Here is a 70,889-nt window from a genome sequence, read left to right on the forward strand (position 1 = left end):
GTGGGGGAACCCCTGGCCACAGGCCATTTCTCCCCAAGGCCAAGGGGAGCAGGTAAAGCTGAGGAGAGGGCTTCGTGGGAAAGGGTCCCCCCATCAGGGGGAGTTTTCCTAGACACCCCACAAGGCACTACTGACCAGGTATGGGATGGCACGCCCCATCTTTGGCCCCCGAAACCTCTCCCAACCCCGAGCTCACCTGATTCTCCCAGCACCAGCTCCCACTATGGTTTAGGGAGGAGTAAAGGGGTCTGGGGACTGGGTTCACCGCTGGGCGGAGACAAGCCAGGAACCCGCCAGGCCAGCTGAGCTGCAAGGACCCTCTCCCACTGCTCTGGGCTCCTGGGGTCCCCCTCGGCCGGCCAGGGGCCAGCCTCCCTCCCCGGCACCCCCTCCCTTTCTGCCCAGGCTGGAACGAATAAATAAATAAATACCTCCCCCCGCCCGCCCCGCCCTCACAGCTGGCTCTCCTCCTCCTCCAGGGAGCGGTTGAGTCCGGGGATGAACTTGAGCAGCCGCCGGCGGAAGCTGCGGTACTTGGCCTTGCGCAGGCCGGGCCCGCACAGGGCCTGCTCGCGGGCCTCAGTCCAGAGCGCGCCCGGCGCGCCCCCGCCGCCGCCGCCCCCGGGGCCCGCGCACCGCACGCTGGCGCTGCGGCTCAGCCCGGCCCGCAGCCCGGAGGTCAGGGCCTCCGCCGGGCCCAGGCCGGGCGCGCGGGCCGGGGGCGGCGGGGGCGGCGCGGGCGGCTCGGCCCCCTCGAAGAAGCACGTGTGGTAGACGGCGTCGTCGGGGTCGCCCCCAGCCGGGCGCGCGCCCCCGCGGGGGGCCCCGGGCGCGGACAGCAGGGGCCCGAAGGGCAGCGAGCCGGGCAGCAGGCCAGCGCCGTACAAGCAGGAGCGCACGGACTCCAACGTGTCGTAGATGCTCGGGTCCTTCACCACCAGGCCTGCCAGGGTGGACACAGGAGGGAGGGCCGTCAGAGGGGGCTGGGGACCTCGGCGAGCCCGCCGAACCACAACCCGGAGCCCCGGTCTGTGAAACAGGAATTATGCACTCAGATCCTTAGGAGGACCACTTAGGACACATGAGCCACGGAAGAGATTTAAAACGTGCTCTCTGAGCCTCGGTGTTCCTATCTGTAAAATGGAGATGATACTATCTAATATTTACCTTCAGAGAACTATTGAGAATCTACTAAAAATGTTTGTGCACCAGCCTAAGGTGGTGAAGTAACCCACCAGCTCTGACAGGAAAACATGGCTGAGGGTAGGAAGGTATCAGCAGTGGCACAAGTTGCCCCTCAACAGCACAATGTACTCACCATGCACCAGCCGCTGCTCCTGCACCATTAGGGACCTGTACTCTCCCCACTTCTCATACAGGGTTTGCTGCAAGAGACACCACCCGCCTCACTGTCAGGAGCCAGCCAGAAACAAGCAGGAGGTGGGTACAGACTGAGGGATCAGGGAGTACACAGAGGAAACCTTAAGGTTAAAAGGAGGTTCAGACAAATAAATGACCCCCTGAAAAGGAGTGGGGCCTGCAAGGGAGTGGGGCCTCATGGTTCTGAGGAGAACTTGTCCAGGCCCAGTACCCCATCCTAGGGACCAGCATCTGCTCCATGGGGCTTGGGAAGAGGACGGAGGAAGCTGGACATTATCTGGGCTGCTTTACCTTTAGGTACTGCAGACGAGCCTCCAGCTCTGCCTTCCGAATTGATGTTCCATACAGAGTTTCCAGCCTGAGGAGGTTGGGGAATCAAAGGCTGAGTGAGCCTCCAGGGTGCAGAAACACCAGGACAAGCTGAGCTCATGACTCACAGGGACCCTGGCACCTGGACATACCTGAGGACGTTACCAGATGCCTTAATGATGTCAACAATCTCTCGATGCCGGATACCTTCCACATTCAGGCCGTTGACGCTGGCGATGGTGTCCCCTGCCAGGAAGGGAGGGGGTCAGCATCTGCTCCATGGGGCATGCCAAAAGAATTCCAGCCCCTACCTTAGCCAGAAAGGGTAGGGGTAACCCCCCCCCCAGAATAATCCTGAACTCCTCTCTCCCTACTCCTCATGGTTCTGAGGAACTTGCCCAGGCCCAGCACCCCATCCTAGGGACCAGAGCCCTCACAAACCCACATTCTATCCCCAGGAAGCTCTGTCCCCAAAAGGCTGAGCCCTCCCAGCAGCTTTACACTGCCCTCAGAGTTGGTTATTTCGGTCTAGCCCAAAGGCTGTCATGAGACCCAGACAAGACGGGAAGGGGGCAGAGTGAGTTGCACCAAGCTAAGAGCTAATACTGGCCCCCAGGCGTAGGAGATATTGATACCCAGTGCCACTGCAGTCTCTTGACCTCAGGCAGGGCAAGCCATCATCTCTGAGAGTTCCTTCCTATCTGTAAAAAAAAAAGGGTGTGGATCCCTGCAGTGCCTACCTGGGGATCAGGAGGAAGAGTGGGTGTGAAACTACTTTGCAAAGTGGCGATACATCACTTGGCTACCAGGGGCTGCTGGTAAGTGGGCAAGGAGGTGAGGATTTAGGGAAGAAAATGGTAATAGAATTGGGGAGTGGTCAATTTGTGCAGTTTCAAGTCACCCCTTCCTGGGATTTGGAACTCTAGAATTGGCCAATCCCAAGGGTCTGGCACTGGAAGTATTGAAAGGGGTGGGAGAGAATAGAATAGAGAACTAATTATAGTAGCTACTCGCCATAGTTATAAGAAATGTTAATCATCCTTTGCAAGTTAATCGTGGTTGTTTTATTCTGATTAAAGAAAAGCCCACTCTGACCTGGCTGGGAGGTGTGTGCCTCAGGAGCTTACGTCGGGAATGCTGTCCATTCTCCTAATCTGGGGACAAGGGGGACTACCTGGGCATCATGGAAAGATTAACAACCTGATTATCTGTGACTCGCTGGCAACCAGCCCCTGCAGCCCCTGACCACATTCCTCTCCCCTTGCCTGTCATTGTTTCTCTACCTTTTAAAAGAAGCTGGCAAGTGCCTTGGCTGGTTTGGCTCAGCAGTTAGAGCGTCGGCCCATGGACCAGAGAGTTCCAGGTTCGGTTCTCGCTAAGGGCACGTACCTCGGTTGTGGTTCGTCCCCGGCCACGGTTCGGGTTGTGCAGGTGGTAGCCAGTTGATGTGTCTCTCTCACATCAATGTTTCTCTCTCTCTCCCTCCTGCTCTCTCTGAAGATAAATGCAAACGTATCCTCGGGTGAGGATTAAAATAAATGAGAAAATAAAAGCAGCTGGCAAGTGAGAGGGGCAGAGCAGATTTTGAGGGATAAGCCACTGCTCTTCCATACTGCTGGCAATATTGGAATAAACGCTCACATATGACTCAAACTTGTCTCTGCTTAATTGGCTCAAGTAGTGACAGGCGGCTCGGACCCATTCGTTGTCTGGTTTCATATTTTGGCGACTCCGCCAGGACAGCAAGCAGGACCCCTCTGGGGTGAGTACTGGGGACCCTGCTGACGTCCTGTAACTCTGTAGCTCTGTAGCTCTGTAGTTCTATAATTCTGTAATGAGTGTCTGTTGCCTCTCATCTGGTATGAGCCTGACCAGCTCCTGGTTGCAGGTGTCCTCTCATAGTCCTTGCCTGATCAGCTCAGGGTCGAGACATTGCTCTGCATGGCGCAGAGCATTCTGTCTGGTGTTCTGTTTGGTATTCTGTCTGGCTGTACAAGCAAAAGGACCCGGGAAGCCATAAAGCTTTTCGTTATCTGTTGTGCACACTTGTAAATATTGTATATTAGGGTGGTTTTAGTTTTGTATAATTTTCCTTAATTAGTTTACAGATGGGGGCATATCTCACTTAATTGGGGGACCCAGCTGCTTGTGCTGGGCTGAACCTGTGGCAGGGATTGCAGGAACTTCGCAGCAGTTGCTGAGAGTGTTTTTTCTTTTTTTTTATATCCTCACCCTAGGACATTTTTCCATATTTTGTTCAGATAGAGTGGGAGGGAGAGAGAGAGAGAAACATCAACGTGAAAGGGACACACCGAGTAGTTGCCACCCGCACAACCCAACCAGGGCCGGGGACAAACTGCAACTGAGGTATGTGCCCTTAGCGGGAACCGAACCCGGGTCTCTCTGGACTGCAGGCCAATGCTCTGACCACTGAGCAAAACCGGCCAGGGCTGCTGAGAGTTTTTATCTTGAGGAACATCCCTGCTTTCCCTCTCAAGGTATCAGCCATCCATACGCTTCACTAATGGAAAAACAGGGACAAGAGCTCTCATTTCTCTGTGTTCTGCTCTGTTAGAGATCTCTCTGAGAGTTCCTTCTGTAACGTAACTTTGGTCTCGAATGTTCTTGGCTTGCTCTCCTATCTGTTAGGGACTTGGCTTGCTTTTTGCTGTTTTATGAACACGGGGAATCCTCTGTCTCTGCCGTTTGGACTTTGTGCCACTCAGACCTTGTGAGGGTCATTTGCTGTGTCGGTTAGTGTGAGATACAATTCTGAAGCTAGTGGCCCAGTCCTTCCTTTTGAGAGAACTCATTTATTTACTATACATGTTGTTTCTGTTTAGGATAGGACAGGACCTCTTTTTATGTGCAAGATTTCATGTTGTCACATCATAAGTGTTCTACTCAGAAAGATCTAAATTGATGGTTCAAAGAGGGGGAAAAGGTCTCACTCCTCTCCCAGAGAGTAAAAGTAAGTGATGAAATAAGTCTTTTCAACACTTAGTCTAGATCCTCCTCCTGGAGGCCTGGGAGCTACAAGAGCCCTGGGAAGAATGGGGGGATTAATACCACCCCAAAACCTGTGCAGGCTGTGGAAGCAGCAGGGGCCAGTGCCCCACCCACCTCAACGTGAAGGAAAATCTTCAAAGGAAATTATAAGTAAACTGAATAGTAAATTTAATTAGATAAATGAATCTAAAATGAACTAACGTAGAATTTGGTCATTTTCTAGTCTGTTATGAGGGGGAAAGTTTTTCCTGTGTTTGCCTAGGAAGCAAAGGTTTTATATATTATTGAAATGGTTATGTGTTATGCTATGTTAATCAGATACTTGATTACTTAAAAACGCATCTTCGTGCCCAGCCAGTGTGGTTCAGTGGATGGAGTGTCCTCGCGTGGACCCAGAGGTCTGGTTTGATTCCCAGCCAGGGCAGCTGCAGGGGTTTCAGGCTCTGTCCCCAGTAGGGGGCGTGCAGGAGGCAGCAGAACGATGATGTTTCTCACATTGATGTTTCTATCCCTCTCTTCCTTGCTCTCTCTCTAAAAAAACCAATAAAACGATATTTAAAACACCATCACCCTGGTCAGTCTGGCTCAGCAGTTAGAGCACTACGGGTTCAATTCTGGTCAAGGGCAACCTTGGTTGTTTTGTCCCCGGCCCTGGTGGGGTCATGTGGAAGACAAGCAGTCGATGTGGCTCTATCACATCAATGTTTCTCTCTGTCTCCCTCCCACTGTATCTGATAATAAGTTGACAAATATCCTCAGATGAAGAATAAAAATAAATAAATTAATTAATTAATAATTAAAAAAACACCATCTTCATAATGGTAAGAAATGAAGCATCACTAACCTATGTTTGTGTTTAACAACTTTTGTTGTCACTTTGAATGAATAAATAATTTAATACTGTTTTATAATAATATTATTATATAATCTTTTAGTAAAATATGTTTGACAACCTTCCCAGGGTTTGATTTTTTTTTTTTTTAAAGCATACTTTTTCTTGACCTGGAATTAGCTTAGGTCTTTCCAGTAGGCCCTGGAATGCCTCAAGAATTTGTTTTCTCTCCTGATGAAGAAAACAAAATTTATACTTAAGGTACATGGGAAACTTTGTCAAATAAAGAAATAACTATATTTTACTTATATATGCATATTATTAATGGATGTTCTGGAGATTATTTAAAAATCTCCAGAAGTCTACAAATTTTGATATACTATTTTTTATAACTCTGTTATTCTGGAATGTTGTGTTTTACAAAAAGGACAGGATTCTGTGTCAATTACATTGTAATTAAATCTATAACTGTCATTTCAAGTTTCCTTTTTGTCATTTATAGACAGTCATTGTTTTTTTTTTTAATCCTCATCCGAGGACATTTTTTTTTTCCATGTTTTGTACAGACAGAGTGGGAGGGAGAGAGAGGAAGAGAGAGAGAGAGGGAAACATCGATGTGAAAGGGACACATCGAGTGGCTGCCACCCGCACAACCAACCAGGGCCGGGGACAAACTGCAACCGAGGTACATGCCCTTAGCGGGAACCAAACCCGGGTCTCTCCGGACCGCAGGCCGACGCTCTAACCGCTGAGCCAAACCGGCCAGGGCAGACAGTCATTGTTTTACTCTGATGCATTTGCAAAGATGGTGCATCTTCTGAAAGACCCATGGAAAGGAATTAAAAAAAAAAAAGCCTTGGCCAGTTTGATAAATGGTTAGAGCATTGGCCTGCGGTCCGGAGAGACTCGGGTTCGGTTCCCGCTAAGGGCACGTACCTCGGTTGTAGTTTGTTCCCGGCCGTGGTTGGGTCGTGCGGTGGCAGCCACTCGATGTGTCCCTTTCACATCGATGTTTCTCTTTCTCTCTCTCCCCCACTCTATCTGAACAAAAAATGGAAAAATGTCCTCGGGTGAGAATGAAAAAAAAAAAAAAAAGATCTATGGAAAGGACTCTGATTTATTTTAAATTACATATCTCTGAGAATAAATTTCCAGATAATCCCCTTGAACTGGATGGAAATCATTAGAACTCTAGGGAACATCTGAATTTATGGAAGTACTGACAAGAAAAAAATCAGGAGAAACAGAATTTGATTATGAGACCGAATGACCTGAAAATAATTATAGTTTTGGTAATTCTTTTTAAGTACTGCTAATTTTAATCTTTTTGTTTTTCAGGCATAAGGAAACTTGTTTCTTTTCTTAAAGCAGTTTAGTAAATTATACTTTCAGAAGCAATACTGAGGTATTCATATTTTTCTCCCCATCTGATCCCTCCAGAATTTGGAAGCCCTTAATGAGTATTATTACTTTCATGGCAATTCATTTATTTGCATGAATCCAATAGGAATCTGATTTCTTCATAACAGGACACATAAAGCCAGTTTCCAATTGTGGTTTTATTAACCAAGACTTTGGAATGTCATGTCTGAGAGAGACATGCCAGGACTCTGGATGTCACCAGAAAGCTTTAAGGAAAGAAGATTGGCTTTGAAGCCCCCACAGCCCTTTGGAGACATGACCTGGTACCTTGTTTGGTCATGTGGCTCATAGCAATTTTTTCAGGTAAGGAATGAAGGTTGCTTTCCTGAAAGATGGCAAAAAGGAACCTCAGCATCTTGGGGAACCTCAAAGACTTGGGGACACAGCCCCAATCTGCAGGTGTTCCAGGCACCACCTGATGGCAATTGTGGCTTTGCCTTCTCTGCCCTGAGGGGCTGACTGTTGACTGCTCACTAGGGCTAGATCTACAGATTCCTTATGAGTGAGTAACATTCCAGCAAAGTAAAATTGGAGAAAGCCTGTGCGATCAATTTGATCTATTGATTCTCTTGTGTTTATGCAGATAACCAAGCCAGAACTTAATACAGTTCTCTTTAACAGGAAGGTACTCTTAGGGAGAGAAAAATTATGCCCCAGTGAAAACCACAAAACCCAATGATGGCTATTGAACTCCACTGCAGTTGATTATCTTCAAAGTTTTGTTTAAGGCTGTCTGTGTGTGCCATACATGCCTCAGTACCCGATAGCCACCTGAATGTTCTAACTTCAGACAGTCTGTCAGACTGTCACTATATGATTTCATTTTAGCAGAAGCCTTATGCCTGGAAATCTCAAATGGTTTATGATTTAATATATATATTAACCTTTATGTTATGTGTTCTTCTGTTTTATAGAATATATGCCTATATCCCTGTTCACCTAATTGCTTATTCACACAATAGAGGCCTCATTATAGAAGCCATCTGCATCACAATCTTCTGAAATATAAGACTCAATGGTTTGGACTTATGATTGAGTCAGTGAAATATGGATGGTCTACTGGCTTCATTTAAACACAGCCTTCCTCATTTGGCTCCGCCCCCCTTCTTTTGTCAGACAGGGAGAATCTCGGGAGTCCACAACCCCATCAGCACAAAGCAGTTACAGAAGAGACCTGATGCCCCTTTCCCTTGAAAGGATTCAGAGGCAAAATCCATAAGGGGAAACTATAATAGGCCAGGAATAACACAGTTCAACAACAAGATACTTTCCATTTAAAACTAATCTCATAGATATGAGAGGTTAAAATCAACAGGAGGGAATGAAAGGGGTGGGAGAAGAATAGAATAGAGAACTAATCATAGTAACGTACTAGCCATAGTTATAAGAAATGCTAATCATCCTTTGCAATGTCAATCCTGGTTGTTTTGTTCTGATGAAAGAAAAGCCCACTCTGACCTGGCCGGGAGGTGTGTGCCTCAGGAGCTTACGTCAGGAATGCTGTCCATTCTCCTAATCTGAGGACACAGGGAAAGATTAAGAACCTGATTATTGGAACACTGGACCCGTGAGTGTGACTCACTGGTGACCAGCCTCTGCAGCAACCCCTCCCCCCACTTTTTTGTTTTTGTGTGTGTTTTTTTTTAATCCTCACCCGAGGATATTTTCTCACTGATTATTAGAGAGAGTGTAAGGGAGGGAGAGAAGGAGGAAGAGAGATACATAGATGTGAGAGAGACGCATCAATTAGTTGCCTCCTGCATGACCCCAACTGGGGCCAGGGATCGAACCTGCAACCCAGGTATGTGCCTTTGACCAGGAATCAAACCTGTGACCCTTCGTTCTGAGGGCTGACACTCTAACCACCAAGCCAAACCAGCCACGGCTGTTTCTCTACCCTTTATTATTTTTTTAAATCTAAATTTGTGTTTGTTTGTTTTTTCTTTATTGATTTTAGAGAGCGAGGAAGGGAGAGGGAGAGAAATAGAAATATCGATGAGAGAGAACATCGATTGGCTACCTCCTGCAAGCCCTCCACTGGGGATTTGGCCCACAACCTGGGCCTGTGCCCTGACCAGGAATTGAACCAGCGACCTCTTGGTGCATGGGTCAACACTCAACCACTGAGCCACACCGGCCGGGCTGTTTCTCTACCCTTTAAAAGCAGCTGGCAAGTGAGGGGGCAGAGCAGGTTTTGCGGGATGACCCACTGCTCTCCCCTACTGCTGGCAATCTTGGAATAAATGCTCATATACAATTCAACCTGGTCTCTGCTTAATTGGCTCAAGTAGTGACAGGGGGCCCGGACCCATTAGTTATCTGGTTTCAGTATCATTTCCTTGTTAGAGAAAGTAACACAGTTACCCCAGATCTGGACCAGGTTAGGGGCAGGATGGGCCCTGATCCCCAATATCAGGCAGATCTAGTGGAATGTTGCTCCTTTCCCAACCCCTCCCCATGGTGGATTGCCAGTTTGCCAGGAGGAGGCAGAACAGCAACAGCAACATCTGGCATTTACCAGACCCTGGCTCTGTGTCCAGGGAACCCCCTCACCACACTGTAATATGAGGACATGTTATTGTCCCCATTTATAAACAGAACTGCTCAAGATCACACAATAAATGGCAAATTTGCCTGGATCCAAAGCCTGGAATCTACCCATTCTTCTTTCTGGCCTTCCTAAAATAGGACAGGGAAGGGGAATTGATTTTAGAAGAGATTTCTTGTCCCCTCTGCTTGGGAGTAAGGTTATACTCCTTTCCCAGAGCTCTGTGTCCTGAGCTCGGGCCCCACCTGGTGTGAGCCCAGCCAGCTGGGCAGGGCTTGACTCATGAACCCGGCAGACAAACGTCACCATCTCTACACGCTGCTCCTCCCGGTGGTGAAGGCCATACGTCTGCAATAGACAAGGGGACCCTCAGTCCTGGGTTGGGGCGGGGTCCACCCATTCCTCAGACTTGCCTCCCAACCCCTGTCTTGCTCTGCACCCAGTTTCTCCCACCTGGAGCTCAAAGCCGAAGGTCTGGTTTTCCTCCTTCTTCAAAGTCAGCACTTTCCTGCAGGAGACACAGGGGCCATCTCATCAAGAGTCAGATTGAAACGGAGCTTAGCAGTGCCACAGTGTGGTCTTCCACCGATGCTGGCATCTGCTCTGGCACATTCGGTCAGGGCTCGCTGGCTCCTATGACAACTCATTCTCCTCACAAGTGGCTGGAATGTCCCTCCCCATATCCAGCTGAAATCAGCTTCATCCAGCTGCACAGAATCAATCCAGCCTCCAGTGGGGGGAGGCATTGGGACTGTCCAGCCCCCACAAATGGTGGACTAGCTGAATTTCTCAGCCAGTCTCTCCTTCCTATGAGCCCCAGAGTACCACTTGCTGTGTAGCTGAGGCCCCAAATTCAGCCCCAGCCTGGAGCCTCTTCTGATCCACAGCCTTGGGAAGAGGGCTGGCCCTACCTCCAGAGGCCAGTCACGAGGCTAAGCCCAGACCACAGCTGCTCCTCCCAGCTGCAGTGGGGCCAGCCCACCAGATGTGAGCGCTGGGGGGAGGGGAGTCTCAAGGCCGCCCCTTCCTGCACTGAAGGCCTGCCCACTGGACACAATGGTCTGGAGCTACTCCAGATCCTCGCCTGCTGGGGGAGCCCAGAGTTTCCTCTGCCCACCCCACCCCCTTCCTTCCCTCCCAGCCAGAGGCAGACTTACAGCAGCTGCCAAAGGCCCCTTCATGTCTCATAGCCTCAGAAAGGCCCTGGAGACCTAGGTCCCTAGCTCTCAGCCTGACCCAGATACTTCCCAAATGCTGAGTGGTAACTCCCAGCCCCAACCTGTGCTCCTCCCCACTATGAACCCTCTGTGTGTGTTGAGGCCAGGAGCAGGGCGACTGGAAATTCTAAGTCTACCCCAGTGCTCTCTGGTTTTCTGGAAGGGTTGGCAAACTTTTTTTTGCAAAGGGTCAGATAGTAAATATTTTAGGCTTTCTTTTCAGGACCCATTCAGCCTCTATTATATGTGGTTCTTGGTGTTTATTTTAACAACCCTTTAGAAATATAAAAACAACTCTTAGCTCAAGTGCCAAACAGGCCAATCTGGCCAGCAGGCCGTAGTCTGCTGATGCATTTTAGAAGAAGCCTAGCCCATATCAGGATGGGACACAGAAAAGCAGGGCCTTAGATCAGCACCTATGTCTGCCCTCTCCTCAGATCCTTCCTAGAGGCGCCACCACAGAATGGGACTTAGTTTCTGGAAGCAGGGACAGCCAGGCCCAAGCAGCTGGACACAGCTTGGCTATGGTCTAGGCCCTCTGGGTTTGCTGGGGTTGGGAGGGCTCAGGATCCTGAAGACTTCACTTGCTTCCTCCACCTCCCAGGTCCGGATCTCCCAGGAGGGGTAATTTGCAGGGACCGAGGTGGGTTGAGGAATACCTGATGACTCAAAAGTCCCTACCTCCTTTCTTTGCCACCCCCTTCACACAGCCCACACCCCCACATGCCCCTTACTTCAAGTGAGAGAGCCATGCTGAAAGGGTGGGAGAATGACTCCCTCTGGCTGGGCTGAGATGCTGTCATGCTGCCCCCACCCCCACCCAGGCACCTTACCCTGTGGACCAGCGCAGGGGTTGGGGTGGTGGTTACTCACCGCTGCTGTTCAGGACTCTGGCTGAGATTCTTCCAGCGGAATCCTGAGCCCTGGGCAGGAAGGTGGAGAGTTAGGAAGGAGCAGGAGAGAAAGGGGCTGTCCTTGAGCAGACGCTGACACCCCACTCTGGGAGGTCCCTCACAGGTCCCTCGGCCTGGACCCAGCACTCCCTGTGGTGAGGTCCCACTTGCGCACTTGCTTTGTGCTGTGTAACCACTTGGTGAGTGCCACTGTCACTCCCTGGCTTTCTCCCCGTAACTGGGCTTGCAGAGACACAGCAGTCCTCCTGGGTTCCAGACACATGAACCTCTAAGCCCACTCTGGGGGTGAGGGGTTTTATTAATCTAGATAGACTAGTCTCCACTCCCAGGGTGCATGTCTACAAGGGAGCAGGCCTCCTGGACTCCTGAAAGCCAAGCTAAGTGGAGGCAAGGGCTCTCCGCAGAGGTTCCCAACCCAAAGTGGGAGAGGAGGCCCCTGGCCTTGCCTATCAAGGCACTGCAGAGACACCCTGATAGTCAGGGCTCTCCTAATCTTTCAATCACAGACAATGGCTTGGGGGAGCTGGGGTTGGGGCCCAGGTCTCAGGACTGGCAAGTCCAGCCTGACTGTGGGAAGGCAAGAGACAGAGGGGCCAATCTCCTCCAAAGGACAGGCTGTGCCCAGCTCAGCATGGGCCTCTTGACATTGCCATACATTAGTTGCTTTCTGAGACAAAAAACAAAAACAAAAACAAAAAACTTAGCTCTCAAATGTATCCTGAAGTATCATTATACTTAGGAGAGAGACTAGAAATTCTTTTAACTTTCTTTTTTTTTGGGGGGGGGGCTGACAGAGTTGAGGGTTCCTGCCTCTTCAAGGCCCTTGAGAAACTAAAGCAGTCTCTCTCTCCCCCTAAATTATTGGTCCTTGGAAGAAGCCTTGCCCCAGACCAGCCCTGCGTGTTCCAAAGAGCCTAAGGCCTTCCTGATTGGCCCCTAGTCTACCCTCCTCCCAGGCTTCCCCAAGGCTAGGAAGATAAGGGAGCCCTCTTTCTCCAGAACCAAAGATTGGCCTCAGGGGTGGGGACAGTTCCCAAATGGGCCAGGGAGGAAGGACTGGGCAGCATAGAGAGAGACCCCTTTGTCTTTCCATCCTATTTTCATAAAATGCAAATTCTCAACAAGCTGTTCATTGTGTTGGGGGGGAGGGGGCAAGGACCAGAGGAGGAGGGGGGACTGAGTGAGGAAAGGCCACCAGCCCCTTCTCTTTAACCTGGGTCTTGCCCCCCCTGCCCCCAGAGCTCGGGTTTCCCTCGGGCCGGAGGAAGAACCGGCAGACGGAGGAGGGGAGACTCAGAGGGCGGGCGCGGCCCGCATCCTTCCTGCCCGGCGGGCGCCCTGTGACGCCTCCCACCGCGTCCGGTCACAGCCAGAGTCCAGGAGCCGTGACCAACCTCGCACGCTGCACCTCAGACGCAGGTCAAGGCGTCAGCCCTGAGCCTAGGCATCCAGGCGTCCCCTACAAGGGGGGAGCGCTGTCTTGGACTAGGCACATCCACCGACCTTCCTCTCCACCCCGGATGCTCGGACCCTCCAATGGTCTGGGCGAGCGGCGGGACCCCAGCCCTCGGCCTCCCCGCTCCAACCGGAGTCCCGGCGAGGGATCCTAGGGGTCTAGAGACACCTTGGGCGCAGGAGTTGCTGGCCAGATGGATGGGGAGGAGAAGGGGATGTTGGGGGCGTCAGGAGGGAGAGGAGCGAGATGGGGCGGTGGGGAGTGGGGAACGGAGTGAAGAGCCCTAAGACTGGGCGGAGTGGAGGCGGGACTGCGGAGGGGTGGGGGTGGGGGGCAGAGGCTGGCACCTTCCAAGGAAGGGGCCGAGGGGGCTCAGCAGGCTCTGCACGTGGCCGTGGGGGTCTGCAGGCTGGGGAACACCATGAAAGACTGGCTGGACCACAAGCAGAATGTTGTGGGGCTCAGCGGGGTGTGTTGGGGGTCAGCAGGCACATGTGGAGGGTATTGAGGGCTCGAACGGGTCTGGAGGAAGGGACGCTGGGGGTGGAGGGTAGGGGCACCGGGGGCCGGGTACGGGAATTGGAAGAGTGGAGGACGCACCTTTCGGCGGGGCAGGGTGCCCCCGGACACGGCGAGAGCGCGATACAGCTCGGCAGGGTGGTAGTCCTCCAGCGCGGCATACAGCTCGTCCCCCGGGGGCCCGGGGCTGGCTGCTGCGGCAGGGGGGCCGCAGGCCGGGGTCCGGACCGGAGCGACTTCTGAGTCGGGAGCCCGGGCGGCGGGGTCCGGGGCGGCGGCTGCCTCCTCCTTCTGCTGCAGCTTCCGGAGTCTGCGAAGGGTCATAGCTCCGGCGCCCGGCGCCCCCCGGAGACGGCGATCGCTCCGAGCAGCGGGTATGGTTGCAGCTCGGGAATGCCAGCCAGGCGGTGGACGGGTCGCTTCCCTTTATAGGATCCACAGGATCAGCTGGGCGGACCCGGGGGACGGCCTCCCTGTGGCCTCGCCCCCAGAGCCGCAGGCCCCGCCCCCAGGGGGGTGCTGTCTGGAGCCCCGCCCATGGCGCCCCACTCCGGGACCAGCGCGCTCAGGGCGTATGGGGGGACATAGCTGGGAAGGTGGGGCGGGTTCCAGCGGGCTCGGTGATACCTAGGGGAGGGCAGTCTGTGAAGGGGCTTGTGTGAGAGACTTGAAAGTTGGCGAATGGATGGCTTTGGAGACTTGTGGCACAGATGGTGGTGGATGGACAGTAAGAGGCCATTGTGGGGTTTGGAGACCCAGGGGAGATTCTAGGAGATCCCGGGGGCTGCAGGAGACTTTAGGCAGGACGAGAGGGGCAGCAGGGCTGTGCAGGGGGAGGGGTGTGGTCCCTGGGGAAGAGATGCCCCTGAATGGACTGTGCAGAAGTCCCAGAGAGTGAGAGGGCCCAGGATTTCCCCTTTACACAGCTGCCCCAGCAGAGATGAAAGAGGCTTTTCAAAGGGAAAGGGAAGAGCTCAGATATCCCTCTCCCAACAGACAGATCCGTGCTATGGAGTTGGCTCATGGAGAAGCAGTGTGCCTGAGCCGGTGCTGGGGTTGGGGGTGTGCTCAGCCCACTCTCGCCCTGTCTTAGGGACCATCCCTAGGGCTGTGACAGGGTGGCTCCCAGGCCAGGGAGAGATGGGGACGACCCAGCAGAAGTCTCTGTCGTCAGTGGTGCCTAAATAAGAAGTGAGAGGAGGAAGTGAGGAGCAAGTAGCCACCACAGGGTGTCAAGTACCACATCAGCCACCAAACAGAGGGGGAGGCCAGGAATGCACTGTCCCTGACTGTTCCTGACTGTCCCCTCCTCCCCCCATCTTCCCAAATCTGAGTTAGCCTTTAAAGCCAACCTTCACTGGACATTGACCATGTGCTGTGCACACTGCCCTGGATGTGCCTTCACATACACAAATTAACTCATTTGGTTCTCATAACAACCCTATAAAGTAGGTGCCATTATCCTCCCTTACAGATGAGGAGACGGAGGCCCAGGGAGGTTAAGTAGCTTGCTCTAGGAGACTCAGTAGCAGGGCTGATTCAAACCCAGACAGCCTGATCCCGGAGCCTGCAATCCAACACTATGTGAAGCTGTCAGCTTCGGTTTTTCATTCTCTCTGCATTTAAGCCCTGCTCCATGCCAGGTCCTGGCTAGGTACTGGAGTCAGAGAGGCTCTTGGTCTGGCAGGGAGTACCTATACAAGTGCTGTGTTAGACACCTGGCATGAGGACAACAGAGGGACAATATCCACCTGGGGCAGGCAGGATGGCCAGGTCTGTCTTAGTCTCCTTGCTTCCTTGTCTCCTTGACTTTCTGTGTCTGTCTCTTCCCTACTCCAGGTCCCTGGAGCCCCCGCCCTGCAGGAGGTGTGGGTGGGAGGGGATGCTTTTCCACCCCTCAGTGATTACACAAGTCCAGATGGCAGGATGCCTGTTGGGTGGGGGGCAGGGGTGGATTGGGGACTGCCAGGAGCAAAGAGCTAACTCCCTTAGAGCCTTCCTCTCCCTCCTCCCACTTCTCCCCTTGGCACCATCAAGTGGCCATCAGCTGAGGGGCTGAGGGGGTGTCAGTGGGGAAACATGGGACTCTATTGTGAAGCATTAGCACAGATGGACCCCTGGACTGGCTGCTGCCTGCTCCTGACAGACGGCATCTGTGCTGGGGGTGGAAGGCGAGCAAAGGCAGGAGAGGCAATGGTTTCTATTCTCTGCACTCCTGTGCTCATCCTGGGAGGGACCTACAAAAGGGCTCTTACACAACCTCTTACCTACCCAGGGGCTCCTACCCAACTGACCTCCCTGCCCGGAACCTGGAGAAGTGGAGGCCCTGGGTATCTCGGCACCTGTGCGGGACAGCCCTGTTGAGACAGTCCTCCTGAGGCTGAGGAGGCAGAGACTCCCCTCAGTATGCAGCTCAGCCGGCCTCCCTTCCTCCAAGTGCGAGACCACCACCAGAGGTCACACAAGTGTCCTCCTCCTGCCAGGCAGAGCGCCCTAGAGAACCCCAGAGTAAGGGTGGGCCTGGGAGACGCAATTTCTGTCTGCCTCACTGCATGATTTCTCCAAATCCCGGCATTTCAGAGCTAGAAAGGGCCTTGCGGTCCAGAAGGGATACCATGTGTTTTAAGCCCTCGTTTAATAGAGGAGCAGACTGAGGCCAGGAAGGGAAAGATGGTGGCAGAACAAGCACTAGAACCCACAGACTCCAGGTCTCTTGACCCCAGAGCCTGTTCCCTGCCCCCCATCTCCCCAGTTTCTCTAGGGGAGGTGATGGGGTGGCGATGCCCTCTGGTGGTCATGAGTCTCTTGGTGGAAAATATTCAAACCAGACTGAAGGGCTGGTGCGCGGACTCCACCTGGAACCCCAGCTGGTTTTGTGGGTCCCCCACAACTCCTCTCCTGCCCCAGTGGGTCTGTGTTCCCCTGAGATGCCAAGCTCCACTTAAGTCCCCGAGTTTGGACTCTCACCTCTCACAGTGAGGAAGGTGTTTCCATCTCAGGCAGTGCTGCCCTGGGGCAGGTGTGAAATTCACCAGGAGGGCAGAGCTGGAGGGCCACCTCTCTGCAACCTCCGCCCGCCAGACGACACGAGAGGCCCCTAGAGCTTTGCCTTTTCCAACCCTCCACGACTTCCTCCTGAGCCCAAGTGTCTTGTCTAGCATCTGTTCTCGTTCTCTTCTGCAGCTCCTTAAAGCTTGGGGGAGCACGCTGCACACTGCCAGCAACCTCATACCAGGGCACATCTTCCTCCTTTCTCCTCTCTCCGGGAAACCTCCTCACAAAAGTTCCGACGCTCTGACTCCTCAGACATCTGCTCTCAATCTGTACTTATTCCCAAGAGCAAGTCCCTGCCTTTCAGAATGAGCTCCCCAAGTTTGGCTCCTTTGGCTCCAGCTGCCCTGGCTCCCAGCTCTCAGGGTAGGACTTGGCGTGCGCTGGGGGCACAGACAGCAGGGCTTGGCTAATGGGCACGGCCAATACCCGCTCCTCTTTGGTACAAGCCTTCCCCTAGACACTCAACAGTCAACCGTCCCCATGGAGGAAATGGGGAGAGTGGATCTTGCCCCCAGCGACCTGCTCAAGCTCTAGGGAAGCTGGGGGCCTGGGGGCGAAAGCTCCAGAAGCTCAGGCCCCTGTGGAGTCTCGCTCAGTGTCAGAGTTCTAGTTGTCATTTCAGCCAGGGCTGGCAGGGATGGCTGTTCTGCCACCGGGGCACCACTCGGGTGTTGCCAATGCTCCTGAGCAGGGAGGTCAGAGGGAAAGGGCCTGGGATTCAGTTGGCTCTCCAGTCAGGAATGAGGGGTGGGCCCCCAGTTGCCTGACACTGGGGGAGGCATGGACAGCCGGTGGGCAGCTGATGGGGCAGGGAGTGGTTGTTTTTCTGAATGACTCCTATTGCTCAACAGTTTCCATGGGATAGTCTGTGTGGTATTATGGCCTGGGGAGCCCAGCGGTGTGTGCGTGTGTGGGGTCTAGCATAGCCCAGACTTGATTCTAGGGGGTCTGGGAGCTGGGGCAAGGCAGGTATGGCAGTCTCTTTGTGTTGGATACGGGTGGCCTCTAAGTCTCTTCCCACCCAGAGTCCAGGGACTACCTAGGGGTGGCCAGGTGTCTCCAGCTTCCTCACAGCACCAACCCTAGCACAGAGGGTGTGTACCCTGCTTTCTTTCAGAACAGGTACGACTAGCAAAGAAAGCAACAGCTCTTAGGCACCCAGATTCCCCAGATCTCCACCCTCTTGGCAAACACAGCTGCTCTGGTGGTTCATCGCTGGCTCCCCTTCCCGGAGGATAGCGTGCACCAGGCTAAGCTTCTTCTGTTTACTCTAAACTGGCCAGCTCCCCTCTCCCTCACTGTTTGCATTTGATCATGCCCCAGATCTCTGCATTCTACCAGCAGCCTCCCCCCTCCTGCAGCTGGTCCTGCTGCCACCACTGCAACTGCCTCCAGAAGTCAGCACTTGATGGTCCCGCACAAACAAGATCACATCACTCCCTTGCTTCAAATAGCCTATTCCCCACATCAGGAATGACAAAGAGATTGTGGGACAACTCCACAGAAGCATGCTGTTGAGAAAAATTTGGAGACCAGGTCTAGACTCAAGAGGAAAAATTACTGCCCTGGCCAGTGTTTGCTTAGTGGTTAGAGCATTGCCCGAGCACCCAAGCGTTGGAGGTTGGATTCCCGGTCAAGGGCAGGTACCTGGGTTGCAGGTTCGATCCCTGGCCCCAACTGGGGTATGTGCAGGAGGCATCCAATCACTGTGTCTCTCTCACATCTCTCTCTCCCCGCCTTCCTCCCTCCCGTCCACTCTCTCTAAAAATCAGTGGAAAAAAATATCCTCGGGTGAGGATTAACGACAACAACAAAAAAGAAGAAAAATTACTGATAGATTAGCACCTTTGGGGGTACTGAGAGGGCAAGGGATGGCCCCAGGATGAAGTCTTGACTCCTCAGCACATGACAACTCCAACAGATCCCTCACTGCAGCCCTGGCTTTCTTGCTTTAGCCACGTTGGACATCTGTGGTCCTTGAATAGTGGCACATTTGTGTGGACTAAAACCCCTCTTCTCAATCAGCAGGCCAGTGTCTACTCCAAAATAGACATGATGTTACCTCTCTTGACCCCAACCTCCTGTCTGTCCCGTGTTCCCAGAGTATTCCGTGTCTACCCTGTCATAGCACCTCAGTCCATTGTAGTCATCTATGTACTAGCCCATTCCACCAGCCCGGGGGGCCCTGGAGGACAGGGATCGTTCTTGATTTCCTAGGCCCCTTATCCGTGCTGCTATCACCCGTTACGTATTGATCTGTAATGGGATCTGCCAAGATCTGTTTTATTCTCTCTGTACAAATCCTTTCTGTCCTGAAGAGAAGGGACCAGCTTGTTCATTCTGCCTACTGCTTTACACATTGAGGTTGCTCAACAAATGCTTATTTAGAGTCTAGTCTATCCAATTGTCCCTTAAATCTTCCTACCCTATTAGCCCCCATTCTTGGCTACCAAGAAGCATTCCCAGACAGACACAGGCTACCTGCCACATTACTTAGATGCCATCCTGTCTGACCATGGGATGCCCACCAACACTCAGGTGAGCATGATGCCCAGTTGCTTGGTGAAACACCAGTCTACATGTTGCTGGGAAGATGTCTTAGATATGCCTGACATTTAAATCCGCAGTTTCAGTAAAGCAGATTACCTTCCAAATGTGGATGGGCCTCATCCAATCAGTTGAAAGCCTTAAGAGACTGTGGTCCCCTGAGGAAAAAGGAATTCTGCCTCCAGCCTGCCTTCGGACACAAGACTGCGTCATCAGTTCCTCCCTGACTCTCCAGCTTGTTGGCCTGATTTCAGACTTGCCAGCCCCCACAATTATGAGTCAATTCCTGAAAATATCTATCTACCTACCTATCATCTATCTTATTGGTTCTCTTTCTCCAGAGAACCTTAATACACCATTACTGGCTGGATCCAAAGCTTCCTCCCTTCCCGCCACCTTCATCTGCATCCCTCATGTGTTCCCGAGTCTCTTGAATGCTGCTACTCTGCTCCTAATGCTGTTTTGGTTGTATTTAGCAAGCATGTTTTCCAGACTGAAAAGATCAGAAGACATGGCCGGGGGAACAGAAATTTAACATGCGTGCAACAAAACCCACGTGCTACACCCTTCAGATGAATTCAGGTCTCCTGTACCGGGCCTTACAAAGGTGCAACACTGTTAGTAACCTTTAAGGGCACATGAAGAGGTGCCAGATGGCGGGTGTTCTGATTTCCAGAATGAAGTGCAACCTGCAGTCCACAGCCTGGTGAGCCGCAGGTCCTCGCCTGCAGGATGACTGTCTCTGAAAGGGGCTGAGGTTAGCCACTTCACCTTTCCTGCTGGCAGGCAGGTCAGAGGCGCCGCAGCCCTAACACCTTGTCACTTCAGCAAGCTACTTGGGCTTTGGCTGTTGTCCTTGTGCATCAAAGAATTATGGCCAGGGACCATTTAATTAGCAGCTAGTCTGGGTTATGGGGATATATGCCGAACTTAAAGCCGACTTCTAAAGGTAAGTTACCTGTTTTTCTCCAGCCCAAGTCTCAGAATGAAAAGGTCTGGGTAAACAATCAGAATTCTAAAATGTTGACAGGCTGGAGCAACGGGCAGACTCTATAGTAAAATTTACCAGGGTACACGTCGGAGGTCCTGCACTCGAGTTCAGCTTCCCTTACACCGGATGGAGGGAGGAGGAGATGGCTGGAGTCCACTCGACCCAGGACATGAGACGCAGCCCTGGGATGTGACCCGCAGGTGTGAAGCACATTCTGGGACTCGTTCTCCTCTGCGCGGCCGGTTGCGGCCCAGGTGGAATGGTGCGAGCCCTCTGCCCCTGGCTACAGCTGGGTGCAGCGGAGAGCAGCTGGCTGGGGACGGACAGTGAACCATGAGGCTGTGCCGTGCAGAGGCTGAAAGGCGGCGGTCTGTGGACAGACATCCTAAACCCAAGGTCTTTTCGACCCTCGTGAGCCACGATTATCTGATTTATCGTCAATTTACTTGAGTTTTCCAACCCTGTTTCCTAATCCATAAAGAGAGGACAATGCCCACCTCACAGTGTTTTAGGATTAAAGCCATTAATCTATGTAAAGCAAATGTGGGCACATTGCTTTGCACACAGTAAAGTTTCGGTATTTGCTAATATTAACCGAAGAAACGCTAAGCTTTGCCAGATACGTGATAACGCGACAGCTGCCTTCGAGCATTTCAAAGGCCTTATAGGGAAGAGAGACCTGCTCTGAAGTGCCCGTGGACAGAAGTCACATGGAGGCTGCCGGGTTCTCCACAGCCGCCTGCAGGTGGAAACGTGGTCCTGAGTGTCACAGCAGGAGGTGTGAGATCACGTGGCCCGCAACCGCGTGCAGGGGCGCTGTGGGGAGTCAAGGGCCGATGGATGGTGGAGCAGGTGCCCTCTGGGGTCCCCGCCTAAACATGGAATTCTACGATCCAGGACTTTTATCTCGGGCTCCCTTAGCCTAGAGAACATTCACAGCCCCACACTGAAAACCCCAGAGGAACCACTGGAGACTCCCAGCTCAAACCCCAAATTCACATTTATACTCTAATTTAGAACAGGGAAGCAAAACCGAGGAGAGCTCTTAGGCCGTCTCTGAGACTAGGTGGTTTGTGACTAAGCAGGATCAAGCCCCTCTTCTGTCTAAAGAGAAAAATGCTACAAAACAAACACAAAGCCAGGAAAAGGTGCTCAGTGTCTTCTGCTCCCTCCCGTGCCAGGGCCTCGCTCTATGGAACACGAAGGACAGTCTCAGGGAAACCCAACAGGAGCAGGCCAGCCCCTCCCTCTCCCCGTGACCTGCCACGCTGCGGCCGTGGGGGAGCGCAGAAGCACTACCCGAGAACATCTGCACATGCCCACCTTCCCTGACACAGCTGGGTGCAGCCCACAGCTGGAAAACAGACAGCACCAGAACAGCTCTGTGAATAAAACTTTAATAATGTACAGCAGAAATTGGACAGGCTCATTCTTATATTAAAACAAAAGATTTTCTATATTACAACTTATTTACATTTGCATACTGAAGAGGTAAAGTGTCTAAGTGGCTATTTTACAGTCCTTTCTAATAAAATGTACAAAAACAAACAGAAGTACCGAGAATGCCGTTCAGGGGCCTTGATGGCGACAAAGGAACGGCTTGGACTTGGTCTGTGAATCCAGAATCCAGAGGTGCAGGTCGCCCTAAGGACCAGGTTTAGCCTCCGGGGCCAAACACCACGGCTTCAGGCTATAGTCCACCCCCCCCCAACTCCTAACTCTTGGTGTTAAGAGTGATGAGGGTGAAGATGGGAGCTTCCCCCAAACTGCTCGTCTTCCCCAGGGGTGGAGGAGCTGGACTGCATGTGTGGTGAGGGCAGAAGGGCCACCTAGGGAGTAGGCTAGTGGCTTGGTAGTCCCCGGGTCGAGGAGTGTTGGCAGATCCCAGAGGCTGGTTGTGACGGGCACAAGAGTCTAAGTCTAGAACCCGCCAGGTTCTGCTGCAGGGTGGAGAGGTGAGGGGTCAGCAGGGGTGGGGAAAGAAGGTCCCCTGATGACACATTGGTATTCGAGGGAAATTAGTCAGTAGCCAGTAAATTGGCCCAAATGGTTAGGGGAACATCTCCTTTAATGCAAGGAAAGAGGCAACACATCAGGAAAATAAATAGAAAGGCCAGGGGCATTGGGGAGACACATAAGCAGGGAGAGGGCCCCCCCTCCTCCACAAGCTTTGGCAGAGAATCGCCGGACTGGAGCCCGGGGTGCTGTGAGGCTGCATCCACAGTGCGCTCCCCTGGGGGCAGGGAGGAGGCCGGAATGAATGCAGTGACTGGGCTCTCATGCCCACCACCAGTCTCTTTGGCGCAGGGGACATCCTTGCTTCTCAGTGGTTTTCTACAAGAGCAGCCATGCCAGGCTCAAGGGCTCTCAGAACCAACGACTGCATGAAACTTCTGGTCTAAAAGAAAGGTGCCCACTAACTTGGACCAGGTCCTCCCTCAGTGCTCCAAGGGTAGGGCCCATGCCTGTCTGTTCACAGCTGGATTCCCAGCACCTGGTGCGGTCCTGGCACCCGACAGGGACTCGGCATTTGCTGAGTAAATGCCTGGAGGAGGAGAAGGTGCAACCAGCTGGTCAATGCACAGAAGGCGAGGGCCCTAACCCCAAACCACTCATGGAACTGGGGGTGGGGCAGAATGCAAGAGAGACCAACCCCCAAGGCAGGAGCTCTCGGAGTGGAAACAGGCTCAGGTACAAGAAGACATTTCCAGTGTGATTGAGCTATGTGCGTTCGACTGAAGCATTTTTTGTGTGGTTGTTTTTGTAGTGATTTCTTTAAAAACAAATAAATTGAGAGGTAATTATCACATAGAGATAGTTTTCCTTTTATAAAAACTTAATATTAAAAAAAGTTAAAATCCAGACCCTCCCAATAAAATAAAGTAAAAAACAACAACAACAAAAAACCCCACTCCAGTTAAAAGTTATGGCTTCAAAGTTATTATATCCTAAGATATGCTGACCAAACCACACCCACAACCGTGCTTCTAGACATCATTAAATACTACACTCGGATTAAATATGATTCGGCTCAGGCTGTTCCCTTTAGTAGGGCCCTGAAGTGGGGGCAAACCTCCTATCTTCCCTCCACCATGATCAGATAAATCCAGTAAAAGACCCATGCAGATGCCTCCCTCCCACCCCTAACACCCTCCCCACTCGTTGCCCCCCTTTCCCTTCCCCACCCTAAACCCACCACCAAAAATATACACTGCTGTTTCCAAGATCTGGGACATGAAGGACAGATGTAACATTCCAATCCGAGTCCCAAGATCTGGGCTGCAAACTCCTTGGTCCTTCCTTGACGCTGCTGAGGACGATGCCCTGGGCTGGCTCATTTCCCACGGTGGCAGCTGACCACAACACCCACGACTTAAGCCAAGATGCTTTCCCTGTGCACCCCATCCCTCCCTCACATTTGGACCTCAAAGCCTCATGTGCCATGGACAACTGGGCCAGCTTGGGCCCCAGTCTGAATGGAGGGGAGCAGTACTGAATGGGAAGAGCAGCCGCAGGGCAAGGGGGACCTGTGGCTCAGAGTTGGGGGTGGGCGGGGAGGGAGACCTGCAGGCAGGGCACCAGGAAATGAGACGCTGCTCACTATGGAACAGAGGCACCAGCACGCAGACGGCATGACAGACACCCCCAACCTGCACCTGCACAGAAAGCTCAAGCAGGGAAGTGCACACCAACAGACAGACAGACACAGACACAGACACACAGACACACACACACACACACACACACATACATATAAGGGCGTGGCGTGGACCAGGCACAACAGGAGATGTGCCTTGGCACATGCACACAGGCCAGACAGACGGCCGCAGCTTCTGTCCCCACTGGAAGTCTCCAGAGGTCCCTGCAGGGGTGGAGCACGGGCCCAGAACCACCTGCGAGAGGGGCCACCTGGTGTGCTGGGTGGGTCCCGGCGGAAACCTGCTCACACGGGCAGCTCTGCTTCCACGGGCCCCAGGCCGGCCACCCTGGCTGTGCACCAGGCGCCCTGGTTTGGCGGGACTTCCCGCTAGAACCAGTCTCAGTTGTGGCACCGAGCTTTCCACGCACTCGCTCTCTGAGTCTCCACGCCACTAGGAGGTAAGTATAAAAGGTGTCTGTGTCTCAAACCCAACATGGGAGTGAGCGGGTCTCCCGGGCTCTGTCCCTCTTTCGGACCAGGCTCCTGGCCGCAGAGGGCTGGGCAGAAACGAGAGGTAGGCCTCCATCGTACGCTCCGCAGGGCAGCTCTGTGTAGTCCTCGCTGCCCAGGGCTGCATGTAGGGGGAGGGAAGCAGGGTTAGATCTTCACGTCTTCCTGCACACTGAGCTGCGAGAGGGTCTTCTTAATGCGAAGAGCCGTCAGGCGGGCCGCGCCGTTGGCATACCAACACTCTCGCATCATCTTCCCCATCACGCGCAACGCCTGCACAGAGACACAGAGGGCATCAATTTAACCCTGCCCGGCGGAAGTCTTTCTGGTCCCTAGGCTCCTCCTCATTTTTCAGTGCAAAGTCTATCAGAATCTCCTCTCCCTCTTTGGCGCTAAGGAAACTCTGTGCAAGTGTCCCTCTCCCCGTGCTTGTCCCTCCCTCGGGGACAGGCTGTGCAGGCAAAAGGAGAAAGTCTCAGCCAGGAGAGGGGGGTCTCCCAAGCACAGCCAGACACTCCTCATCATCTGGGTGATCCAGACAGAAATACCCACAACAGCCTGTGACCTGAAAATCATTTGTCAGGTTTGAGAATCCATTTTTGTAACTGTATACTAATTGTTCTTTTATTTTTATTTTTTAAAATTTTTTTATTGATTTTAGAGAGAAAGGAAGGGAGGGAGGGCAGGAGAGAGGAAAGGAGAAAAAGAGTGAGAGAGAGAAATAAATCAATTTGTTGTTCCACTTGTTTATGCATTTGTTGGTTGCAGCTTGTATGTGCCCTGACCAGAGAGTGAACCACAACCTTGGTGTGTTGGGATGATGTTCTAGGGCCCTGGCCGGGTAGCTCATTGGTTAGAGTGTTGTCCCCACACACCAAGGTTGTGGGTTTGAACCCTGGTCTGGGCACATATAAGCAGCAACCAATGAATGAATAAATAAGTGGAAAAACAAATCGATCTCACTCTCTCTTCCCCTCTCCCTCTCTAAAAAAAAAAGTAGCATATGAACCAGAAACACACCGTGGCCCAAGCACAGCCCTGGCTGTACCTCACGGATCAGAGGTTACAGAGATGGAGGGTGGGGAGCAGCAGGGAACCAGCCCGAGAGCAGCCTTGTCAGAGGCGCAAAGCTACCCTGCCACCGCCTGGGCGACACAGGCGACCGCGGGGCAGCCACGAGCTGTGCGGACGGTCGCCGACGGACTGCTGCTGGCCAGAGCCCCCGGCCAGTGGCCTTCCATCCCTTCAGCCGTGCAGCGCACGCCTGCGCAGAGGCCGACAGGAGCAGCGCCGGCAGGATGGCGGCGCAGCAGCTCTCGGGCCTCATTCGCATCCTCTGGAGTGAGCCCGACCGGGTCCCCGGGGCCGGTATAGACAACGCCACTTCATTCAGCTGAGGTGTGACTGAGCAGCTGTCCCTCGTGCAGCAACGCCCTCTAGTGGTTACCCTCCTCGAGAGAGCCCGGAGGGGAGAAGAGGGCCAGAGGCACTTAGGCTGCCCCCTGCCCCCTGAAGACTCTAAGACCCCAGAGTTCCAGGTTTGTTAGGAATCTGTATCATGAATTTGTCCTCATTTCAACTCTTTCCACAAAATGTTATCCCCTCCTCACTTCATCTGCCATCCCCCCCAATTCAAATTCTCCACATCTTCCTCCCTTTCCTGAGTTGGCGGAATGGCCCCCCACAGCCGTGCCCGCTGAGTAGCCCCTCACTTCTCTGCAGCCGCCATGGGGCCGCTTCTTCCCTGGGCCGTGGCCTGGCTCACCCTGCGGCTCCACAGTCACTCTCCTAGTGACACAGGTCTAATGGCTCCCGCTAGCTTTTTGTTTGTCTCTTGTTGACCACTTCTCTTTTTTTGGTGGTTGTTAATCCTCACCTGAGATTATTTTCTCCGTTAATTTTTAGAGGAGAAGGAAGAGAGAGGGAGAGACAGAAACATAGATGTGAAAGAGACACATCGACTGGTTGCCTCCCGCACAACCCTGACTGGGGCCAGGGATCGAACCCACAACTCTTTGGTCCACGGGCCAATGCTCTAACTGCTCAGCCAAACCAGCCGGGGCTTGACCACTTATCTTATTTGTGTCCTGGGAGCCAAGCCTTTTTCTTCTACTAGGCTGTCAATTCCAAAGGGGACCCCACAGGGCTCAGGACAAGGGACTATGGCCCTGCAGGGCTTAGTATATAACACAGTGGTACATCATAACTGACACTCTCAGGGGGTACCCCTGGGGGTTGGACCCATTGTCAGGTAAGGTAGAAAAAATCACACAGATGGAAAAACAGCAGGAGGTGGGGGAGCTTCCTACCTCATAACTCTGCCACCAGTTGGGGATGTTAGGACGCAGCTTCTGGTCACATACGACCTTTCGCATTTCCTCAATGGAAGGGTCAGAGGGCACTAAGTCGTAATATGGCAGCTGATATTCTTCATGGACTCCTGGAAGAAAAGAAAATATCCACCCTAGTGACCAACAGAAGGAAGCGATTACCGATTACCGAGAACAGCCACACTGTGGTCTGCCAGGACCACGCCCCACGAGAGGGAGGAGGCTTCTTGGAGAGTTCGGCTGATCTAGGGAGGGACCAGACACAGACGGTCAGCCAGGAACACCTCCTTCATACCAAAAAGCAAGGAAACTATCAAAGACTACTGAGGTCGAATTAAAAGGCACCAACTTGAAAAGCTCCTGACTGGCCAAAGATTACATTTATGCAATATTAAGAATAGATATTAACAATAACTTCAATGGAAACAAATATTTAAAATCTACCAGTTCATAATGATGCTAAACAATAACAACAAAAACCCCCAAACCACTGTTACCTTTGTAAGATGATAGGTAAATAATTCATTATTTTGAAAAATGGTAAATAAATGGAAATCAAGTATTTTTCCTGCCTTTCCTATTCAAACTATACATCTTGGTAACCAAAGAGACAATTAGGGGAAGTTTCTCTTTCAAGAAGTCCAGCTAATACATGAAGATAGACAGAATAAAAATATTGGCATTTTTCAACCTCTAATGAATTTAGACAATGATTGTCTATGACTGTTAACATCACAAAAAGAGAGATAACCAGATGTACCTTGTAACAGGACTTTTGAAACACACACACACACAATATGATTCTAGTCGTTAACGTAACTATCACAGAAAATTCACAGATCAGAAGAACATGTGAATTCCATAAAAAGACAAACAGGAAATTTTACAGGACAAATGACTGGATTCTCCAATTAAAAAACTTTGGGGGGAGGGAGTAGGGGAAGATGGAAGTAAAACTTATAGATAAGAGACTTAGGAGTTGCGTCCATCATCCACAACGAATGAACATTATTTCAACCCTAAGTTTGAACAAACTCTTTAAAAAAGAAATTAGGAGAAAATTGGGGGAATCTCAACACTGACTGCTGTTAAATGATATTAAGAATTAATGTTCATTTAAAAAAGTATGATAAGAGTATTATTTTTGGAAGTTAGAGCTACAAATTGAAATAGTTTCCATAATAAAAAATTAATTTAAAAAATCCAATGTAACTTTCTCATGCCCCTTTCCAGGAAAAATTCTGCTGTCCTGAGCTAGTAGGAGAAATTTTTAAATAGAATCTGACTGGGTGGTTATCTAAGGGGTAGTTAAGAGCTTGAGCTCTGGCCTCAGGTGCCAGGGTGTGAACCCTGGTCTATCAGCTGTGTGACCCGGACAAATGAGCTCATCTCTCTGTGACTCGTTTTCTTCATCTGCAAAATGGTGACAAGATTACTACCCACTTTATAGGTTTGTAGTGAAGATTAAATGACTTTATACATAAACAGGGGTGAAAGTTAGCATTATTATTATACACTTAGCCCCAATTTCAGCATGACATGAGGAAGAACAAATTAACTTATTTGGTTTAAAACCTATGTGACCAGATTTAATCTCTTTTCTGTTTACAAGGACCAAAATTTTAGATGTAAAATTCAATGCATAATACCTAGATACCTCCTCCATAGTTTGAATTTTACCAAAGACAGAAAAGATGGTGATACAGAGAAGGGCTCAGCTGGAAGACTCACTTCATTGCATCCGCTCCCACTGACCTGGAATCTCTTACATCAGAGATAAATGGTTGAGGGCAGGGTTCTAGTGGTCCTTGAACTTGTTCTCACGGCAGAAAGTTGTTGTAAAATACTGACGTACTAAGCTGACGGTAAAAATGTTCCCGGCTAAATCTGACACTACCTTTTACTGGATTCCGACATGAGTGAGCAGTGGCAAATTTTAAGGAAAAAAAAAAAAAAATACAAGGGGAAAACAATTCATTTTGAGAAAATTCCATACATTGGTAAGCTTTCGCCTACAAATTTAGAAATTACCACTATTAACTTATCAATGAAGCCCATGCTCCCCAGGAACGTAGCTTGAGAGCCAGTGTGCCAGCACTGCATACAGGACACTCCTGCATAAGTCCCATGCTCTTCCTTTCCAGGACTTTCCCAACCGCCAAGGACCGATAAAAACAATTTGTTTAATTTAAAAAGCTGCCCTGGCCGCTTTGGCTCAGCGGTTAGAGCATCGGCCCATGGACCAAAGAATCCGAGGTTCAATTCTGGCCAAGGGCACGTACCTCAGTTGCATTTCGTCCCTGGCCCCAGTTGGGGTTGCGCAGGTGGCAACCAATCAATGTGTCTCTCTCATATCGATATTTCTCCCCTCCCCTCACTCTGTGTGAAGATAAATGTAAAAATATCCTCGGGTGAGGATTTAAAAAAAAAATTTAGAAAGCCAAATAAGCCTCCAGAATGGTTATCACAATGTAAAATACTATTTTAGAAGCTGGTCCAAAGAATAATACATCCTTAGCACAGCTACCTCCAAAGTTCCCTCATATTTGATGAGAACGCTGTAATTGGACTCAGTCATTAGACAGCCAACCAACAGGTTGTACAAAGGAGGCAGTAGAACACCAGCATCCTCAAGTGATCCAGCATCCTAGACCGGGAGGCAGGAGCAAGAGAAGGCAGGAAAGAAAAGTACCTCCAGAATTGCATCTTCGAGCAATCTCCCAATATACAAGCCCGAGGGCATAGATATCAGCACATTTAAAGGAGTCAAAGTGCTTCATGTTAATGGTTTCATCAAGTACTTCAGGGGCCATGTACCTGCAACAGGAAAGGAAAATGACCATGCATAGAAAAAGATGACTTCTTAACACATTTTTGATCACTCATGAGTTAACTCCTGTTTTTCTGCCCAAAAGTTGCGGACCGCGCACGAGTTAACTCGGGTTTGCACTTGCATTAGCTATTTCAGTTTTTGAAACTCAGGGTAATATAGGATTATTGTATTTGCGACTCTTCGCCCTGAGGGTCGAAGTTCAAAAAACAGCACACACCGTTCTATGCTCTTGAAGTAGCTAGGGAATGGGTATCTGCTGGTTCAGATGAGTGCAGCTCAGAACCTAACATGCAGTTTGCCCAAAAATGTGCAGTCCCTGGCATATGTCTTAGAGATTTCTATGCGGTACACAATGTGTTAAATCAAAAAGTCTTGACTCAGGAGCCCTCTGACTGTGGGTGAGCATCACCCCAAAAAAGCTCCTTGGGGAGGAAGAACTTATCAATTCTTTTATTGTAAACTCCCATGTGTTTTGGATTTAAATCTAAATCCCTCAGCATAGGTGTAGTAAGTAGCATAGGCTCCTCTAATCTGTACCTCTACTTTTTAGCCATCAAGATTTATTTTTAACATGTTTTAATTTCTTGGCAGAGGTATTGTACTGTGGGTCACAGGGTAGTAATATATAATACCTAGTTACTACTGGGGTCTTGGACTTTATTAAATGTAGCCACAGTGATGAGTTGAACTTACATTTCATTCTACACTTGTTATCTTACCTGATTGCAGATATGTGAAAATTAATTCTAGATAGTCATCAAAGTCCCTCTCAGCTAATTAGTACTACTTGATCCACACCTCTCCACACATTTACACAGTAAGGCAAATCAGGGGATCACCTCAGGACTCACAATTTGGGGCCTGGGTCAGTCATTCACTCAGAAAAAAAAAAGAACAATTTAGTGAAATTCACTGAGATTCAACAGATAAACAGACCTCCTCTCTTCCTTCCTATGAAAAGACAGCTCCTTTTCCAACTCGTGAAATAGATCTGCAATCACAATTCCTTAGGCCTTACTTCATTTTTACGTGAAGCAGGAAGCAGGCCCATAATCCTTAGAGTGCCCCAATCTCCACCCCGGATTACCTCTGCTCCAGCTTGGCAAACCTGCCCTCTAAACACGGAGCAAAGCATGCTCCTCGCCTCCTCAGGGGAGTCTGCACAAGTTACCCCTTTGGATAGCGACATTTCCCTCCTCCCTCAGACAAGACTGGTGCCTATCCCCCTCCCAAATCTTGCTCCAGATTCTCTTCTCTGCTGCTTCCCTTGCCCAATGCCAACACCAGCACCAACCCTGCATGTACACTTTTCTGTGGAGCCATGATCTTGGCACCTGTAGCTGTTAGGTGTAACTGTAGCTTTCCAGTGCGGAGAGTGAATGTTCAACTTTCAGTCCTCTGAGAGCAAGGACCACACCTCCTTCTCTATACCTCCTGCACAACGGAGAAGGGCACGCAGGAGCTACTCAGTACAGGTACAGGGTAAGGGCGGAGGCCCAGGGACTTCCTACCGTTTGGTTCCCACCCTCTGATTTGGGGCAATGTCAATGGTGTCGGTGACTGCATCGTGACGGACGGCCAAGCCCAGGTCTGCGATTGCGCACATGCCATTCTTTTTCACTAGGATGTTCTTTGACTTTAAGTCTCGATGAGCAATTCCAGGCTTCCCTGGGAGGAAAAAAGCAGGGATCTTTAAAGAAAGGTAGTAAACATGTTAACAAGAAAGAATCTGCAGCCAGAGTGAATGTTAGGAAGGTTGTGTGAGTTCAAGTCCTGGCTTTGCCTCCCACTAATCCAGTAACCCTAGAAAAAAAACTTCGCCCATCAGTACCTGAATCTCTCACCCATAAAACAAGACTGACACCAGCACTTACTACATGGAAATGTTGTGAGGATTAAATGCATTAATGTAGGTAAGTAACGAGCTTAGAGAGGCTTGCGTATTAGCTAATATTACTATTAATACTACTACTACTCACCTTCCCTGAACTAATATGCTCCAGAATTGAAGTGCTGAGGAATTCAAGAAAAACTGTAGGTTCTTAGATCAAACAAAATCACCAACCAATAATAACGACTGCTGATATCCCCACATGGGCTAGGAACGGAACCAAACTTCAATGGCTGGTTTTCTGTCATGGCCAGCAAGTGCTGCTGCCCTGGTCAACCAGGCATCAGGGAACACCCTGCCACCAGAACAAGATCGAGCTGATGGTACAGTCAACAAGCAGGGATGCTCAAGCTCTTTTGCATCCAGGAAAACCTTCCTAGATTAGCAAAGCTCAGGGTCTATCCATCAAGCAGTTTTCAACCAAGCTGCCCCAACGAATTTGCGTAATTACTAAACCGACGCTCTTATCGCATGGGTTTGTTGAATCGTCTCAGCTCCTGTGTACTGTGTACTTCTGAGATGATTATTCAGTGAGCACCAGCTCACCAACCAACAACTATGCCAGGCCATGGAATGGCAAACAACTGAACATTTCCACTAGAGTTCCGGAGGGAGTTGTGAAGACAGGTGGAAAGAATGCCCTGGAGATTCTCTTGTTCTTACTCAAGTGCAAATCTGTCTCCTTTAGATTAGGTTACACTTCCTGAGGTCCAGCCCAACTTTCTCAGGAAAAAAAAGTCTGGGAACTAAATCAGGATGGTACAAGCTTTTATTTATTTAAAAAAAAATTTTTCCCTTTATTGTTTTAGAGAGAGGAAGTGAGAGGGAGAGAGTGACAGAGACATCGACTGGCCGCCTCCTTCAAGCCCCTCACTGGGGATCAGGCCCACAACCTGGGCCTGTGTCCTGACCGGGAATCGAACCAGGGACCTCTTGGTGCATGGGTCGATGTTCAACCACTGAGCCACACCAGCCAGACTGATGGTACAAGCTTTTAAAGACTACTCAATGTTACTGCCCCATAGCTGGGTGTACTCACCTTGGGTGCCCACGATCTCCATGTGCAGGTGTGCCAGCCCACTGGCAGCAGACAAGGCCAACTTAATCATCCCCTCGATCGTCACTGTGTACCGGTTAAGATAATCGAACAGGGAGCCATGCTCATGATAGTCCGAGACGAGCCACAGCTGTGTCCAGGTGCCATTATCTGCAGAGAAGCACAGAAGAGTTCCAGAAAAGGCACAACCCAGAGGTTGAGGCAGGAAAGGAAGAATATGTGTAGCACACAGACTCCAGTTAGACGCCTGAATTCCCACTTCTTGCCTCTACACCTCCTGAGGCTCCCTCGACACCCGTCTCATCTCCAGGTGTCTACCCATTCTAGGCTCCAGGAAGGACAGAAGAACAGTAGTTCTTTTTAGACCTGCTCCACTGTTTCATGTAGGTGGCTATAGGGTCCTGGACAACACTGCATTACAACACCAGATTTGAAGTGTGAGGCACCCAGAAGACGAAGTGTATGCTTAGGGAGAGTAACATGTAATATCTACCACACTGCTCTTGATCCCAATGAAACTCGCTCATCTACGTGTCAGCAATGACTGGCTGCATCCGCCACGCAAGGGGGATGCTTCACAGGTCCTGCTCATTACTCTAAGATCCCTTCTTATAATCTGAACTTAATGGGATGACACTGGTTAATAAAATTATATAGGTATCATCTGTACATTGTACTGTGCATTGACCACCCCAAGTCAAGTCTCCTTCCGTACCATTTATGCCTCATACCCTCTTCTACACCACCCCCATTCTTCAAGACCCTGTGAGCACAACCCCGCCCAGCCTAGCACCTGTCTCACGTGAGGCACTTCCTTCCCAAATCCATCGCTCTTTCCAGCTATGAGCTCTCTCTGAGTAGAAAGAGCTCCTTTGTGCATTACTGTATTCCAGGCCCAAAACCACCTTCAGTGCATGATAAGCACACGTCTAAGTATTCCAGAGAGGCTACTTGATCCTCACAAGAGCAATGGAAGGTGGATTGCATACATTTTTATACATTGTGTGTGTGTATGTGTGTGTACGTGCAATAGGAAGCAGAAGGGAGAGGAAGAGTGGGAGAAAGAGTAAATCCAAAATCTGGTAATCCAACTGGGTTATGCTGCAGTCAACAGGAAAACTGGAAATTGAACTGAGATCTCCTAAATTCCAGGTCAGTGCTGAAACACTACACTATACTATATATTGTGTTAAAAACACAAGACACAAGGAATCCAATTTTCCTCCTCCCCTGGCCCTAATGTGGATTTCAACAGCCAGATCCCAACTCACACAGCTGCCAGAATCAATGAAGGGGCGGCTTCTGGAAAAGCACCGATCTCAGCTTCTCTGACTATGAACAAAGGGTCCACCCAACATACCCCTCACATTCCAACCAGCCCGAAGGCTTGAGGATCCTGTCAGTAAGTTAAAAGGCAAGACATCTTTTGATCCTTTAAAATATATGTAAGGTTTAAATTTTATCAAAAGGCGACGTTGTTTTAAAAAGGAATATCATATTCAGAAGGAGAGAAAAATGATCTCTTCCCCTCCCCCCTTGTGTGAGTCCACGGCACTCGGGGCAGCTGAGGTCACTACAAACCCCACAGCAATGTGAGGACGGGCAGCCTGCTGCTGTTTTAGAAAGGAAAAATAAATACTTTGCATCTTCCGTAGGCTTTGGAGACACTAACTTCTAGAACTCGCTGTGCCACCAGAGGAAACTGTCACAACTGCCAGAGAGACTCTAGAAATGTAAAGCCCATGGTCTTGGACTTCAAGTGGACAACCTGCCTCTGTGTCTGCTGTCCCCTCTTCCCGAGGGCTGTGAGGGCAAGAAGCTGGCAAAGATCCTGGTCCATAGTCATCAATAGATGTTATTGAACTGATGAAGGAAATTTCAATTACACCCACAATTTCATAGGCCCTCACAATGTGGCCTCCGTGGCCTCCCCGTCTCCACTGTGACACAGCCAGCCCAAGTTGCCCGTGGGTGTTCCCAAACACACCGCGCCTCTGCTCGCGGGTCTGCAGGGAACCTCCCACGGTCTTCCTTCCTGACCGGCCCTGCTACCTTCCACTCAACCAAGCTCAGGTGTGACCTCCCGGACCCTCTCTCACCCCCAACTGTGCTCACTAGAATGGCGTGTTGCTTGATCACATCCTATAATTAATCACTTTATCTCTTTTCTAGTGAGTGAGGTCCTCAAAAACAAGAACACGCCTGGCCACACAAGAGAAACTCAAACATGAAAGCAAAAAAGACAGAAGCGAGGAGGAGGAGAAGATAAGGGACCGCAGGTGCAAGTGGACCCAACGCCGAGTCTGAAAGCCAGGAGGCAGTGCTCTGGGCGGGCAGGTCACTGCTGCGCTGTGCCTGCTCCGTGCAGATGTGTGAGTGCTGCAGTGTCACAGAACGTGGACAGCATGCTCTCCTGGGCCATCCTTTCCTGGCAGGAGCTGAGGCCACAGTTCTTCACTCCAGTTGTTCAAGGTGCACTTCCTGAGTCCCTCAGGGACCCCCATGGGGGCAGCTTTGGGAACGTCGTGGAAGGGAAAGTGAGTGGGTAGGGTAAGAGCTGTATCTTGTTCACCTGCTTAATAACTGCTTATTTACTTGTTTAGTAACCTGGGTTTCTATGTAAGCTTTTATAGAAGAAAAGTTCAAAAATTATTACCTTATTTAGACTCTCTTTCTATGGGTGATAACTATGAAGACAAACAGCGGTGTCCCCGTCACCCCTCCATCTGGGACTATGGCTGGCTTTAGAATACCCTGTATCCAAACCTCGCCCTTTACCTTTATTGTCAGCGGCAATAAATCCAAGGATGTTTTCATGGCGCAGCATGACTGTCTGGTATATCTCTGCTTCCCGAAACCAAGACCGTTCCTCCCGAGAAGAGAAAATCTTCACAGCCACATCACCACCCCTCCAGCGGCCACGCCACACTTCTCCAAACCGGCCCTTGCCAATAATCTCCTGCAAAACGATGGTTCGGGCCACCGTGCGCTGGACAAATAGTGGTAATCCTATGGACCAAAGAATGGAAAGAAAGTGGGCACTATTATTTTGCTAAACTTTGTTACTCCACTCTCGTTGCCACACTGGAAAAGCCCTTACCACAGTGCCCGTGCTCCGCGCCCACTGACCGTGGAGAGCTGCGGCTGCCCCGGCACCAAGTCCAGGTAATCCACCAGAGGCCTCAGCCATGCAGCCACTGAGAGTGGGCACAGAAAGGGAGATGCACAGGATTAGCTGTTTCTGATCTAATCAGTTTATCCTTTTGGTTAACATGGATGACAGATTTGAATAGAAATGTCTGACCAGACTTATCAACTCTGCAACCAGCCTTCTGTGGGCCCATCTCTCCACATCTGTCTTATGCTGATAAAGAGGAAAGAGGGCAGAAAAGGACAGCAAAGGCTTGAGGCCTGGGAGCATCTTCTGGCTGCTCTACTCATTCGCCACTAGAGGGCAGTGCTGTGTGACCTATGAAACCAAAATTGTGGTCAGGGCATATAAAGACCTGGAGAGCCAAGTTCTGCTCCCAGGCGGAGCTCCAGGTGTAGAGTGGGAGACTACCCATGCTTATCCTAAGATTACTTTTATTGTCTTTACACGACTCATTCAATCTCTCCCGATCACCAATCACCCGTACCATCATGACTGACTCTTAACTCTCACTTCCTCTCCCTGACCAAATTAAAAAATGTTATCAATCCCTAACTCTTGTGGATATGAGCTACAATTTACTGTATGCTTTAAGCACTATGCTAAGGGCTTTACATAAATTATCTCATTTCCTCACAAACCTCTATAAGGTGAGGAAACCAAGGCCCAAAGGGGAAAGGTTAAGTAAATTCATACAAGCAGTAAACAGCAATATAGGGATTAAAATCTAGAAACATCTGACTCCAAAGCTCATGTTTTTAAGTATATATAGTATAAAACCACCAAAATGTTTCTCAAGTTAGACGCCTTCTCCCCATCCTCTCTGTGCCAGTCCTAGTTCCGGCCCTTCTTTAAAGCACTTCCAACGAGTCTCTCTGCTTCCCGTATCACCCCCTCCTGCCCTACAACCCACACTGCCCACCTCACCCCGCCCTCTCTAACAGGAGGGTGCTAAATGGATGAATTCATTCCCCACACCACAAAGGAAAATAGGAACTTTTGTTTCCCACAGAAAATGTTCCGGAGACACCTCTCATCTTGCCAGAAAAAGCATGGTACCTAAGGCCCTTTCCTCCCAGGTTAACCTGCCCCTCCCCACCCCAGAGTGGCCAAGCCATGTTGGCCTCTTTACTGTTCCCTAAGCACTGGGTGAACTTTTGTGCCTTTTTGTCCTTTTGCTCAAGAGATTTCCTTGGCCTGGAATGTTCCCTGCCCTCTCATTTCTCTTATACCTTCGAATTCAGTCTTCAAGGTCCCTTTGAACGCACCCTCCTCTGTGAGACCTATCCCAACAATCCCATCTTCTACCCAACATGGGCTCAGCTTCTTTCTCATTTGTGTTCATTCTGTATCACCCGGAGCATATTCAACATACATCTGTGCATGTGAACTGAAAGTCACGTAAGCAGCAAGGACTTATTCACGTTAAAGCCACGGTATTAAAATTCCAATGCCTTGGAAGCTCTGCATATTCTGAATTAAGAATGGACTAAACCATCCAGCTGACTAAGCAGGCGCCATGCACCTTCCAGAGCCCCAGCTAGACTCTGGGGATCAAGCTACCCTTCCCCTCTAACTACGAACCAAGTCAGGCGTCAGTCAGGCGTTCTAACCACTGCCCACCTCTTTCATCAAAGAACAAGCCACATATTTTCTCTTCCTACATGTATACTCCTTTTAAATATATTCATCATTTTGGCACTCTCCACTGCAGAGCTTAATAAAGGAAAAACCACTAAATTCAAGAGATGTCACAAAGTATTCCTGGTACTCAAGGAGAAATGTCTGGCCATGACTGATGGCACAACTTCCCTACAGAACATCCTTGTCACACGGCAAAAAAATACATAAACACAAATATGACTCTATATGTTTCAGCTACAATGGCAACAATAACCCCTGTGGATGATTTTTTTTTTTAAATCCTCACCTGAGGATATTTTTCTATTTATCTTCAGATAGAGTGGGAGGGAGAGAAGGGGAGAGAGAGAAACATCGACATGAGAGGGACACATCAACTGGTTGCCTCCCGCATGACCCCGACCAGAGCCAGGGATGAACCACAACCGAGGTACATGCCCTTGGCTGGAACTGAACCTGCGACTCATTGGTCCATGGGCGACGCTCTACGCTGAGCCAATCCAGCCAGGGCCCTGTGGATGATTTTTTATAAGAACAAAATACCACCATCACTAAAATAATTGTTTATCTTCATAAAAAGACTGTTTTGCAGTCATACTCATATCTAATAGCTGAACTACACACCCTGAGGCCTGAACAACCCACCTTCCTTTATCTTATTCTGGTCTCACAGCAAAGTCCAGTGCTGGTTCAATTCCCTCACCTGAGGAAGACTCGGTTACCAGCAGGCTGGACAAGAGGTGATGCTGATGCCCTGCTGGAAGCCCAAGCTGCCTTTATTTAACCCCCACGAAAAACCCCTGGGCAACTGGAACAAGTCAATGATTCACCAAACCCCAGCGTTCAGCTTTACTCGGTGTCCTTAAACTCCCCTTGTGATTGCTCAGAGATCAATGATTAGCTGCCGCCACCTCACGGAACACGGCACACTCCTGTTTCTCAAAAGGGGCGCTTAAACTGAGCACTCCTCCGCTCAGCTGGAACCAGATGAATTTTAATAGACATATGGCTACAGACCTTGGAGAGAGGCAAAGTTTCTGGAAGGGAGGGTTTTGCACTTGACCTTTGGAATCCCAGGGAATGAAAGATTTTCTGTGACTCCCATTATCTTATCTTATTACATGTCAGACTCTGAAAGGAGGGGAAGCATGAAATCAAATGACTCAATGCTGCTAAAATCAAACGTAAGGCCCAGCTTTTTTCAAATGCTCTATCCTGCTGGGAAGCAGTAAGGAAGGCCAACTGCGGACACAAGGCCTGAAGAACTCAGTACCTGAGCCAGACCCTGATGTGGAGAGATCGTAGACAAGGTCCTGGAGTGTCTTGTCTTTGGAGAGGCACATCTCACACGAGGGATCTTCCATGTCCAGCCTCTGGCGGTTGTGATAGACACGCTGATGATAGTTAATGACAAGGAAAACGACGATGATAATGAGAAACAGGAGGAACACGGGGCCGGCAATGATGCCGACCAGCTCCACAGGGCCCCACATGGAAGGGTGCTCGGGCTCCTTGAGGTGACCTGGGTCAAGTGAGAGAGGAGAGGGAAAAAACAAAGAGTAAAAACAGAATGCATTGGCTTATTTATCCCCAACACTTCCAAGTGAAATACCCATTCTCTCTTCACGTGCTCAAGGTGTTCCTGACCTCTCAGTGTTACTGGACTAGTTTGTCTGCCTGGATGCTCTTAAAAGCAAACCTCTCTAGTTAAGGAGACCTTTGCAGCAGTCAAATCCATAACCCACTTTGTAACTTCATGGTATTTTTCCCATCTCAGTGCCCTAGGTAGGATCTACTTCAACTCGTAACAGCTCCTTTAAGCTGCTCCAGTCTCTCTCCTACTCCTCTGACCTCCCCAGGAATATCTTCTAAATGCAGACCTAACACTTCCCAGCCTTGATCACTGTCCTTTTTGCCTAATTCTAGACCCTCTTCCCGATTATGCCTTCACCGCCAGCCAACAGCTCCTTCACGAGGCTCAGGATCAGCCCCGTACCCTGCCCTGGGATTCCTGCCTGGCTCTCCCACTCCTCAACAGCTGCCTGTGGCCCCTCGGCCACCACCCAAACTTCAGCTTTCATCTCTGGGACCAATGTGACAATAATCTGTCTCCTTCATCCTCTAATCTACAAACCTGATGAGGGAAGAATCTCATCCTTTGTCACCTTAGGGAACTTCAAAAAGGTACCTTTACCTATCATCAAACAAAGGGATTGGGGAAGCATAGAAAAGTATGAAATGACAGGGATGCCCTACCTCCAAGATGAGCCAATAGTCCAACAAGGGTGTCCACTCACCACTGGGAACCCTCAGGTCGATCTTGTTGCAGAAGTCAGTATAGCAGCAGTGGGTGTTACGCAGGTCCTCGGAGCTCAGGCAGTAGAACGGCTTCCCAGCGGGGACCAGCTCCACTTTGGGGATGCAGGTGCGCACGTGGTGCTCCATCCCATCCAGGTTGAAGATGGAGACCATGCAGGCACCATCCGTTTCACATGTGTAGTTGGCCTGTAGGCAGCTGGTGCACGTACACAGCAGAGCTGCAGGAAATTTGGGAGTAGACATCGACATCAATGATAAGATCTTATCCTAGGTCTTTTCCAGACTTAGAATATCATTCCTTGGCATACCTGATTTCCAAAGTAAGGAGCTTTTATAGGGATAGGGTCAGAAAGATGATATCGTCAACAGAGGCACAACCTTTTTGCCTGTTTATTCAGCTCACAAACAAGACTTTGTAGACTCCACCATTTTCTTCTAAATGCCCTATTTTATGCCTATGAGACACAGAGAAACTACCTTTTGAACTCTGCCTCAGACTTACTACAAATTATTTTGTGGCTGGGAAAGACATTTTTCTTTAAATTTAGAGGCCTGAGCATGAGAGGAAGGCACCCTTTGAAGAATGCAGGTCCTGCCTCCAATGTGAGAGCACGCGCCTTCTCGCTCCCTTGCCACCCGAAGCCACGCGGGCTCCTGGAACATCATCGCCCCCTCTCCCTTCTCCAGCGCCACACACGCCCAGCTTCCTGAATGCAATCACACACGCATGCTCTCACGGTTTTTTGTGGCAATGCTCTTTTTCCTGGCTAATTCTAACAAATCCTTTAAAATTTAGCTTAAACATCACTTCCTATGAAAAGCTTCCCCTGATGCCCTAAGCAGGTGGCTCAGTTGGTTGGAGCATTGTCCCCATACACCAAAAGGTGGCAGGTTCGATTTCTGGTCAGGGCACATGCCCAGGTTATGGATTCGATCCCCAGTGGGGGCGTGTTTGGGAGGCAATCAATTGATGTTTCTCTCTCACATCGATGTTTCTCTCTCTCTCTCAAACCAATAAACATATCCTCGGGTGAGGATTAAAAAAAGAAAAAGAAAAGCTTCATCCTCTTCCTTTGCTATGGCAGGTACCTATCCCTCTCGTGAGGGGCAAAAACAATATCCTCCAAAGAGGATAATATTAGTGGCATAAAAAGGGCTCGATAAGTTCAACCCATTCTGAAAGGTCCCTGGATATCACGTTAAAGATATATAGATATAGACACACACATGTGCGCGCGCACATATACATATGTTCAAATAGGCAGTGTACGCAATCATCTCTGGGACTAAGTACATAAGTAAGTAAATTTTGCTGGGTGTGTAGTATACATAAGTGCAGACTATTGACAGGAATTACTGTAAATGAATTTGGTGCTTCTAAAAGCTAGTTCAGCAGCCCTGGAGTTTGAAATCCTTTATTTATCCATCTAACAAGAATAGCACAGACAGCAGCAGTTGTTGCTCCCCAACACTGTCTCCCATGAGCCTAATCTAGCCCTGACCTCTTGGGATGGGCAGGAATATGGCTTTAGCCACAACAATATTTAGGCTGGGATGCAGGGCTGAATGAGGTACTCGCCCATCAGGAAATGGAGGTGGCAGGGCCCACCCAGGTCTCAGACTGGACACTAAGTGAATACTATCTGGATACTGAGTGGGAAGGTATTCAAACTAGAGCCCCTAGAGAAGAGACATGTATGACCGGTCCCATGAAAAACTAGCCTGTTGTAACTCACCCCTTTAGGCTGTAAACAGGCTATCTTTGTTTCTTTCTCCAATACACTAGAAGGCATCTCTTGGCTTTTCCGATCCAAAGACAGGTTCTAAGTATCTCAGTGTCCAACCCTTCCTTTCTCAGGCTTTCTATAAAGGACATGGTCCCTTGCCCAGCTGGTGTGGCTCAGTGGCTGAGCGTCAACCCATGTACCAAGAGATCCTGGTTCAATTGCTGGTCAGGGCACATGCAGGGGGCAGCCGATCGATGTTCTCTCTCACATCGATTTTTCTATCTCTTTCTCCCTCTCCCTTCCTCTCTCTAAAAAAAAAAAAAATCAATAAAAATATATTTTAAAAAATAAATAAATAGCCCTGGCCAGTTTGGCTCAGCGGTTAAAGTGTCGGCCTGCAGTCCAGAGAGACCCAGGTTCGGTTCCCGCTAAGGGCATGTACCTTGGTTACAGTTTGTCCCCAGCCCTGGTTGGTCGTGCAGGTGGCAGCCACTTGATGTGTCCCTTTCATGTCGATGTTTCTCTCTCTCTTTCTTCCTCTCTCTCCCTCCCACTTTATCTGAACAAAAAACGGAAAAAAGAAAATGTCCTTGGGTGAGGATGGATAAATGAATGAATGAATGAATGAATGAATGAATATAAAATAAAGGACACAATCCCTTGCCACTCCCGCCCAAGGAAACAAAGGGGAGACGGCACCAGCTAAAGGAGCAGTGTGGCTCCTCGCTGCACGGCCTGTGGTTATCTTTTACAGCATCTGATCAGATCTCTTTCTTCGGGGAGAAATTCCAGAGCATGTAGCTACCTGCTGAAAGGTTTGGGTAGTGTTACATTTTAAAGGCAGGAAGTTTAAAGCAGGTACCCTTTAGACTAAGTTCCAAATCTGGAAGGAATTTTAAAAGTAAATTCCTCCATCCTGGCCGGTTTGGCTCAGCAGTTAGAACGCCAGTCCCCGGACCAAAGAGTCACAGGTTCAATTCTGGTCAAGAGCATGGGCCTTGGTTGTGGTTGAGTCTCCGGCCCTGGTCAGGGTCATGCGGGAGGCAACTGATCAATGTGTCTCTCTCATCATCGATGTTTCTCTCTCTCTCCCTCCCTCCCACTCTATCTGAAGATAAAAAATGAAAAAATATCCTCAGGTGAGGATTAAAAAAAATTAAAAAGTAAAAGTAAATGACTCCTATATTTCAATTCCAACAAGAAAGACTAAGAAACCTCCTCAGTTTTTCCTCCCAAATATCTTTATTTGCTCCCTCTTTTAATCCTTGTAAATAGATTTACTTCTGTGACCTTCTGAATACTCAATCCAAATCTCTTCCCAAGCATCAGTCGTGACTGTGACTCGGGAAAGCTAATGCCCACTGCCCTTTGTCAGTGGGGACGTTCAAGCACAAAGGGGCTCCCCACGGAGCGCACACTTCTCAATGCGTGCACCGAGATGTCCAGCAAACAGAACAGCATTGGGTCTATTTTGGGAAGCGAGAAGGGAAAGCGAACAACTCCAAGAGGGCTATTCTGAGCACAGTGGGACACGCAGGCCAGACCCACAGCCGCCTTTTGAAAAAAGCTCACTTTAGAGTCGTCAGAGCAGGCAGGAGAGCCAGGAGTCTCTGCTTCCAGACACTTATCCTCCTTTCACTGGTTCACGGCCCCTTTCACAGTGATTCATCCTGGAGAATGAACAAACCCACACGTGGCTCATTATTTTTGGGAAGTTCTTAAACAATCTTGGTGTAAGACAGGAAAGAACAAAAGTGGTGAAATCTACGTTCGACTGGACGGAGAACGGAACTGGGAGCAGGGCCACGTGGGTTTGTGATAAGGAATTGAGCAAGTCCCTGAATCTATCTGGGCCTTGGCTACCCAACCAAAAAATACTATTTATCTGTTTTTTTTTATTTAACCTCACCCAAGGATTTTTTCCCATTTATCTTCAGATAGAGTGGGAGGGAGGGAAAGAGGGCAAGGGGGGGAGGATCGACGTGAGACGGATTCATCGACTGGTTGCCTCCTGCGGGACCCGACCAGGGCCGGGGTAAAACCACAACCGAGATATGTGCCCTTGACTGGAATCAAACCCGAGACTCACTGGTCTGTGGGCCAAAGCTCCAACCACTGAACCAAACCAGCCAGGGCGAAATACTATTTATCTTACAGAAATGGTATAAAGATTAGCCAAACATCCAATAAGTGCTGTGGGTGCTCTGAAAAAGATTCTCTCTGTACCCATCTGTGTACGTTTATATATTTCACAATGAATGAGAAGTCTGAAAAAGATTTATTTTTGAGATAACCATTACCACTGCCCACACCCCTAAAAAGGTTTCAGTTACTATTACTAGATCCACAGCAGGGTATCATGGCAGGAAACAGGTCAGAAAGACCTAAGGCTCAAATACTGGCTCTAATATTACTCACATGACCTTGAGTACGTTAGGAACCTTCAAGCACCCTAGTTTCCTAATCTGCAAAGTGGGACTGTTAATAATTATGTCACAGGACTACATAAGAATTAAATGAAATAAAAAAGTGCTTAGCAAATAGGTGCTCGATAAATTTTAATCCCTACTCTCAATGTAAAACTCAAACACACACACTGAATGTGTCTCTTTATCCACTAATTAGGAAGTGGCAAGTTACAGCAAGATCACAGCAAGAAACTGCTGAGCCTCAGCTCTGCCAGTAACTCAGTCGCGTGGCATTGGGCAAGTCATTTAACCTCCCTGAACCTCATTTTCCTCATGATTAACCAGAAAGAAGGGACTGAACTAGATGACCTCTAAAACCCTCCTGCTGAAATTTGAATCTAGTTTATTTCTAAATTCACACTGTTTGACTCACTGGTCCAACACTGGGAAGTTCTGCTTTAAATTTATATGCCTTATCCTGAACTTTAAAGACAGACATTATGGCTAGTCTTCTGTAAATATTCATTTTTCATTGAAATAAAATAAGTGATAATAAAATTATACAAACATCTGAATTTACTATAAATTTGCTAGTACACTAAGTCACAAACCTAATTTCTATGTCTTTGAAAAGCTAAATCTGGATTAATGATAGCAGCTCTTTATGTTTCATACTGACTCATCAAGTTAAATCAGTCTACACACGTGTATATAAACACATACCTAACAGTTACGTAGTTGAAATAACACAATTAGGAAAACCAATCACAGAGGAGTAACACAATCATTCTACACACAAACAAGTTAAAAGGTGGCTGGAACGAAATCCCCACTAGCACAGCATTGTGTTATTAACAAGCTAGTCAACTGAACTGAAGACAAAACCGCTTTGGCAAGATTTGAACATGGTTCTAAAGTATGAGTAGAAGGTGGTCTGTGGTAGGAAGTAATGCAAATCTGATTCGTGAGAGAGCCTGTGTTTTAAGGAAGGCTGACAAGTCCCGACCTGGGCAGACTTGGTCTAGCTGCATGTGTGGAGGCCCTAAACACTGCCTGGTCTCAGCAAGGAACCTCCCCACAGGCAGGGCACTAGCTGGGTCCCCTCTTAGCCACTGGCAGACACTGGGAGGACACTCGGTGAGGCTGTGGCTCACTGGGAATTCCTAAGAACCATCATTCAGGGGTACACTTATGCCACTCAGCCCAATATTAGGCCTGAGACCACATCACTATGGGACAAGGTGTGGGACAGCATAGAGTGTTGACACCAGCCTCAAAAGGTAAGGGGCATACTGCAAAACATGCACAGCTGTCCTGGGAGATAAAGGTTCATGAATGTTCCAAAATGTTTTAAAGCTACGGTGTTTATGATTTCGGCCTAATATTAAGTGCTCCTTGGAGTTGATGTTTCATCAACTTAGTCCTTGTGTGAAACACTGTCCTGTTCAAGCACACTAAACGTGCTGCTTCAAACTTCACCGGGCAACCTTCCAGTTCTAGAGTATCCAAGATTTGGTGCCCAAATCAGCTGTGCTGCTCTTACTCTTCATGATTTTACAAGCTGATCATAAACTCCCTCTCAGCCCTCATCCTTCTAGATGACAACATCCATCAGACAGGCCAAAATGATAGGAATAGCCTATTACAATGCATGATTATTTTAATTATTCCTTTCTGGACCTTATCTAAACCCCCTACAGCTTCTTTAGGATAGAACAAAGACCACAACTCTACACAACTCTGATCTGAATAGCCAAAGTGATCTTGGAAAAAAACAAACACAGTTAGGAGGACTCACACTTCCTGATTTCGAAACTTACTACGGCCATTAAGTATAGGCATATACATTAATGGAATAGACTGCAAGTCCAGAAACAAACCTATACACTTATGATCAACTGATTTTTAAGAAGAATGTCTAGAACCTTCAGAGGGGAAGAGGAGCCTTCAACAAATGGTGCTGGACAACTGGATATCCACAAGCAAAAGAATAAAATCAAATCCTTACTTCCTACCATATAAAAAAAACTAACTCAAAATGGATTTAAAAAAAAAAAAAAAACATAAGAGCTAAAATATATATTTTAAAACTTAAAAAGAAAAAAAGAAAACGAGCAAATCTTCATGCTCTTAAATTTGGTAATGTTTTCTTAGATACCATATCAAAAGCACACAATTAAAAACTTTGGTGTGCCAAAGAAGAATAGTAAGAGAGTGAAAAGAACCTACAGAATGAAAGAAAATATTTGCAAGTCATGTGTCTAATAATAGTCTAATATATAGAATATATATACTTTTTTATCCTCACTCGAGGACATTTTTGCATTCATCTTCAGATAGAGCAGGAGGGAGAGAGGAAGGAAGAGAGAGAGAGAAACATCGATGTGAAAGAAACACATCGACTGGTTGCCACCCACACGACCCAGGACAAACTGCAATCGAGGTATGTGCCCTTAACGGGAACCGAACCCGGGTCTCTCCTATCCGTGGGTCAACGCTCTAACTGCTGAGCCAAACCGGCCAGAGCAGCTAGAATATATAAAGAACTCTTACAACTCAACAATGAAACACTATTTAAAAATGGGCAAAGGCCACAAACAGACATTTCTCCAAAATACACAAACTGCCAACACAGGCATATGAAAAGATGTTCAACATGATCTCAAATGCAAGTGAATTTCAAATTCAAATGCAAATAAAAACCACAATTAGATACCAATTCACACCCATGAGGAAGGCCATAAGAAAATGAAAAAGAAAAATAGCAAGTGTAGGTAAAGACCCAGAGAAACTGGAACCTTCACACACGGCCGGTGGGGTCACAGTGGAAAACAGTTCAATGGTTCCTCAATAAGTTAAACACTGAATTACCATGTAACCCAGTAATTCTACTCCTAGGAATAACATATTCAAAAGATTAAAAACAAGTGTTCACACAAAATTTGTACACAAATGTTTATAACAGCACTATTCACAATAGTTAAAAGGTGGAAACAACCCAAATGCCCATCAAATAATGAGTGGATGAACAAATGTGGAACATTCACACAATGGAGTATTATTTAGCCATAAAAATGAATAAGTTATTGATACATACTACAATATAGATAAACTTAAAAAAAAAAAAAAACATTGTTAAGTGAAAGAAGTAACATATTGTATTATTCCATTTATATTAAATATCCAGAAAGCAAATTAATGGTTCTTAAGGGGTAAGGGGGAGTGACTGCTTAACTGGATTCTGAGTTTCCTCTGGGTAAGGAAACAGTTCTAGACTAGATAGTGCTGATGGTTTGCGTAACATTATGAAGGTACTTAATGCCACTGAATTGTTCGCTTTAAAATAGTCAAATTTCTGTTACATGTGTTTTACAATTTTTAAAATACCATAAATCTTTGTAAAACAACATATATAATATAATCTCAATTCTAAAACAAAAACACGAAAAACCTAACACTTGCATAGCAAAAACTGGAGGTACAGTGTTTTTCAGACTGTGTTCTTCCTCACCCCTAGCTGGCCGAGATGTTCAGAGAACCTCTGGACTCCACAGGGAGGGAGCCGGTGTCTTTTCCTGCCCCATTTTCTCACTGGTGTCCAGCACAGAGCCTCGCACATAGCACCACGCTTAATAAATCTCCTTCAATAAATCTCAGCCTAATAATTGGACAGGGAACGGGGCTCTACCAGAGTGGCTCAGCTTTTGTCTGCTTTATATATGTTTCTACATTTCCATTTTAAAAAGGGTTCCACTGTTTTAAAAAGAAATAAAAAAGTTGTTCACTAATGATTTAGACAACAGTCAATGTGTTTATGAAAATCCTGAATTAAAAAAATGGAGGTGTTTCCCTGGCTGGTGTGGCTCAGATGGTTGGAGTGTTGCCTCGTACCCGAAGGTGGTGGGTTTGATTTTGCTCAGGACACATATCCAGGTTTTGGGTTCGATCCCTGGTTGGGGCTTGTGCAGGAGGCAACTGACTGACACATCAATATTTCTCCCCCCCCACACACACCTTTTCCTGTCTCTAAAATCAATTTAAATTTTTTTTAATGTTATTTGAAAAAAAGTGGAGGTTTCTGGCACTCAACTGTCACAAAACAGAGGTAATGTTTGGTTCTCCTGGGAAGGGGAGTGTGGGGGCAGTAATGGGGCACTGACACTGGACCAGCAGCCGAAGTTCTAACTAACCTAAGTAGAAAAATCCCGCAGCATTACAGTCAAATGATCAGATGTTATTGGTAAAGGAGACCCAAGTTACACCTTCACCTTTCACAATCGTCAAAATTAGATTGTAAAAATACATTAATACCAAACAAAACAACCTCTCAAGTTCCCAAGAGCCAAAATAAAGTCAAATTTCACATGTGTAATTAGTTGGTGGTACCGAAAAGAAAAATGTATCGGTAAAAGCACTTATGAAAAAAATATTACTGACTTAATAAAGGAAGCTATTTGTATGAGGAGGGGAAAAAACACAGATTTAACAATAAGACACTTGATCAATGTGGTATTTAACTCCAATCTGGGAAAAGGTCTCGGAATGGAGTTTGCATGAGAGAAAGGTGTTTGAAAAGCCAGCTTCACACTATATCTATTCTACGAACTGCCTTTCTGACATTCTACTTGGAGAGCTGTTTAAACAAGTTCATCCCTAAGCCTCAGGTCTAGAGAATGAAAGCTTTGTTCTCACTCAAAAGAGACGTTTGATGTTTATGCTAAAGAGACCTGTCAATGCAACTTAATTTATGGCTGACTGTAAATACCTGAACATCCAGCAAGAGCCCACCTGCTGTCCCGGAGAATGTCAAGGTAAAACTTGTGATGGAGCATGTCCAGTGTTCCTAGCACCTAAGTATACAGACTCAGCCACCACATGTGGACTATCTACTAGTAAGTTGTTATTTCTCCCTTACTAACAGTTTACAATGAACATGAAAAAAACACTGCTTTCTTTCTTCGGTGTATTTAAATGGACGAATGTGTGGCTCATTAGGGCAGGGGAGGATATATAGCAGTGATATTTTATATTTGCTTCCTGACCTATTTACTATGTTATGGATGAGTCAAGAGGAGACTACATCAGTTTTGAGTGAGAAGAGGGATAAGAATGGTTGTTTCAGGCATCTGGGACAATGAAGGAGAGAAAAGAATTTAGTCAGGGCTGAGGATAAAAGTAATGAGGTTGAGATCGAGTTAATTTGGCTGGGATAAAATGGGTAGGTATAGAATATACAGAGATGAAAGAGGTGAGGTAGGAAGAGAGATTATAATGTTCCAAGTCACTCACAGATGTCTGTAGTATTTTTGAGTAACAAGGATAAAAACTGTATACACAGCAGATGATAAAATTACAGCAGGACAGAATTAAAATTATTTACCTAGGATTTTGCCAAGAGGACAGAAATGAAGCAATTCAATTAAACACATTTATTAAGTACTTAAAATATGCAAGGCTCTGTGACGTGACAAAGCCTTATAAAGAATAAGCCAGTTCCCAGCATCAATTTCTAAGGCATAGAGGGTGGGAGAATGGCTCAGTCAACTAAAACCAGTGTGAACCTCTACACTTCCAGAGAAAAGTAGAATGAAATCACTGACTGGGAGAGACAGGAGGACAAAGAAGGCCCCACACTGGAGAATGCTGGGTTTGGCTAAGAAGAGAAGTCCCAGAAAAGCACAAGGCATGTCAGGGTCACAGTAAATGGATAGATGCAACAATATCAAGGTTCCAGCCACAGATGGGGCAGTAAGAGAGACTAGGCCAGACTGGACAGACTGTGACACCAGGCTAAAGGGGTCTGGCATTGATCCTGGAGTCCACATAAAAGCGGTGGGACCATCAGATGCAGAAGGTGTATTTTCCAAAGTTAAATCAAGCACCAGGCAGGAGGAAAGTGGGAGACTGGTGGCAGAGACTGGTTAGAAAACTGCTCTCGTAGGCATCACAGTATATAGTACAGGACTTTGCGCACAGGCTTTGGAGTCAGACAGACCTCGGCTCACTGCCTCACCACTGTATGCCCCAGTTGTCTCCAAGGTAAAAAGGGGACAAGAATGCCTCAGCTAAACCCTTGAGTATATAGTAAACATCCAGTTAATCGGAAGCTTTTATTACTACTGTCATTAAGTCAATAAGGGTATGAACTTTTCATAGTCTTGTGGTTGTTCCAATAAGCAGAAGATAAGTCAATTTGTGTATAAACTTCTAAAGGGCAAGAACAAACTCTTTCCTTAGTATCCCTCTCATTCAGCTTGGTCCTGAATATTAGAAATGAATACGGATCAAGTTTTGTTCAATTTTACCTACTACAAGTGCAGAATGTAATATACAAACATACATTTGGGGCAAGGTGGGTTCACCACAAATACTTAAAAATAACAGATTAAAAAATAATAATACAATAAACTGTTCTGTGTACTCATAACTGTAAACCTACTTTTGCTCCAGCGTGTGTGTGTGTGTGTGTGTGTGTGTGTGTGTATGCTTCCATTCAGATTCCTCAACTTAAACATCACAATCATCCAAAGCAACCAAAAGTTCCTCTTTCCTCCAAACACTCACATATATCTAGGAAAGGTGACAGACAGTAGATGAAAGCCACATGTGGTCAAAGTACTTTTCACATGCCAGGTCCAGCAACAACAGGATGGCGAGGTACCAGGTCTCAAGCACCCTCAAGCCTACCTTGGGAGATTTCTCTTATTCCTCTCTCCTGCTTTCCTTTTCTTCCCATCACTATCTGACTCACAACACACACACACTTTAGTTATTTATTTATTTTTTTATCCTCACCCGAGGACATTTTTCCATTTTTTGTTCAGATTGAGTGGGAGGGAGAGAGAGACATCGATGTGAAAGGGGACACATCGAGTGGCTGCCTCCCGCACGCACAACCCAACCAGGGCCAGGGACAAACTGCAACCGAGGTACGTGCCCTTAGGAGGAACCGAACCTGGGTCTCCCTGGACCACAGGCCAATGATATAACTGCTGAGCCAAACCAGCCAGGGCCACACCCACACACTTTAAAAAAAAATGTTTTATTGATTTTTTAGAAAGGCAGGGAGAGAGATAGAAACATTGATGTGAGAGAGAAACATCAATCGGTTGCCTCCTGCACACCCCCTATTGGGCGTCAAGCCTGAAACCTAGGAATCCAACCAGGACCTCTCAGACCATAGGATGCGCCACAATGGCTGGGCCACACACTATTTATTTATTTATTTAATCCTCACCCGAGGTTATTTTTCCATTTATCTTCAGATACAGTAGGAGGGGGAGAGAGAGAGAGAGAAACATCAATGTGGGAGAGACACATCAACTGGTTGCCTCCTGCATGACCCGACCAGATCTGGGGACAAACCGCAACAGAGGTACATGCCCATCAAACCTGCGATTCATTGGTCTGTGGGCCGACACTCTACCACTAAGCCAAAACTAGCCAGGGCTAGGCCACACACTTTTAAAACAGTACCTATTCACTATCTCAGTTTCTGTGTTTCTATAGGTTAGAAGTCCTGATGGTGTCATCAGGGTTGCTTTCTCACCTAAAGCTGAGACCTCTTTCAAGCTCATTGGTTGTTGGAAAACCCCACTGCCTTGTGGACCAAGGGCTGAGGGCCCCATTTCCCCCCTCGCTGACAGCTACAGACCACTCTCAGCTCCTACGCCAGCCTGCAGTTCCTGGCCACGTGGCCCCACGGGCAGTTCACAGGCACATGTTTACTTTCTTTCAGGCCAGCTGGAGCATCTAGCCTTTCTCTTCTACAATCAGTTGAGAAAATTTTCTGCTTTCAAAGGACTAGCATGATTAGATTCTGTCCACCATAACAGTATCCCTATCCAAAGATCAACTGACTTGGGACCTTAACTACATCTATAAAATCCCTTCACAGTAGTACCTACATTCACGTTTGACTGAATAACTGGAAGAGGTGTGTGTATACCAAAGGCCAGGAATCTTGGGGGCAGGGTAGTAAAGGGTGGGTTGTAGTTGGCAGAATCACCTTATATATATATTTTTTTTAATCCTCACCCGAGGATATTTTTACATTAATCTTCAGATAGAGCTGAAGGGAGAGAGAGAGAGAGAGAAACATCGATGTGAGAGAGACACAACAACTGGTTGCCACCCACTCAAACCCAACCGGGACTGGGGGTGAGAACCGCAACCAAGGTACGTGCCCTTGACAGGAATTGAACCTGGGACTCTTTGGTCCACGGGCGACGCTCTTACCGCTGAGCCACACAAGCCAGGGCATTATATTTTATTTCTTTATTATCTGTCTTACCTGCCAGAACATAAGCTTCATGAAGGAAGACATTTTTTTCTCCTTTTGTTTACTGTAAAACAACAATGTTTGGAATATGGTAGGGGTTCAATAAACATGTGTTAAAGGAATCTTTAGATCATCACAGTTCTCTATATGTATATATATGTTGATTTTATTTACAGGCTGAAATGAGACTTCTAACTGTATATGTTAAAATTCTGATTCAGTAAACCAGTTAAAAGTCCTTGGAATTCTGTATGATATAATTTTCTCTCTGCTATGATTATTTGAACAGTTTTAACAAATACAGTTGGTCCTCATCATTCATAGATTCTGTGTCTGTGAATCTGCCTACTGACTAAAATGTATTTGTAACCCCAAAGTCAATACTCTCAGTGCTCTTGTCACTTGTGGACACGCGCCGAGTGGTGAAAACTTTGAACACTTGTGAGTGTTTGAACACCAAGGCACACGTTCCAGCTGAGGTGGAACAAGGCAACACTCTGCCATCTTGTTTCAGCTCCTACACTGTTAAGTATGTGTCCTTTTCATGGTCTATTTACTGTCACGCCTTTCACCTTTTTGTGTTTTTCTTGGTGATTTCAGTTTGAAATGACCCTCAAGAGTAGGGCTTGAAATGCTAAGAACAGTGATGTGCCTTGCAGAGAAAATACATATGTCAGATAAGCTTTGGTCAGGCATGTGTTATCATGCTATTGGTCTTGAGTTCAATGTTAAATAATCAACAATATATGTTAAACAAGATGTCTCTAAAAAGAAAGACACAGACAAGGTTAGGTACTGATCAGATGATGAAATGCTGTGACCATGGCTCCTGTATTTCCACTAGGAGCCATGGTTCAGTATTGGCTAATTCAGTGTTCCACCTGACTTTATAGAATATAACTACCACAAATAATGAGTCGCCCCATTTTACGGATGAAAGAATAAAGCCGAGAGTGACATAAAATGGCAGCTCCAGGCACACTTGAGCACATCATCCTAGTTTATTTTCTACACAGCACTCATGATTGATAATTGTGTATACTTCTTTATTTTCAGTCTAAGCCACTGCAATTGTAAATTCCATGACAGGGATTTAGGGATCTTTGTTCATCTTGTGCTCTGTTATTTTCCTATGCCAAGAACCATTCCAGGCACATACCCAACTGAAGGAATAAAGAATTCTCCTATATGTAATTGTGTAAATATTAGGGGTTATTGATGCTGTAAAGGGAAAGGCAGTTACTTTTATTATGTTAAATTCAACATAATATTTAGCAAGACGAATGCAGGCTTAAGACTAAGTGAAGAGAGAAGAAAACCAAAAAGAACCCCAGAGCTGCATGAAGTAGCACTGTCTACAACCCAGAGAACAGGTGAGATCACCTGGACTGAAACTTCATAACTAAATTCTGGCAACTAACTCTACAGAGTAAGATACACTCCGCACTAGTAGTTTTGCAGGGCGCTACATTTATCCATGATAGAGAAGCCAGCAGGCAGAGATAAGAGGAGGGCCAAGATGGTGCCTCTTGAGTCCAAGCTCAGGTTAAATCATGTGCGAGAGAGAAGCTGAGGTGAGCAAAAACCAAGAGCAGGTATTTGAACCTGGCCAGGAGGCAGTGCCTGCAGAGAGCACACAAGTTAGACTGTGGGGGCCTGTCCGGTCTGAGCAGCTGGTTCCTTAAAAGGTTTCAGCAATCCCAGTCTAGGTGAAACTGATGGGCTTTGGATATCTGCAGTACTTCCAGCTGCAGTGGGGCTGGTGACAGAGAGGACTTGAGGATTTTTGTTGTATAAATACAAAGAAGAAAATGAGATAAGACCCCCTTACGTCAGCCCCTACTTAACAGACAAATAACAAGAATTCAAGACAAAGAGGTGGGATTCCAGAATTAATGTTCACTGCTGCTCTAAGCAAAAACTGCAGTAAACAATAAGGATTTCAAAATTAAAACAAAAGAGCCACTTCAGCATTCTAATTTAACCTTCAAAAGTGAAGATCTAAAGCCCATGAACTGAGAATTCCATTCCACCTCAACACCCTGTACTCCTGAGTTATAATGAGAACAGACTGCAATGCAATTCAACTCATGTTCCAAAATGCAACAAGCGGCTTCAACAGGACATGCTGAAAGCAGCAGCACATCTCCTCTCCTCATTTTCTGATTCATATTTTGGTAGCAAGGTTACAATTAGCTCACCAGTGGAGAATAAACCTATTTATAACACAGCAGTCCACCTGAAAGACACAATCAACTAAAAAGGTTTCTATAGGAAAATGAAGTATTGCTTCTTCCTGTACTGACTGCAGGTTCCCAAGGTCCTTTCGTATGAAGCCTAACCTTCCTGCGTTCACAGGCACCATTCTGGCCACCTCTCAGCCTCCATGTTCTTATGTAACATTTACATAGTGCCATAAACGTACCCAGAGTTGCGTAAGAATTAAAACGCTGCCAAACCAATAAAGCCTAAAGCAGGTCACTCCCTCCAGACTGTCTTTGATTAGCACAGGTATGCTGCTGGGTCTACGATGTAAGCGCCTGTCAGAAGACAGAAATTAACTTGAGGAAATCTGACACATCTACGAAAATGCACAAATAAGAAGAAATTAACCACACTGTGGCATGTGCTGCTGTTATCAATCCCGACAGTATGCTATTTTGCCCCATAAGATAAAAAGTAACCCAACTTTGCTTGTTCACTTAAGTCAGAAACTGTGTCTAAAAATACCTCCCAGCCAACTGGCTATCAGTAAGTCAGTCTCACAAATGTCTCAGTAAGAATGACACAGGTTGTTTCCTTACTTTACTGAGGGAAAACTGAGGCAGTCACAGTAAGGTTAAGTGACTTGTTCAAGGACAACCTGTAAGGAAACAAAGTTCTGGGGCCTTCTCCCTCCATCTGGCTCTAACCTTTAACCAGAGTAGCCATTTTATTATGTTTCAATCACATCTGTTCCAGGAGCTCTTTTAACAAAACTAATGAGATTCCCTTTTTTTTTCTACCAGTGTTCACTTTCACTGTACTTCAAAACCATGTCTACTGAACAAAATTTCAAGAGTTGGCCTGAAATGAGATTCATTCTGTTCCCAGAAATTCAAAATATTCCTATCAGAACCTCACATGTCACTCTTGTTGCTTTGTCTTAGGAAATGAATGTCTTCTGCTATTAACTAATGCAATTTTACATTTTTTAATACTAATGTGAAGATTGCAAAGCCTTAAAACATGGTACAACTATCAAATGGATATTGTTTATAAGCTAGAAGTCATTCTCCTTATCACTGGCCTTTTACTAAGTTGAAGTTAATTCACTAATTAATAGAAACACCTATCCCTTGCTGCCTTCCTGACATGTCCAAGTACTAGGCATCAGGGCTGCCTGGCTCTGCGGCTCCCCCATCCCACCTAGAGAAGCTCAACAGAGGAAGTGCAGGGGAGGAAAGCAATCAACTTCTTGTTATCATCAGGCTCTATTTTCCCAGAATTGACGTTTTACTTTAAGCCTTTTGCAACAGTGGTCTCTGTAGCATGCACTATTGGCAACTAGATGTGTCCCGGAAAAAACTGTAGTGTCTGGCCAAGAAGTTTAAAGGCCTTAGAGAATGCTTGCTGGACACACAACCTAATTTCCAATTTACCAAAAAAAGAAACTAATTCCTTATTATGACCACCCATCTCACCCCAACAAACATCCATTTTAGGAAGGTTACAAAAAAAAAAAAAAGGAACTCTGCCCCATTCAGAACCAGTTGGATTATCAATTAAACATTCTTAACTAAGATCACAACAAGGAAAGTCCCACAGACACTACACCAAATTAACAGGGAATTGGCTGTTAAAAATCTTGCATACACTAGGGACAGGATCAAAATTCCTATGTAAGGCATTTAAAGATTTATTCATACACATATCAAATGATAAACCTGAAAGCTAAGTCTCCTTATTTACTACCCCAGTAGAGAAATAACATTATGTTACACTTTCCAAAAACATGGCTCACAATAAAGCCCAGCAAACACTATTCAGGAAAATCATGATCTTACCACAAATGTCAGGTTGTATTTATACACCTTTACTGTTGATCAGAACCACGGCATATTACCGTGCACAGCGCAGTGAGACCCAGGAACACACACGAGGTGCTTAACATAAGTACTAGCCAGTGAACAAAGACCCTACTGCACAGGCTACACCACTGGGAACAAATATCAAAGCTGGAGATAATGAACTTGTTTTTGAGACTCCAAAGTGGGATGATGTCTTTTCTTGATTGTCTGGTGTCTTAAAGGAGCCTGAACCCACCTGAGAACCATTATTTTTAGTGGAGAGGAGAGCCCCAGAACACACACTTGATCTCTCAGTGCTGGAAGGCTAGGGGTGGCTGAGAAGTCAAAGCAGCAGCCTTTGTACATCAGAGCATATACAATCCTAATAGTCTCTTCCAGATCCATCTGTGGGTCAATAATCACTTCAACATAACTGCCAAATATAACCTTCATCTGCTACCCCAATGCCAAAACACATTGGAGACAACTCTCATAAATCAAATATTTTAGGATTTCATCTGCTCCTCTCAGCCCCACAAAGCCTCATAAATAACACACCCAGTTAAGGGTGCCACAAAAAAGTACCCACCTCTACAATGGGAAGGGTGAGGTGGTAAGGGGAGCAGAAGGCTGTGGGGGTTGGAAGGTGAGGGATGTGTGAGGGTGGGGAGTGTGTGTGGGGAGGGGCAGGTAAGAAGGGTGGTGTGGGAAGGTAAATAAGTATTGACCAAAGGCCAGGGAGCCAGTCCAGTGGTGGGATCTTTAAATAATCTTGGGGGTTGGAGGCGGGTTCTAGGATTTCACCTGAAAGGCATCCCCAAGTGAGCAACTGAATGGGCCCCCTGGGGTGGGGTGGGGGAGGCGAGACGGAAAGCAAATACACCTAGATGAAGATTAACCATTCTGGAACTAGGTTTCCTAGGGTTAGAGAGATTCATTCCAAAGGCAAACTCCAAAACGGTTGAGGGGCCTGTTCGTCCCACTTCCTCCAAAGAGCTTCCACAAGGCATGTGTATTGGAGGTGGGGGGTTTGACCCACTGAACTCAAGGGACTGCGTGAAGGGGAAATGTGACTCCCTTCCCCAGAACATGAGGGGGGCAAGAAAGCGAGGGGAGAAGACGCTCCAAGTGCAGGATCTGAAGGAAAGGTTAGAGACCCCGGGTTTCCCCTACCATCTGAGATGCGCAAAGACTCTCAGCATCAAGATACCTCGGAAGGCAAAGACCCTACCGCCCCAGCCTCACAATCTTGGCGGGAGAAAAGGCATCCCCCAGGAGCGTCGGGAGGGAGGGAATGAAGACCTCCGCCCCTGGACGAGCGGAGGGGCAAAAACATGATCTCCACATGTTTGGAAGGAAGCCCGTACCCCCATCTATGAAATACGAGGGTGCTGGGAGCACGACCCCCGAGAGCTCCCGGGATCCAGCTCCCCCTGGAAGAGAGCTCGAGTCCCCAGGGGCCCGGCGTAAGCTCGGTCGCAGCTGGGCGGCTGAGCCTACCGGGTCGGGAGAAGCCACCGGGGGTCACCCCGACTCCACCGCGCCCCCCGCCCGGCCATATTGTGAGCGTGGGGAAGGGGCGCGCTGTAGCCCAGGCGCCGCGGCGCGAGGCCTCGCCCTCGCCCGGCCCTCTCCATCCCGGCCCCCGCCCCGGGACTCACCCTGGATTCCCCGGGGCCCGGACCCGCCGCTGCCAGCGAGCAGGAGGACGACAAGGGGGAAGAAGGAGGAGGCTCCGGCCGACTCCGCCATAGTAACCACCGCCGCCGCCGCCGCCACCGCCGCCACCGCCGCCGCCGCCGCCGCAGCCCAGCAGCGCCCAGCGCGCGCGCGCGCCCCCGGCGCCTCCTCTCCTCCCGCGGCTCCGCTCCCGCCTCTCGCTCCTCCGCCCGGCGCCGGCACGTGCGCTCCCGGCGGAGCCGGCGCCGCGGCCGCCGCGCGCGCCCCCGAAGGGCGGGGCCGGGTGCGCGCGGGCGCCCGCCTTAAAGGGGAGTGTCCCTGTTAAAGGGGTAGGAGGGGTGCGCCCCTCGGCCCCCCTCACCAATGGGTAAGAGCGGGGCTCGAAGGAGGTCGAGCAGAACGCGCAGCTTCCGCCCTCCCCTGCACCGCATTCAGGGCTGGTTATCTTATCAGCCCGGCCCCCTCCTCCGCATCGACTGTCCGACGAATCCCGTGCGTTTTCTGGTTCCTGCATCCCTACCGCCTAGCCTCTAGCCCCATCATCGCAGCGGGATCGGCGCAGCCGGCTGCTAACTGGTCTCCGCCCTGCAATCCCCGGGCGCCGGCAACCTGTCTGATCGCTGACGGGATGCCCCTTTTCAGGACATACTCAGGCTTTTTCATGATAGTACTCAATCTGGGTAAGGGTGCTTGTGGAGCACTCGCGTTCTGCTCGTAGGTAGAACTCTCCTGTAAACGATTTGGCATTATGTGTCAAATGCCTTGAAATATTCACACTCATTGACCTGGTTATTATCCCCCGTCTTCAAGAAATCATAGGGAACAAATGTTTAAGAAAAGTTTTAACTGTTGCATGTTTACCATTGTAAAAGGCTAGAAACTTAAGTGGGCAATGATAGAAAACAAAAAATTATGGCCCATCCATATGATGGAGTATTATTTAATAATTAAAAATTATGTTTATAAAAAGTAATGAAGTGAGAAAATGTTAAGTGAATGAAAATAATGATGAATAAGATCATGTTAAATGAAAAAGCAAAATACAAAGCTCTTGCCCTGCTGGGTGGCTCAGTTTGTTGGATTCGTCATCCCATATACCAAAAAGGTTGTGGGTTTGATTCCAATCAGGGCACATACCTAGGTTGTGGGTTTGATCCCTGGTCAGAGTGCATACAGGAGGCAACTGATCAATCTCTCTCTCTCTCTCTCTAAAATCAATGGAAATGTATCCTGGGGAAGGATTTAAAAAACAACAGCTGTTTATAATATTATTCTAATTTTATTGATAATATATATCCGTATGGAAAAGAAGGAAATTACCCAATATTATCAATAGTTATTGCCAGAATAATTTTTTCTTTTTTCTTTGAGCATTTTAGTATTTTCTAAATATTTTACAAATAAACAAGTGTTTCTTTCAAATTCAGGGAAAACATCTATAAAAGATAAAACCACCTATATCTTTCTAAAAAGAGTTCACTTTCTTTAGCTTGAGATTGTGAAAAAGGCAAGCTTCTGGATCTGAATTCTCCTTCTCTTTTAACTGAAAACTTGGGTAAGTTTTATTGTCTGAGATCAAGGGTCGAAGACAGTGACTAAAGAGTAAAAGGAGGAGTTTCTCAACTAGAGTCCTCACCTTGCAAATTGTCATCCTCACCAGAGAAAAACAAGCCTGCAGATACATTCCCCAGATACACACACGTGCAAAGTCATGCAGAGGCACTGTCTACAAATGGTCAGTGTAGCTAGATGAGTAAACACCTTATTTTTATACTGCTCTCCCTTACTCCACCTTCCCCCCCCCCCCCCCGCAATGGGCACCTCCCTTCTCTGGTTCATTAAACTGGGCTCCCAAACTCTGCTCCACCCACCCCCTAGGGCTGCCAGCTATGGTGGGCACAGTACTAGGTGACTGTTAGTTTTCTAGGACTACTATAACACCACAAACTGGGTAGCTTAAAATAACAGAAATTTTTTCTCTTACAGCTCTGGAGACTAGAAATCTGAAACCAGGGTGTCAGCAGACCCATGTTCTCTCTGAAGGCTCTAGGGAATAATCATTCCTTGTCTCTTTGGGGTTTTGGTGGAATCTTTGGTGTTCTTTGGCTTGTGGAAGCATAACTTCAATCTCTGCCTTCGTCTTGACGTGGTCATCTTCCCTCTGTGTGTGTATCTCTGTCCAAATTTCTTCTTCTTATAAAGACACCAGTCACTGCCCTGGCTGGTTTGGCTCAGCGGTTGAAGCGTTGGCCTGTGGATCAGAGAGTCCCGGGTTCAGTTCCCGCTAGGGGCACGTACCAAAAAAAAAAAAAAGACACCAGTCACTGAATTAGGGCCCACCCTAATCAAGTATGAGTTCAAGTAATTTAAACTTGATTACAAACGCAAATATCCTATTTCCTATTCATAGGTTCTGGGTGGACATGAATTTGGGGGGACACTATTCAACACAATATATTCACCAACCCCTGTGGTTGGGAAGGGAATGCTGACCCCTCAGGAGCGCATCGCTGAGGCATTTGGGAATATTCTTTCCTAAGCCTTATAAGTGCTACCACTTTGGCTACCAGAGGGGACCTGTGGTGGCTTTACTCCTGAACTGCAAGGTCAGCCATATACCTGAATATACAGCCCAGGGAACCAGACCGCTGGGCCCACAGATCAAATGCCACCTCAATCAGCCCACTTACTAGCTAGCATTTGACTTCAGCAAAATATTTTACCTCCCTAAACCTCAATCACTTATTTGTAAAATGGAGCTGATAACAGTTCTCTATCATAGAGATGTGAGGATGGCTAACGATATTGTATGTAAAGCACTTAGCATAGTCTCTGATGCATAGGAAGTGATATAAAAAGTATAGCTATTCTTATTATGATGATATGACCTTTACTACAATCCTGTGAAGTGGTTGAGGCATGTCAGGGTGTGTTCAATTTACGGGTGAGGCAATTGAGACCTAAGCAAGGTAAGTGACTTGCCCAGGCTCACATATAATTAAGTGTTGAAGCCACAGCCTGCTGGTCCTGTACTTCTTCAGCATTGAAGCGTCTCATGGTTTTCAGGGACTGATTTTCAAGAACCAGCTGAAGGTGGGAAATTAGACTGATGGGGTGGGGGAGGGAGGTAGTTATATCCTTCACACCCTATTCCTGAGAGTTTGAGGCATCTGCTCAAGTCAGAGCTTTTCTAGGTGATGTGTCTACCCTGCCCTTTAGGTCCCAAGCTGCATGGGGACAGTTTGACCAATCTACCTGTGCCCCCTGCTGCCTCTCTTACCATCCCTGAAGGCCTCAGCAAAGTGTCCATTTCTGTAAGCCTCTTTAATCTTAGGGCTGGACCCATATCACAGCCTATGAACTCCTCGTCAGCTCTGCTGTCCCTTTGTCATGAGATTCCCCAGAGCTGCCAGGATTCCCTTTTCCAGGGAAAATAATCTTACTCCCCAGGCTCCACTGACTAGACCACCTGGTGTCACAGCTGCCATCTTGCTTGCAGCACATCAAGACACCACACCTCCTGGGGGATTCGGCACAGTTTGCCTTGGTGAGAAAGGAGCAGGGTCATTAATCCCAAGAAGGCAATAGTTCATCTTCAGTCATCCATTCTACAAGCACTTATTAAACACCTACAATATCCCAGGCACAACATATGAACATAGATAAGTTCTTGCCCTCATGGAACTCACAGTCTAATAAAACAACCATGAAAAAAAGCAACAATGTGTTGCTCTGGCCACAGGTGTAGCTCAGTTGGTTGGAGTGTAGTCCCATACACCAAAGGGTTGCTGGTTCGATTCCTGGTCAGGGTACATACCTGGGTTGTGGGTCTGTCCTGTTGGGACATGTACAAGAGGCAACTGATCAATGTTTCTCTCTCATGTTGATGTTTTTCTCTCTCTCTCTCCCCCTCCCATCCTATCTTTAAAAGTGAGTGAACATATCCTCAGGTTAGGATTTTTTTTTAAAAGCAACAATGTGTGCCCTGGCCGGTTTGGCTCAGCGGTTAGAGCGTCGGCCTGCGGTCCGGAGAGACCCGGGTTCGGTTCCCGCTAAGGGCACGTACCTTGGTTGCAGTTTGTCCCCAGCCCTGGTTGGGTCGTGTGGGTGGCAACCACTCGATGTGTCGCTTTCACGTCGATGTTTCTCTCTCTCTCTCTCCCACTCACTCTATCTGAACAAAATATCGAAAAATGTCCTCGGGTGAGGATAAAAAATAAAAAATAAAGCAACAATGTGTGATATATGCTATAGCATGCACCTGTAAAGGGTCAGTGAGGGCAGTTAGGAGGGCATGGATGACTCAAATCTGTAAGGACAAGCTGCGGAGGCGGAAAGGGTTTCAGGAACAGGCCATGATACAGCTGACTCTTGGAAGATCAAAGAATGTTTCCTAGATAGACAGGCTTGTATGGGGCAAGGGAAGGCAGGAGATTGTTCCTGGCACAGGGAACAATATGAGCAAGATCCTGAGATAAAATTGCCTGGCATTTCAGGGAACTGTGAGCAGCATGGCAGCACACCCAGGGAGTGCAGAGTGAAGAGGGCTGGTGGAGGAGCTGAAAGGTGGTGTTGGAGAGACAGACAGGCACTGAAGTACACTTGGAAGTATACTATTCTTAGAATAGTAGAAGGGTTCAAAGCAAGGAGATAAAGTGATTGTATTTGGGTTTTAGAAAGACCACTTTGCTGAACCAAATGAACTTGAACTTTGTGCAGATGGTTGGAGGAAGGCAAGATTGGTAGTAAGGAAACCAACGAGGCAATTCTAGTAGCCCAGACAAGATAAGAGGGGGACCTGACCCTAGGCAACAGCAATGGAGATGGGAAAGAGAAATGGATTCAAGAGATTTTCAAGAGGTAGAAACTACAAGGTTAATTGGATATAAGCAGTGAGGAGGAAATGGGGATGGCCCCAAATGATTTCAGGGTAATCTGACTTGGGTGACCAGCTGCTTGGTGGCTCCATTTAGCAGATTAGCAAGAGCAGATTAGGGAGGAAGATAATGAGCTCCCCACTGGGCACACTGAGTTTGAAGGGCCTCCTGAAGGTACCTGGAGCCATGGAGATACAGATTTGGAAGTCAGCAGCATATAATAACTATTCAAACAGCTCAGGGGAGTGAGAGGATTCTACCAGTACTGCAATATCACAGGAAAGAGTAGACAGAGAAGGAACATTCAGAGAAATAGAAGAGAAACTGAAAATAACAGAAATTTGGAAATGAAGGCAGGAGAAGTTTTAAAGAGATCAGTAGTATCTAATGTTAAGAAGGGTTCAAGTAAGATGAAGAACAAAGAGTGTCTATAAGTTGATAACTTGAAGCCCATTGGTCATGTTTACCTGCGCAGGTTCACTGGAAGATGGTGTGGAGGCCTATCTTCAGGCGGCTGCAGGTGAACGGGAGGTGAAGGCTCAGAAAGAGTGAACATCATTTATTCTTAAAGTAACTTGGGCCCTGGCTGGTTTGGCTCAGCGGTTAGAGCATCGGCCTGTGGTCCAGAGAAACCCGGGTTCAGTTCCCACTAAGGGCACGTACCTCGGTTGCAGTTTGTCCCTGGCCCTGGTTGGTCGTGTGGGTGGCAGCCACTGGATGTGTCTCTTTCACGTCGATGTTTCTCTCTCTTTCTCTCTTCCTCTCTCTCCCTCCCACTCTATCTGAACAAAAAATGGGAAAATGTCCTCAGATGAGGATTCAAAATAAAATAAAATAAAATAACTTGGCTGTGATGCTAGGGGGATATTGGATTTTCTTCAGAATGATGGACTAGGTTCCCTGAGCAAATCTTCTGCTGAAGATACAACTGAAAATGCTTGATAAACTAGCAAGAAAGTGAAGTATACTCAAGTCAAAACTAAGGAACAAAGAGAGGAAAGCAGAGCACCAAAGTTGGCTTTCCCCTTGAGAACATTTATATATCAGGTGTACTTCACGTTTGGTTTTCTAAGGCAAGCTGGATAAAGGGGGCAAGACACAAAACCTAGGCCTTCCCAAGATCTAATAAGTGACGCTCCACACAAAGCTGTGACATACAAGGGGTAATAATGCCCTCATTCAACCAGTGAACTAGGAACACTCCTCCAGAACAATGCAAGGGAAATGGCTTGCCCTAGACCTTGGCTCTGAGTGAGAATGGGAGAAAGATCTTCCTTGAGGATCTATAAGCCCAAGCTGGCCTTCATGATTGAATTTCATTCTACATTCACCCTACCTGGGTGGTCTGAAAAACTACACACTATTTAGATTCAAGTGGTCCTGGGCTGGTGGTATCCCCTGGTAGGACCTGGAAGGAAGAAGAGCAGATTATCTCCAGAGGAACCCATCTTCAACTCAGGCTACAAGAAATCCTCACAGACAAAATTCCAAGAAATATAATCTACATAGTTAAATCCTCAAACAAAAAAAGCACAGTCAATTGAGAATTGTATACCCATAGAAAATATCTTTCAAAAGTTAGAGCTTGCCCCGACAGTTTTGTCTCAGTGGTTAGAATGTTGGCCTGTGGTCTGAAGGGTCTTGGGTTTGATTCCCATTCAAGGGCACATGCCTGGGTTGTAGTTTCAGTCCCTGACCCTGGCTGGGGTTGTGCTGGAGGCAACCAATCAATGTGTCTCTTTCACATCAATGTTTCTCTCTCTTTCTCTCTTTCTCTCTCTCTCTCTCTCTCTCTCTCTCTCTCTCTCTCTCTCCCCCCCCTTCCACTCTCTCTAAAAATCAATGGAAAAAGATCCTCGGGTGAGGATTAATAACAAAAAAGTTAGAGCTTAATTAAAATGTATATGTTATGTATGAATTCATGTGTATTTTGTTAATTGTCAGATATTCACTAATAAAAGAAAAACAATATATAACTTCCGGGGTGAAGGAAAGAAATAGAATGAGATAAAAATCATCCAAAAGGACGCCCAGCTGGTGTGGCTAAGTGGCTGAGAGTCGACCCCTGCACCAAGAGGTCACCGGTTCAACTCCCGGTTGGGGCACATGCCCAGGTTGTGGGCCGGATCCCCAGTGGGTAGCATGCAGGAGGCAGCTGATCAATGTTCTCTCTCATCGATGTTTCTATCTCTCTCTCCCTCTCCCTTCCTCTCTCTCTAAAATCAATAAAGAAAAAAGAAATAAAAAAATCATCCAAAAGGACACAAGAAAGGGAAAAAAAGAGGATAATATTAAGGTGGAATAAATAAAAACCACAAAATAAGTTGATGAAAATAAATTCAAATGCATCCATGATTATAATAAATATAAGTAAGCTAAATAATTCCATTTAAAAATACAGATTTCTAGACCGGACAAGAGAAAGAGAGAAAAGGGAATTTCTAGAAGTACACAAGATCACAGAAGTGTTTCCTTTGTTTTATTGCTTTAGTAAAAAGAGAGACTGCACCTGGCCAGTGTGGTTTAGTGGTTGAGCACCAACCCACCCACCAAGAGGTTGTTAGTTCAATTCCTGGTCAGGGCACATGCCCAGGTTGTGAGCCAAATCCCCAGTCAGGGGACATGCAGGAGGTGACCAATCAATGTTTTTATCTCCCTCTCCCTCTCTATTCCCCCCTCTCTCTAAAAATCAATAAAGAAAAGAAGAAGAAGAAGGACTGCAACTCAGATCGTTATAAAGGAGCCAAGAGTTGCTCAAAGATACAGAAAGAAGAAAGTATAAGTGATGGCACCAGAACCCAGGGTGGATGAGGACACAGGATCAAGACCCAGAGGTACAGGGAGAAACCTTGGCCTGGAGGAAAATATTCCTCCTAGAGGGAAGCAGAGGGAGGGCCACTTAGGCAATGGAAGCAACTTGAACTTGATGTGCCTGGTGACTGAGGATGGAAGGCTGGTTAGAGGGACTGCTTCAGGCCTGAGGAGCCCAAAGGCCCTAGTCACATCAGGGACCTGATGTGATGAGCAGCATGCAGTCTGTGCTCAGTGGTCCCATGGGATGGTGCTGAGCTGTTACATCTTGAAGAAAACCCTCCCTAGGCTTTTCTCACTCACTGTCTGCTCCAGAGGCCATTGCGTGGTTTTAGAGGCAAGCCCTCTTTCTTTTAACCCTCACACTGACATTGTTCTACCCCAGTGCCTCCTTAGTAAACAGGTTCGGTGCCCTCAGCCTGATGATTCATACTTCAGTTTCTAGCCAGACATACCCAGTTGATAAGCAGGATGGCTCTCCTGGTTATTCTCCTTTTGTTGTGGACCTCTGAGCCTCTCTGCCCCCCTCTTCTCCTTACCCTCAGTGAGGCCACAGTCCAGGACCTCATACCACACATTTCCGGTACTGCTGGTGCTACAACTGCCCCACCTCTTGGCCATGCCTCCCTGCAGTTATCAAGCACACCCCTGCATACCTGTGTTCCAATAAGGTCCCTTAACTGGCAGTCAAGACCTCTACATGATGCTCTCTGCTGCTTCTATTTGATAGACAGCTGCATCTTCCTACGCAGTGCCAGCCACAGCCTTGAGGCATGATGGTGAAGGTTGGGGTGAACGGATTTGGCCATATTGAGTGCCTGGTCACCAGCGGTTACTTTTAACTATCCCAAAATGGATATTGTTGCCACCAGCAACCCACTCATTGACCTCAACTACATGGTGTATATGTTCCAGTATGATTCTACTCATGGCAAATTCAAAAGCACAGTCAAGGCTGAGAATGAGAAGCTTGTCATCAATGGAAAGTCAACCTTCATTTTCCAGGGAAATCCCACTGACATCAAATGGGGCGATGCTGGTGCTGAATATGTGTGAGTCCATTGACGTCTTCATTACCTTGCAGAAGGCTGGGTCTCACTTGAAGGGTAGAGCCAAGAGGGTCATCATCTCTGTCCCTTCTGCAGATGCCTCATGTTTGTGATGGGTGTGAACCATGACAAGTATGACAACTCCTTCAAGATTGTCAGCTTTGCCTCCTGCACCACAAACTGCATGGTCCCCTTGGCCAAGGTCATTCATGACAACTTTGGCATCATGGAGGGACTCACAACCACAGTACATGCCTCACTGCCACCCAGAAGACCATGGGTGGCTCCTCTGGGAAGCTGTGATGTGATGGCCAAGGAGCTGCCCAGAACATTCCTCTTGCTTCTACTGGTGCTGCCAAGGCTGTGGGCAAGGTCATCCCTGAGCTGAATGGGAGGCTCACTGGCATGGCCTTCCATGTCCCCACCCACAATCTGTCGGTTTTGGGTCTGACCTACTGCCTGGAGAAAGCTACCAAATATGATGACATCAAGAAGGTAGTGAAGCAGGCATCCTGGGCTATACTGAGGACCAGGTTGCCTCCTGTGACTTTAACAGTGACGCCCATTCCTCCACCTTCAGTGCTGGGGTGGGCTTTGGCCTCAGTGACCACTTGGTCAAGCTCATTTTCTGTTATGACAATGCATTTGGCTACAGCAACAGCGTAAGAGCCCCCTGGACCACCAGCCCCAGGGAGAGGAAGAGAGGCCCTCAGTTGCTGGGGAGTCCTTGCCCCAGATTAATACCCCAACATACTAAGAATCTCCTGACCTCCATAGTTTCCATCCCAGACCCCCAAAGAAAGAGAGGAGTTTAGGGAGCCCTACCTTATCATGCACCACCATCAATAAAGTTCACTGTACCCTCCCCCCCAAAAAAGACCTCTACATGGTATCCATCCAGACTTACTTCCCTCTACCCATAAAAATATTGTACAGAGACTGACCATTACTCTCCTAAGAACTTTACATGGGTTATTTATTTAATCTTCACAACAAGCCCATGAGAGATGTACTACTATTCATCCATTAAGGAGATGAGGAACTGAGGCATAGAGAGATTTAAAAACTTGCCCAGGGTCACCCAGCTAATTCTAGTCCTGACAGCGCCCCTATTGTTCTGGCTTTCTCTGTCTCTCTCTCTTTGTCTCCCACCCCCAGCCCCCAGTGTGTGTCTTACACACACACACCTAAGTCCTCATTCACTGTCTTCCCCTGCCTGAAGAGTCCCTGTTTTCTCTTTCATATCTGGATGACAAAAGTGTATGGCTCTCCCCTGCCTACACCCCCCTTCTCCTAGGTGAGTTCACAGTCTGCCCTCTGGCCACAGATGATTGCACCAGGGTTGGGCATCTGAACCGAGGGAAAGCAATAAATAAACTGGCCGAGCTATTCAACTGCTCTTTCATGAGCATTTGAACTAACGAGGCAAAGAAACCAAGTTACTTAGATGGTGGTGGGTGCTACAGAGTAATGCCTGGAAGCCATGCTAGGCCATGTGGCAGCAGGATGAGCCAGGAGAGGAGAGGGAGCAGAGGCAGGGAGAAGGAGGAAAATGGAGGGGGGAAGGAAAAAGAGAGAGAGAGAGAGATGGAAATTACTCAGGTGTGCCTACCAGTAGGTGTGTGCGCACAAATGCCCTCCAGCCTCACCCAATGTAACAAATTGTCCTCAACACATACCCAGCCCCGTGTCTTATCAGATCCCATGGGATTTGGCTGTATTTTCCACCTCCAGTTTCTTTGAGATTCCCATGCATCTTTCCAGGAATTCCCCTTTTCACTTCCACTGGTTTGAGTGTGTTTGTCTTGTAGACCAGGAGCCCTGACTAAAACATCAGCTCAAGGAACTCTACCCCTCCTTCAGGACAAGCTCAGGGTCTGATTCCTCCAGGAAGCCACCCCCCATCTCTTGGGTGTGTTCATCTCTCCTTCCCCGGACTGATCATAAACCCCACCGCTTCCATTCCGTTTCTAATTTTGCCATTTGAAGTTGGATTATATTGCTATCACTTTATGTTCTAGCAAATCCACGTGTCCATCCATCATTTATTTACCCTGGCACATGTATCGAATGTTTATGTGCTGGGCACTAGGCTAGGCCCTGGGAAGTTTCCAATGAAGTTCTTAGTTCTTGCCCTCTAGGAGTTTTGTCCTGCCTGTTCCTCCATCCCTTCCTCACACCGAGTACCCACCCCTGCCTCCCACCTGTCCTCACGCGCACACTGCTCTTCTCTGCTCAGGAAGACGCTCTACAGTTCTCTCTCTACCCTCCGCTCTCCCTCCTTTTCGATCATTCCGTGCTACAGGAATTGACACTATCATCTGAGTGTGTGTGTGCCTTTATGCTATTTTAAGACCCTAGCACTTTGCAAAAACCTGGAGAAGAATACTGCCAAAGGGGGGGTTGGCTGAGCAACCTGAGCCTGAGGCCAACTGGGTGTCGGGGAGCCAGGTTACCGGAGCCAGCCACAGAGCCGGCTGCAACCTACGTTGTTAACTGCTGCTTGCCTGACCCGGTCTGGCCAGATCTAGCCTCTACCTTCTCTTTGCGGGGCCCAGCCCTCATTTCCCCTATGAGTTGCTTAGGAGTTTGCATACCAGGCAGGCAGTATGTAAAATTGTTGTTTCTGGAAACACACACACATGCAGAGAAGCCTTGAAATTCTTCTTGGAACAGGTCCAGGGATTTATTTATGACATTCCCAGGGGGTGGGAGAGACAGAAGTCTGGACTTTGCAGACTGAGTGCTGTGCTGTCATCTTATCAACATAACCCCCAGCTCTGGTGTGCACTTACTAAATACCCAGCACATGCCCGGGCTAGGTGGGGGCAGGGTGGGGGAGGGGCGTGCACAGGTGCTCAATACTCAAGAAAGCAGGGTTGCCCTCCCTCACCACCCCCATTCCCACCAAAATATTGACATATTTTGACACCAGCCTCCCCTCTGCTCTCTTTCCCACCAGACCCCACTTCCTGACTTTCTGGCTCTCCTCCCTCGATCTTCAGCCTCGCTCGTCCTTGCCCACTCTGCTTTGGGCGCCATGCTGTCCTGCAGGTAGATGTCCAAGTCCTCCAAAGAAAGGATCCATGGCTGGTTTCTACACAAGTGAGAAACTGGGAGCTGGTTGCCATGTGCTAAATCTTCTCTGATCCTTTGCAGCTGGGCATTGAACAGAAATGTGGTTTATGCTGAGGCTTGGTGGAGTCTGCTGGCTGCTAGGAAAGCTGGGGTGTCCCAGCCTCTTAGGACAGTTTTGAGTCCTAAGGACGGACTGTGGGTCCTTCAGAGGGAACTGGAGGGGGGCAGAGGCAGGTTACTGGAGCTGGGGAGAGGACCTTTACTCCGCCCTGGTCAGGTCTCTGCCCCTCATCCAGCCCACCATCTGAGGAAGCTTGGCGAGACTTCAGGCTTCCGTTGCCTCCCTTGTCCTGTAGACGTGGGAAGGGTGGTCTAAGTGTCTTCGCTTTCCCGTGTGTGCTCTTTCTTTGAAGGGGAAGGCATAGGATCAGTATCTGGGCCATGACTGATCTTAAGCAAATGCGATTTTTCTTCAAGACCTTAGAGGTAAGCTATCAGTTGAAAATATGAAATAGTCTGTCAGTGATGAGACAGAAAGACAGATAGTTAGACAGAAGGCCACTGCACTTACCGCAGGCATTGTAGGACTTTTAAAAATCAAAGGCCACCATCCAGAAAATAATCAAATCAAGGGACACGTAATTAAATATATTAAATAAAAAATGGGCACTGGAAGAACAATAGGGACAGTGTCCTTTAGGGACGACAGACATTTCTCTGCCTTAAGCAGCCTCGGCTCCAAGCTCTGAAATTTAGGCTCCCCACACTATTTAGGGAAAAAATCCCCAAAGCTCCAGTGGCCTCACAGACCTGTGGAGGTTCTTCCTTCCCTTGGGAAGTGGAGCCTGGTTACACAGTGAGGCGGGGCGGGAGGTGTGCCTTCCAGCTGCCTCGCCCAGGTGAGCAAGCAGGTGTGGGCAGGAGCCGGCCTGGGAAGTCGGTTGTGAGGAGGCGGGGCCGTTCCTGGCTAGGAGGAAGGCAGCCTCAGTTGGCCAGGGCCTGTGTGCATGTGTAGGGAAAGGGTTGGCACCATGCTAAAGGCACAGAAACACGACCCCCCCCCCATGTACCCCTAAAGCTGTACTACACAATCATGACCCGCCTCCCCATGTGAATACTTAAAGATCCGATCTGTTTCCAGGCTCCTTAGTAGAAAAAAGACCATGGACTTTGGGTTCAGACAGACCAAGGTTCAAATTCCAACTCTGTTACCCACTAGCTGTGTGATTTGGGGCTTATTACTTAACCTCTCTGACCTTTGAGTTTCTCATTTATAATATGAGAAAAATAATTTTTATTCTGCAAAATTTTTGTGAAGATAGAATGAAACCATCCTTTATCAATTGCCAAAGACTGTGG

At 48.0% G+C, this 70,889-nt stretch overlaps 2 protein-coding genes and 1 pseudogene across 3 annotated transcripts; 1 reads left to right on the top strand and 2 right to left on the bottom strand.

The window, feature by feature from the left end:
• Positions 1-385: 385 nt before the first annotated feature.
• Positions 386-13,998, bottom strand: TAMALIN (trafficking regulator and scaffold protein tamalin). The gene is made up of 8 exons (XM_036252463.1): positions 13,688-13,998; positions 11,591-11,640; positions 9,954-10,008; positions 9,746-9,848; positions 1,842-1,935; positions 1,672-1,738; positions 1,319-1,385; positions 386-943 (listed from the first exon to the last, which is right to left on the bottom strand). Exons 1-8 carry the CDS (start codon positions 13,928-13,930, stop codon positions 453-455), a joined length of 1,170 nt encoding a protein of 389 aa, XP_036108356.1. The 5' UTR covers positions 13,931-13,998; the 3' UTR covers positions 386-452.
• A 9,397-nt stretch (positions 13,999-23,395) lies between these two features.
• Positions 23,396-57,793, bottom strand: ACVR1B (activin A receptor type 1B). 2 transcript variants are annotated; one of them, XM_036252791.1, is made up of 10 exons: positions 57,697-57,793; positions 42,870-42,967; positions 39,549-39,788; positions 38,525-38,773; positions 35,238-35,468; positions 32,442-32,609; positions 31,023-31,179; positions 29,371-29,495; positions 26,658-26,788; positions 23,396-24,621 (listed from the first exon to the last, which is right to left on the bottom strand). In XM_036252791.1, the coding sequence occupies exons 3-10, from the start codon at positions 39,721-39,723 to the stop codon at positions 24,496-24,498; spliced, it is 1,362 nt and encodes a 453-aa protein (XP_036108684.1). In that variant the 5' UTR covers positions 39,724-39,788; positions 42,870-42,967; positions 57,697-57,793; the 3' UTR covers positions 23,396-24,495. The 2 variants fall into 2 exon arrangements, with proteins under 2 accessions (XP_036108684.1, XP_036108683.1); XM_036252790.1 differs by lacking the exon at positions 42,870-42,967 and having other exon boundaries at positions 57,697-57,787.
• Positions 57,794-66,179: 8,386 nt separating this feature from the next.
• LOC118623775 lies at positions 66,180-67,806 on the top strand (annotated as a pseudogene).
• The last annotated feature ends 3,083 nt before the right edge of the window (positions 67,807-70,889 follow it).

This window comes from Molossus molossus, unplaced genomic scaffold (assembly GCF_014108415.1).
Source record: "Molossus molossus isolate mMolMol1 unplaced genomic scaffold, mMolMol1.p scaffold_m16_p_10, whole genome shotgun sequence".
NCBI lineage: Eukaryota > Metazoa > Chordata > Mammalia > Chiroptera > Molossidae > Molossus > Molossus molossus.

Coding starts and splice junctions, on each gene's coding strand:
- ACVR1B (XM_036252790.1), bottom strand. CDS start 57,787: ATGGCGGAGTCGGCCGGAGCCTCCTCCTTCTTCCCCCTTGTCGTCCTC. Junction 35,469..38,524: donor CACATCAGGGTCTGGCTCAG/GTACTGAGTTCT, acceptor TTTGGTCCATAG/GATTACCACTATTTGTCCAG. Junction 29,496..31,022: donor CAGAGGGTGGGAACCAAACG/GTAGGAAGTCCC, acceptor TTCCTGTTGCAG/GTACATGGCCCCTGAAGTAC.
- TAMALIN (XM_036252463.1), bottom strand. CDS start 13,930: ATGACCCTTCGCAGACTCCGGAAGCTGCAGCAGAAGGAGGAGGCAGCC. Junction 11,641..13,687: donor GCACCCTGCCCCGCCGAAAG/GTGCGTCCTCCA, acceptor CTTCCTGCCCAG/GGCTCAGGATTCCGCTGGAA. Junction 9,849..9,953: donor CCTTCGGCTTTGAGCTCCAG/GTGGGAGAAACT, acceptor TGTCTATTGCAG/ACGTATGGCCTTCACCACCG.